At 55.1% G+C, this 69,706-nt stretch overlaps 2 protein-coding genes across 2 annotated transcripts; both read left to right on the forward strand.

Moving 5' to 3' along the window:
* The first annotated feature begins 20,385 nt into the window (after positions 1-20,385).
* Positions 20,386-38,870, forward strand: PVALB (parvalbumin). Its single transcript, XM_084255179.1, has 5 exons — positions 20,386-20,441; positions 24,868-24,935; positions 26,510-26,642; positions 27,807-27,916; positions 38,712-38,870. The coding sequence occupies exons 2-5, from the start codon at positions 24,875-24,877 to the stop codon at positions 38,738-38,740; spliced, it is 333 nt and encodes a 110-aa protein (XP_084111305.1). The 5' UTR covers positions 20,386-20,441; positions 24,868-24,874; the 3' UTR covers positions 38,741-38,870.
* Positions 38,871-48,671: 9,801 nt separating this feature from the next.
* Positions 48,672-60,026, forward strand: IFT27 (intraflagellar transport 27; the record flags this gene model as incomplete). The annotated part of the gene is made up of 7 exons (XM_084254638.1): positions 48,672-48,705; positions 53,651-53,730; positions 54,059-54,118; positions 54,984-55,043; positions 56,252-56,369; positions 57,179-57,288; positions 59,928-60,026. The coding sequence occupies 7 exons, from the start codon at positions 48,672-48,674 to the stop codon at positions 60,024-60,026; spliced, it is 561 nt and encodes a 186-aa protein (XP_084110764.1).
* Positions 60,027-69,706: the final 9,680 nt, after the last annotated feature.

Consider the following 69,706-nt stretch of genomic DNA (forward strand, 5'->3'; position numbering starts at 1 on the left):
CAACCATCGATCTGCTGTCTATCTATTTCTATTCCATTTTGCCCTTTTTGAAATGTCATACAGCTGGAATCACAGAGTGTGAGATCTTTTGTGCCTGACTTTTTCCCCAACATATAATGCTGCTGGAATTCATCCATGCTGGTGTATATATCAGCCACTTACTCTTTTTGTTGCCAAATGGTATTCTCTTATATGGTATGCCAATGTGTTATCTATTCACAAGTTGACAGACATTGGTGTTGTTTACAGTTTGGAGATTTTCAAACAAAGCTGCCACCAGCATTTAAGCATAAGAATTCCAGGGACATGTGTTTTCACTTCTGTCAGTCAAATAGAGAAGAATGATGGGTGGCTTGGTAGGTGCATATTTAACTTGATAAGAAAACTGGTTTCCCAAGTTTTTGGACCATTTTGCATTCCCACCAGGCACTGTATCAGGAATTGGATGTTCCAAGGTTCCGGGTCCACAGGGTCTCCAGATCCTGGAGGGGGTCTCAGCACAGTCCAAGCCTCAGGGCTGGTTAAACTATCTCTTCCCCACTCCAAAGCTACCCTTCTGTGCTCACCTTTGTTGGGAATCCAAACCAGCGGGGCTTTGCCAGTGGATGCCCATTCATTTCTTCCAACAGGGGCTGCTAGAAGAACCTGGAAGACTGGGCAAGAGGAAACCATCTCTCTACCCTTTATATTTGCTCCCTGTGCCCACAGTGTTGTCCTGGGAGCCTTAGTTGGCCCCAATACCATCAATTCTAATTTCTGTATTTTTTCCTCCCTTCCCAGCCTCACCCCAGCCCTTCCTCAGAGGGCTGAGGCGCCGCATCCCAGCTCCACAGAGCTCCTCTTCTGAGCTTCTAGATTATGATAACGCCCCTCTCTTCCTGTTGCTTCCCACAGAAGCAGTTACTATCTGGTTACCTCATGGTCCCCCTTTGCCTTTGCAGCCTGCCAAGCTCTGTCTAACCAATCCCCTATATTAAATTTTCGCTGTTAAAGTAACTTGAGTGCTTTCTGGTTTGCCATCACCCAACCAGCCTAGCAGGCCACAAGTCTAGGTCCCAATTAGCGTGAGTATCTCGAGGAACACAGGTTAAGGAAGGGGACACTTGAGCTGGAGCAGAAAACAGACCTTGAACAACTCACCCAACCACTCAAAACAGTTTCCTCATCTGTGGAAGGTCCCCCGCTAGAGCCTGATATAATTGAGGCCTCAATAAATATCTGGGGAATGAAGTGAGGAAGGAGACGGCTTTTACTAGTCACTGACACCCTCTCTGTTAGGAAATTTTACCTCTTAGGGTGTTATTCCAACACCCTGCAGGGAATGCAAATTCCTCTCCTTTTATCTGGCTGGACTAGCGACTGCTGGAACCCACCAGAATCCACGCTTCCTTTCTGCCCTGGGTGATTAAGTTCCTAAGTTGTAGCTGGACTCATGGCCACCCAGTTAAGGTACATCTCCCGACCTACATTGCAGCTACCAGTCCCGCCATGGGCCATGGAGGGACGGGGAAGGAAGGGCACAACTTCCTGGCTGTGCCTTCCAGGGGAGAAGGTATGTCCTCCATGCCCTTTCTCTCTGTCCTGCTGGTGCAGGGTCCAAGCTCAAAGGATGGTTGAGCAACAAAACCTGGCCCCTCCCCAGAAGGCTTACCGTTTACATGGATCAGGGAAAGAAAGAAATCTCTACTGTGTTCAAGCTGCTGATAATTTGACCTTGTTCCAGCAGCTGCCCTACTTAATATACTAGAAGCAGAGTTGGGAACCATTTTCTGTAAAGGCCCAGAGAGTGAACACTGTGCGTTCTGCAGGACATCGATCTCAGCCATGACTACTGGATTCCATGGTCATCGCCCAGAAGCAGCCATCAGCGATAGACAACTGAATGGGCGTGGCTGTCTTCCAATAAAGCTTGGCCTGTAATTTGCAGACTTCTGTGCCAAATTTAGAAGCAAGAGGTTCTCTGGCAACAATCCATAGAGATTCTAGGTAAGAGGAGCAGAGAAGAGTCCAGGAAGGTGAGTCCTGAAGGGAGGGGAGAGGAAGAGCCAGAGCAAGTCAATTCTGCCCCCCACCCAAGTGGCAGCTCCCAGAGGCCCACCTCTGTTTCTTGGTGCTACTCCAATGCCACCACCTCTGGGATCACAGTCCCTCTGCCCTGGGAAGGACAGTCCCTCTGACTGTAGTCTGCATGCCCAAACATATTGAAACTTGATGTTGTTAAAATGTCAATAATCAAAGTGGGGTGGCGTGGAGGTGGAGGTGGGGTTGGGAGTTAGGGGAGAATATAAGCAGCAGAAAAGTCATGGCTCCAGGCTGCAAAGCATCTCCAAGGGGCTCTATTCAAAATCAGTGGTGGCCCCAAATAGTAACTAGAAAGGAGCCCAGTCTTCCCTTCCATGAGCCCCTGTTCCACGTCTTCCTCTGGGGCCCCTGCTCACTTGCATCTCCAGCCCCAGCCCCCAGGAATCCTGCTCCCTCCTGTCCTTTCTCTAGCCTGTACATCAACTTGACCTAGTTCTTGATCCTGTAGAGCAAGTTGCCCTCTCTTGATGCATTCTCCCCGCTTCTCCCCACCTCCCTGGCTCCATGGCTTTTCTCCTTCTGATTCTCTGCAACGCCTAAGATTCAAAGCAGGTCAGAGACTCTCCTTGAAGGCTGGGGGAGCACCTCTTTGAGCTCTCAGGGGCTGGGAGTCTGCGTTAGAGTGTCTTGTAGACTCCACCCCAGCTAAGGATTCCTGCTAAGGATTATGTGCTGCGAACACGTTTGGCTCAAGGGCTGTGTTATCTTCATCTCTGAACTTGTCCAAAACAGGAGGAGAGACAGAGGGATGGAGGGAGGCTGTGAAGGAGGGGGCACAGCAGGGAGTGAGTTTCCAGCCCCAGGCACTCGCCTCTCCCTGATGCAGGTCAGGATGCTGTGACTGAGACCTTGCATTTCCTCCTCCTCATGGCTCTGTCCTCTTAAAGGAGGCGCCTCCTTCCCCATGCCCACAATGTGGCACTAACCATGCAGTTTCCCTTCGCTCTGGAATTGCACACCCAGGAAGCAGATTACTTTGCATCACGGGGCCCTAGAAATTTCCACTGCTGCCCTCCACCCCCTCACCCTTGCCAACACAAAAGCTAATCAAGGTGTTTTCCAGAATGAGGATTTCATCTTCCACCAACTCCTCCAGGGATGAAACATAACAGGTCTTTGATTATTATTTTCTAATTGGCACTGTGTTTTTTCCTTTTCTTCATATTACCCATCTCGTTTCCTTCAGCTTGGGGAAGAGAATGAATTGCCCACGGTCATAGAGCTGGGCTGGGACTGGAATTTCATTCTCATTTCACAGTGTTTGCTGCTTCCCCTCCACACATGGACTAGGTCCAGGGCACCAACTGATGGAGAACGTGGGCTGAGAATTTGCCAGGGGCCTTCCCTGTGCTCATGCAGCAGGGTGGGTAAGGGAGGGTAGTGGTTAAATTGCTCTGCGACTCAAGAGCATAAAAGAAAAAAAGAAAAAAAACTATCTTTCTCCTGGAGGCTGGTCCCCACAGACACAATTTACCTGCAGATGACCCAGCTTGAGCGAGCAGAAGTCACAAAGCTTGAGCTGAACCCTAAGGCCAGCTAAAGTCAGGAGGCTGCAAACATGGAGCGGAGGGGATGCTACTCAGAGGCTGGGACCCGCCAACAGAAATTCAAAACTCCAGTTACCTGAAGAAAAACCTCTTCATACTCCTTCAAGTATGAACTGCCCTGTAACTAGCCAATGAGCTTCAGCCAAGTCCACATTTCTTTGCCATCCCCCACTCCTTGACCTATAAAATTTAACTCTTCTTCTCCACTCTCGTTCCCAAAACCCTTTCTTAACTGGAGAAACAGATTTGTGTTCCCTCCTGCCTCCTTGCCAATCAATTTGCAATAAAGTGTCTGTCTTTTCCCAGACTCTGGAGTCACGGCATTGGCTTGTAAGCACTTTGGGGAGCAAGTCCAGGGCTTGATAGCACCAGGGGCCACAGCCCCTCTCACATACGCAAGGAAACCAGGAGCTGGAACTGCCAAACTGAGGTCCTGCAAGTCTTCATAGGGCAGTTCCCCTCCATGAGGCCAACATCAGTCACTTCCTGCTACTTCCCTTACATGCATTTCTGTCACACATCCGGAGATGCTTTCCCAGTGGACCCCATGGGCATCCGACAAGCTAACCCGTGCCGCAGTACACCAGCAGAACATGAGGCAAAGGACACACAGGAGAGGGGTTTCTCTCTGGGTACTGGTGCAAGGTGATCCTGCTCCCATCAGCGCAAGGCCTCTCAATGCTTTCTAGCTGACAAACAACACCCATTTGTTAAATGTGTTACTAAACTATTGTCACAAAGGCTAATCCAGTTTGCAAACCTATTAGATGAAAGTCTCAGGAGGAGAATCATTATTTTTCATCCTCTCCTGGCTGTTTGTTCAGTGTGTGGTGGGGAGAGCGCAGGAGGGCGGGGCACCCCATCCCCATCCTCAGTGTGTGCGTGTTTGAGTCTGGAGGGACCAGATGGGTGTGCACAGCACCATGCCGTGAGGAAGACTTTCCAAGCCCTGTGGGCAAATCCTTGGGGGAAAAAAAAAAACAGGTCCCTGAGTGCTTGTGCAGACTCCAGAATAAAAGCCTCCAAATTTGAGGGGCAATAGGGCCAGGCCTGGGGAAGCTGGGGGAGAGGGACCTGTGTCCAGGGTGGGAAGACGCTTTCTGGGGAAGCAGGCGCAGCTGTGTCATTTTTACAAGATTTAAATGCATCTGCTCCAGTCCGTTAGAGTGCTGTCCCGCCATGCCCGTGGCCAGCGCCCCTCCGCTCCTCTTCAGAACTTCCTCACAATCTGGAAACTAAAGGGCTATTGCCCGGCCCATCAGGAGGAACTCCAGCACACTGCTGCTGCACCAGACAATGACAGATCTTGAACATGACCTGGTAAAAAATAATGACATTAACTGGCCTAGATGCCACACTAGTTTTTAGCGCCTTCACCCTGTGCTATGACATGACCAAGGTCATGTCACCACCATTGCCGTCACCATCACCACCATCACCATCACTACCCACATCACCATCACCCCCATCACCATCACCATCACCATTACTATCACCACCATCACCACCATCACCATCACCCCCATCACCACCACCACCATCAGCACCACCATCACCATCATCCTCACCATTTATCAGTGTGAAATGCTTTACATTCCTTACTTATTCCTCACAACAACCCTATAAAGTGAATGATATTATTATCCATATTTGATGAAGAACTTGAGTCGCAAAGGAGTAAAATCACTTGCCCAGAGTCAGAATACAAAATAGGAATTATTATTCCCGTTTTCCACATAAATACGCTGCGGTCCAAAGAAATGAACTGACGCCCATCACCACACAACCTGGGAAAGCTGCGCTCAGGAGGCTGCACACCAGGGCTCAGCGCCGGCTTTCCACATTGTTTCACATTACATGAAACGGGGGACTCTAAGTCTGAAAATAAAAATGGGCTCATCACCCCATGTTCCAGGTAATCCCCATAAACATTTTTAATTAAAATAAATTATGTACCTGTTTTTTTTTAAAGTGTATCTCATCGTATGCCTCATCCATAAGTGTCTCCCCCTGATGAACATTTGAATTTGTGATTGCTTATTTTTACTATTATCAAAATCATTCGAAATAAATGTTCTTTTGGGAGAATATTCAGTCACCTTTGAGCACTCCCTGGTGGTAAAATTTCTGGGCCAGAGGACTTGTACTTTTAAAGTGGGTAGAAATCGCCAAATTCCCCTCCTCAAAGGGAAATCTGAGTTTCTCTTCCTCCCGGGGTATAGCCTTCCCCGGGGATGACCATACTTTAAAATGTTTGCCAATCCGAGAGCAACAGGCGTGCCCCTGGTGGCGGAGAGCCGCGCACACCTTATCCACCCATCAGTCCTTTGCTGTTTTCTCCTCCTGGACCCTTTCTTCTATTAACTGTTGTTTGTTTTCCCTTGATCTTGAGCAATTTGTGAATCAGCAACCTTTTCCTGCTGTCTGAAAGGGAATGTCTTCCCCCACTTTGTTGTAGCTATTGGCTTTGTGCAAGGCATCTTTTGTTTTTAGTCATTTATTAAGTTTCACATGGCCCCGTGATCGTCTTTGTCGATCTATTTATGTGTGGTTTCTGGGCAGCCTGGAGGCCGCAGCGTAAAGGGGTTGCTGCGGGTTGCCGATGACGGGGTGAATGGCCTCCTCCCTGAACTCTGCTCCAGCACCCCGGCGTGGAGATGCTGCCCCCTCAGAAGATTCAGCAAATGTGGCCCCTTGGCGGTGGCTGCCACCTCCCCTTTCACGGCCAACTTGAGGATGCACCCGGCCCGACAGCCAGCTCCTTTTAAGGAGCATCTTATACGTTCCTTAATCCTCCAACTAAATTTACCAGCTCTTGCTTGCAGCCAAGACGTCAGCTAAATTAAACTTTGGAGTCCCGGACAGTGTATCAGATGCACCCTGGTGAGGATGGTGGGAGCCGCCACGCCCCGTCTGTCCTGAGGGCTGGGGGTCACGTTGTCCTTGTCTGTCCCCGGCATCTTCCTTCACTCGCCAGCACCCCGACCCAGCCCCTGGCCCCCGTTTATGGTGAGCCGCTTCCACCATCTAAGGACTCACCTGTTCATTCCACAAGTACTTACTGAGAGCTCATTTTGCCAGGCACTGTCCTGCAGTGGGGGTACTTTTGAGGTTCTCTTTCTAGCGGGGGGAGACATACGATGGGGAAAAGAACGGGTCGCCCGGTCTGCAGCAGAGGAGCCGTGAAGAGACTAAAGTGGGGAGAGAGAAAGGGAAGTGGAGGGAGGAATTGGGCGCCACCGAAGGCCTGGTTGGGGGGACCCCTCTCCGTGAGACCACATTCCCACCCAGCTCGGGCGAGGCCCTGGAGGAGCCGGAGGAGCCGGGGCCAGGCTGTTTGGCCCAGGTCAGCTCCCGAAGGAGGGAGGAGCGAGGGGCAAAGCACGGCTGGGGGGCCCTGTCCTGGGTCCTGCTAGAGGAAGGCGGTGTGAGGTGAGCTGGAGGGGGTAGAGCCAGCGCCTGGTGGGTGTAGACTGTGGGAAGGCCTTGGGGTTTCCTCCCCCAGGTGGTGGGGAGTCCTTGGAGGGGTGGCCTTGGGAGTAAAGTCATCACATTTCACCATCAGTGCATTTGCTTCAGCCTGGCCCTCGCAAGGGGAACAGGGAAAGACCAGATCTGGACTCGCCAGAAGGGGGCCCTGACAGGCAGCTACTTTTGAGTCCTCCTGAGGGTGTGCAGACACCCAGCCTGACCGCTACCCCCAGGCCCTCCCCACTCCCACAGGGCTGCTCACAGCCAGGGCCACCTGGTTCACACCTGCTTCCCTCTCACCTTGAGGGAGGAAGCCCCATCATACCTGGAGGCTTGCCGGGCCTTGACGGCAGGCCCCGGCGCCAGGTCCCAGCGCTGCTCAGCCTGGCCTCTGAGTATGGGGTGGGAGTGACTAGGGTGACCGTCCTGTGCAGACAGCACAGATGGGGTCTGGCTTTCAGTGCTGAAGCCCCCAGTGTAGACCTGGCCTTGCACACTTAGGTGGAGCCAAACCTGCAGCCCATGCCAGCAAGTCTGGTTCCCTGGAGCAGCATTTACATGTGCCACCCGCACCTGGTGGACAGCAAGGGCTGGGTGACACCACTCCTCCAACTCCCTCTGCAATCACTAGGCAGGTGAGACAAGCAGACACCGGGGGTGGCAGAGACAAGAGTGTCAGGACCAGCCCAGGAGGAGGCCGGTCACAGCCTGCTAACCTGAAAACACACGTGTGCGCACACTCAGCCGGCCCACAGAAATAGGTCCCTTCGTCTATTCCTGCAGAGGGAGGTCTCCCAGGCCCAAGTCAACCCCACGAATACATTGTGAAGCCCCAGATTCCACCACCTACATTCCACCTGCACCACCGAATTCTACATGGACGTGACCTTGGCCAGGCCTCCCTCCCTTTCATTGACCATACAGCGCAATCTGTCACTAGCAGTGCCTCTTAGTCATTCACAGTTCTGGGAAACTGGAGGTAGAAATTTTATGCCAATCAGAAAAAAAAAAAATTCTCTTTGGAGGATAAATCATCCAAACCTTTGCTGTCTAGGTCCTACTGGCGGAGCATCTGCAAATGGATTTGTGCAAATGCAATGTGCTGGTGGAACATACGCACGGCCGCAGCTACTACATTCCGTCATCTTCCTGCATAAATCTTCCTCCAAGCCCACATTAGCTTTGCAGAGAGAAAAGAGCACCCACTGCCATTTCTGCTGCAAGTTCGTGCTTTTTTCAGTTACTGGGATGATGGCAAACACGAGAGAAAAATTCTTAGGCGCTGAAATGACTGGGGCCTTTTAAATATAATCAGAGGAAGAAACTGAAGTTAAAGCATCCCCCGACAGAGGAGCCTGTCATGTCAAGAAATACGCAGCAAGTCTGAGCAGATGAATTTCCTCCTGGCATAAAATATTCCTTCTGATTATAAGAAATCTTCTTGGAAGTAACTTCAGCCACCCCCAGAACTGTTACAAGACAAATGGCAACTTGGATGGTGACCAGAAAGAGAGAAAGTGAGCATCTCTGGATTCCTCTGTGCCCTTCCCTGCCATCCTTCCAGAGCTAAGTCCCCAAGCGCCCGCTCACCTCCGCCAGGGAACATTAAGTGTCTCACACGTTAGTATAAATTAGACTGTTTATGACCAGATGGGCAAGTAGTCAGGTCGTCTCAGGGAGGAACAAGGAGGGAAGGTCATGAAGACACACCCTGAGTCCAAGGCACCCTCTTTTGCTTCGGGTGACAGGAGTCCCCGTGTGTGTCACATAGAACATGATTTACATAAAATGCTCCGGCAGAAAGGGCTCCAGAATATTTTGGGGGAGGCACAGTATAGGCCTCTTTTGTTCCCAGGGAGAGAGGGTTGCAATTAAAGAACCTCATTTACCTTCTGCTTTTCCGTTGTGTATTTCTTAAGTTTATTTAGCCAGGGGCTATTCATCAAACACTGACATTGTCTGTCAAAATGCAAGCACTCCCATTTAATTTTGCGCTGAAGTTCCGAGACAAGAGATGTCAGCTATTCCCACATACCGAAGTAGGATTCTAGGTCGGCAGGTTTTTCTTAAAAAGACAGACAGCAGGCATGTTAGACTTCTGCGTGCAAGATCTGCAAGTCATTTTTTAAAATAAGTGCATGAAAAGATGGTTGGCTGGGTTCAGGGTAGAGATCGCCACCCACCCCCTCATTCTAGGCCCCCCCCCACCCTTGCAGAAAGGAGAGGGTCCAAACCCACTTTTGTGACTCTCTTCCACTGGAGCTAGAAGCCAGTTAAAGGCAAAAAAGTCGAAGGCTGCAGATTTTTCTCTAGTGGGGGTCGTTGGAGTGACCCAAGCCCCAGAGTGGCTGTCGGGGGTGTTTCAGTGATTGATTACTCTGGGGAAGACCATCTCAAAACTGAATCTGCAGTGACATGGGATTTCTGATGATTCTTTGCGTTGGGCAATTGGGTCCTTCTTTTGCACCATGTGGCATCATTTGATGTTGTTTACATGGTTGTGCTCAGCTGGGACTTAACTGTAACTGGAGTGTCAAGGTGGCCTTTGCCCTTGAGTTCGGCTCATCAGCTGGCATGTGCTGGAGGGGCCGAGGCTGCTGGGCCTCTGTCTCCAACAATCAGCAGTTTTGCTCAAGCTGCAGTACCTGGTGGCTGGATCCTAAGAAAGCAAAGGTGGAAACTGCAAGGCATCTTGAGACCTAAGCTCTGAAACTCACAAATCATACTGATAAGACAAGTTTCTGCCCTCCCCTCCTGCCTGTGCCCTCCCGCATACATGCCAGCCTCCATGGTGAGACGAGGACAGATAACCACAGTAGATACTCCTATTCAGAAAAGGGGGAAAAAGGAAGCTCATAGCAGTCACTGGGTCATAGAAAATCTGGAAGCTCAGCTAGGCACGTTTTACTACGACCCCTGCTCAAGGGTAGAAAATGCTACTTTACAGCCTCTATAAGAACTTTATCCTGAAACCATATTTTATTGGCAGCATCCCCTGGATTTTATCTTTGGCCTGAGACTAGTTCTTACTTTGAGAAGTCTTTGCTGATTGAAGAGACCATCTTGGGTTCTCTGTTTTCTCAGAATTCTACTTGAAAATAGAACAGTTCTTTTTTTATTGCTTTCTTGAAACATTTTATCACATATCATTAAAAGAAGCTAACTGCTGCTTCTCCAACATAAAGTGTTAGGAGATACACATAATCGTGAGGTACATTTTCTGTCATTTGTTTTATTAGAAGAAGCAATGTTGCTAAAAGATCTGCTACGCCATAAAAGTGCCCTCCTTTCTGCAAGTCTCTAGAAGCAGCATTCTCACAGCTCTTGCAGGCCCCACTAACAAGCTCTTTCCCACCCTTCTAGTTCCATCTACCACCAACCCCAAAGCCAATGCCATGTCTTTTAGATTTGCCCCAGCAGCACCACTTCTTGGTGCCAATTTCTATTTAAAATTTCAACTGTTGTGACTAGTGACTTAAAAGGCAATGGCTTGGGCCTCCCCGGTGGCGCAGCGGTTGAGCGCTGGGTTGCGAAGCTGCCCGCAGCCTCTGCAGCGCCGGTTCGATTCCCGGCTGCTCCCCGGCCACTGGAGGAGGGTCCCACAGGGCGCGCAGACCTCTCCTGCCGCCCGCTGCTCCCCTCAGCAGTGTCCTTCGGTCCTTCTGCCTGCTCTGCTCCCCGCTCTGGCTCTGGTGAATTCTCTCACCCTCCCGCGCTTCTGACTGTACCCAGTGCATGTATAAACGAAACAAACGAACAAACAAATAAATAAATAAATAAAACATGCCTCTATTAAAAAAAAAAAAGGCAATGGCTTACCTCTCAGGATTCTGTGGGCCAGTGGGGTTTAATTGGGCAGTTTTCCTGCTCCACACAATGTTGCTTACTAGCGCCTGGAATGGGGGTGGGCAGGCACTAGTGGTTTCTCATCACTTGCCAGTCTAGTCTGAGCTTCTGTATCCAAAACTGGTAGTGAAAATTAGCAGGATGTGCCAGGGCCTCACAAACGCCAGAGGCCTGGTTCATATGGTGACCTACATGCGACCTCTTCTGTTTTCTATTGAAAGACTCTATCCTGCTCCATCCCTGTAGACAAGATGCCAGAACATCCCAGTGACCCTATACTCATGAGGTGGCTCATTGCTTGGGATTTGGGGTCAGGAAAACCTAAGTTCGAATCCTAATGCTGCCACTTACCGTTTATTGGACCTAGAATAATTCACTCAATTTCTCTGTGCTTCAATTTTCTCACCCAAAAAAAGGGGCATGATGCCCCCCTCACAAGATAGTTAAGAGGAGGTGATGCTTGATCTGGGCCCTTTGGGGGCAGCACTCTAAGGAATGAGCATGTCAAAAGTGCCTAGAGAATTTACAAGATTTGGGGGGGCGGTGATTTCCAGGTTGAGGGCCCAGGATCTCTGGCCCCAAGGGTTTATCACAAGAAGTCTGAGGATTTATCTCTTAAACTGAATTTATCTCTGGTTTATAAACTGAAGGATTAATGTACCACATAGTACAATTTATCGAATATATTTAAAGGTATTGCTGAGTTCATGGTAACTTTTTTTGGCAGATGTGTTCTCCATCATTAGATACTGAAAGAACAATCACCATGCTCAGTTCGGGAATTGTTCCAATATTATGAAGGAGGCTATATACTAAAAAGGACTGAGACATTGATCTCAGTGGCATATTGCTATAGGGACATTTCTGAAAAATGAGGCAGCTCCTGCCCAAAAGATTTCCCTGCATCCCAAAATCAACCAGAGGCTTCCTGGAAGGTTTTAAGCAGAGGAATGATTGATTCTGACTGTGGAGGGGGGTGGGGGAGCTCATTCTGCAGGCAGAGGTGCAAACCACAGACTGCTGCTGCCAGCTAAGGGTCAGGAGAGTCTAGAATAAAGAGCACAGGCTCTGGAGCCAGACTGCCTGGGTTCAAATCCCAGCTCTGCCTCTTACCTGCTGTGTGACTTTGGGTGAGATGCATAGCCTCTCTGATAACTCTGTTCTCTCATCTGTAGAATGGGGAGTTGATTGCCTTAGAGGATGAAGACTTGAAACATGCTAAGTGGTTGGATTTACATGCAGGTTCAGCCCCGCGTAAGAACATCATCACCTCCTCTGGGTGTGCATGTCTGTGTGGAGATTTACTATTATGGTCCAAGAAACGCATGACAGTGGCCTGGACTAGGGCCCAGGGACTGGTGAAGAATTTCTTAGCGTAATCATAGCTACTGACGTCTATAAAGCGACATGGCTCCACATCTATCTCGAATACCCAACACAACATCTTGACAATTCCTACCTAGTCTGTCTGCTCCCGGAGGCAGAACATTCTCCTGGGAGTTTTGCTGAGTGATGACCTGCTGGAGACGCTGGCTGACTTCCCATCGTCGTGAGGACGGCTCTGGGTTGGGTCTGTCTCGTCCAGTGTGGTGAACTTGGGCCAGAAGAAGGAACAAGACTCCTTTCTGAGGCTGGGAGGAGAGTTCAGCCAGGAGCCTCACGGGAGACAGGTGAGCCCCCCCCTGGGGACTCCTGTTCCCTCAGAGCTGAGAGCCTAGGAGAAGGAGTTGCAGACCAGGGAAGAGCACAGGTGGGAGGGAGGAGAGGGGGCGGTGACAGTGCTCCCCAAGGGCAGGCCCCTGGGACCTCCCGTTCCCTCACCCCCACTCCATTAGCATTTGGAAGGCTCAGGGGCCGGAGTGCAGCCACTGCTTTCGCAGCTCACAGTGGGCCCTCCTCAGCCGGAAGGGAGGCCGGCAGGCCTCCCCCACTTTGCAGACAAGGAAACAGAGGTCTGGAGAGGTAAGGTGGCCCAGGTAGGAGAACGAGGTCGGGGAAGCAGCACTGACTGAGCATGCGTGTGCTGGGCCTGCACTGGGGCCTGAACTCGGCCACACAGATGGGAAGCTGCTGACGTCAGCGGGTGGCGCACATGTGATGGTGGAGAAAATGAGCGCCAGAGGCCCAGAGAGCCCCTCCCGAGGAGCCTGGCGTGCGTACCCTGCCAGGTAGGTTGCACTGCCTCCTGCCCCTCCAACATAAGGAGAAGGTGGGTGGGGGGTGCTGAGACGGGAGTTCAGGGACCAGGCCGGGTCTGGGCTATTCTTGCTGACGCTTCTGTGTGGCTGGGGAATCTCAGGCTCTCATTTCACTCCCGCCCAGGAATTTGTGTCTCCGGGTGCTGCTTGCTCTGACCAGCCTGGAGCTGGTCCCCACCCTGACCCGCTTGCTCCACAGTTACGCAGCGGTGGGACTTGACCTTCCTCGGCCGAGGTGAGGCTCACTCTCTCCCCTCCCTCCCAGTCTCTACAGTGGAGGGGTTTGGGCCCACCCCTGGGGTCTGACGAAATTCAAGCGGGGGGGGGGGGGGGGGGGCTCACTTCCTGCCTCTGGCCTCCCCGTGCTTACCTCCCCCCTGCCTCCAATCTGCCAGACCAAGCCCCAGCACAAGCATGTCAACAGCAATGGAACTTTCTCCCTCGCTTGCTGCAAATCATGTTCAGACTCTGGAGTCCTCAAAAGTTCACTTACTGAAGAGTCTGTGCAGAATCCAGCAGAGAGGAGCACGTTTCTCTTCCTGCTGTTTGGCACTGCTCTCCGGGGCTGCGGTCTGTTGTCCCGCGTTCAGCCGCAGTGACCGCTGCTGCCCACACTCCTCTCCACAGTGTCATCCTGTCAGTGAGCAGGGTCCCCCTCCCAGCCCTCGAGGGGAGCACCTGCAGCAGTCTGAGGTGGGAGGGAGGCTCCGAGAGGGAGTGTCTCTGGCCTCGTCTGGCCCGAGCTGCTCGACTCAAATATTCTTTCCGGGGATGGCGGGTTGGGGGGCACCACTGCCCCCAACTCCCACCCCGGTGCTCACCCTCTAATTGCCTCAGCTCCCCAACCCACGCCCCCTACACCACTACCTCCCTGACTTGTAAACACGGGCTGCCCTGTAGCTAAGACCCTTTGCCCTTTTGGCTGCCCATGTGCGAGAGTTTGAAGATATTCAAAATGTACTGAAACTGGGAAAATCAAACCCAATATGGTGATGAGGAGGAGCAAGAGGGAGAGGAAGTCAAACACCTCACAAGAAATGAGGGAATGGGGCCTCCCCAGTGGTGCAGTGGTTGAGCGTTGGATTGTGAAGCTGCCCGCAGCCTCTGCAGCGCTGGTTCGATCCCCGACCGCCGGGCAAGGGTCCCACATGGTGCGCAGGCCTCTCCGGCCGCCCGCTGCTCCCCTCAGCAGTGTACTTGGTCAGTCTGCCTGCTCTGCTCTTCCCTCTGGCTCTGGTGAATTCTCTCACCCTCCCGCACTTCTGACTGTACCCAGTGCTTGTATAAATAAATAAATAAATAAAATCTTAAAAAAAAAAAGAAAAAAGAAAAAGAAATGAGAGAATGTTACTTAGAGCCCTTGGCACAGCCCCTTGGAGGAAAATATTGTCTTCCTTCTCCTGACAGGAAGCCGATGTCCCCTAGGGCTGGGCAGTCCATCCTGAGCTGACGCCACTGCACAGCTGGCTGAGATGGGACCCAGGGCAGTTTGCTATGGGATCCAGTCTGTGTGGTTTCCTTTGTGCTCTGCCTCTCACAGGCTCCTGGGCTTGGGGGGCTCACAGGCAGGCCGGGAAGCAGACAAGTCAGTGGGACTCAGTCCACAGCAATGGCAGGGGGACCAGGACAGCGGCCCGGGGATGAATCAAGGAGGACTTCTGGGAAGAGGTGACGCCTGAGCTCAGTCAAGTGGGATGAGTGGCAGGTGTCGGGGAGCACACACTATCCCTTCTAGCCATACGAGGGCCTGTCACCCTTCAAAGCAACTGAGGATGATGTCTCCTGTGAGTGCCCCAGATGTCACTACAGGGTGACATTATAGGGCATGATATGTGGCTCCGCATCATACACCAGTTTTACAGCAGTAAAAACAACCATCATTTGCTATTTTATCATCTACAAGGCGCACTAAGAATCAGCTAGAAAAAAAATGTGTTTCACCGAGGGGAGATTCACATCATAGGAAATTCATCGTTTTCAAGCGACCCGCTCTGGGGCGGTAAATGCCTGCACGGTGTTGTCCAACCAGCACTTCTATCTAGTTCCAAAATATTTTTAGCACCCATAATAAATCTTTCACCTATTAGCCAGTTACTCCCTGTTCCTGGCTCGCCCCAGCCCCTGGCAGCCGCTGACCTGCTTTCTGTCTCTGCGGGCTCGCCGGGCTGGACTCGTGATGGAATCCAGCAACGCGTGACCTTGTGGGCCCGGCGTCTTCGCAGCTCGGGCATCTTCAAGGTTTCGCTTATTTCTTCCAACCTCTTCTGGAGAGAGGACGGAGCTCGGACCACAATCTAAATATGACAACCCCCCATCCTACTCCTACCTGGGCTCGCTCCCTCCAGCCCTGCTCCCCCCTCAGGCTCCTACGGGGACCCAGAAGGCGGCCCAGAGGCCGGCCGTGTCCTGGCTCTGCCAATCCCTCCACCAGGAGCCTCAGGCTTTGCCTCTGGATCCTGACGCCCGACACACGATGTGAACACCCTCGGGTGGTCATATGGGAGGTTCTGACTTTTTAATCACAATTTTTTTTTTAATTTTGCCTAGAAAATAAGATAATCAATTAACTTATCCCAATCCTGTGGGAGCAAGGACTGGTAATTGAGAGTGGGGCAGAGACAGAGCCAAGGAAGGGAGCACCTCAGAGAGAGAGGAGAGGGTGAGAAGGGGAGGAGGGAGAGGGATGGGACAGTAAGAAAGAGGGAGGAGGGACAGGAGGAGAGGAAGAAAGAGGGGTGGGGGGAAGATGAGAGGGAGGAGGAGTAAGAGGAGAGGGGGCCAGAGGGGAGAGGTGGGAGGGGGGCTGTGCAGCCTCTCCCTTCCCTGCTCCCCTGGCCCCTGTTTCTTCCTGCCCCTATCACCATCCTTCATTCTTCACACCCCAGTCCCGCTCTCCAGCACGACCTGCGGGTCTATCTACTGGGGCAAGACGGAACCGTGGGCTTTTCAGTGGGTTCAGCCTCTGTGGTTTAAAAGCTTTTCAGTAGCGGGCCTCCCTGGTGGCGCAACCTATGGGGCTGTCCACAGCCTCTGCAGCATAAATTCAATCCCCGGGCAGGGGGCTACCCACATGGCGCAGCAGACCTCTCCTGTCTCCCCGCTGCTCCCCTCAGCAGTGTGTTTCAGTCAGTCTGCCTGTTCTGCTCCCCACTCTGTCTCTAGTGAATCCTCTCACCCCCTCACCTCTGGCCTGTACCCCAGCTCTTGTATGCATGGATAGATAAATCTTTTTAAAAAATAAATAAATGAAACTTTTCAGTCGAGTCAACTAGCATCAGGATGAAGCGATGGCATCTGGCAAGAAAGAACAGTGGTTCACCTGCCCTTACAGCCCAAGGCTGTCTGGTTAGGTGCCAACCTCAAGCCTCCCCTGGTTGAGGGGACGCTGGAGCAGAGGGACCCCGCACCCCAGATCTGCTCAGCCTGGTCCCAGGTTCCCAGCCCCACTCCCCAGCGCACACTCTGTCAGGAAGTGAGAACCCTGCGGACGTGAGCCTTGATCTTCCACAGTCGCTGATATGATTCCACCCAGGCTGCCCCTAAACTCGAGGGGAATAAATGGATGTGGCAATTCAGGAATGTTTAGAGAACCATCACTGTCTTCACAGCTGAAAATAAAAGCATCCGTTTGATTTCTTCTCCTTAGAGGCCCTCGGGGGGAGAAGCTGGTCTCCTGGGTTAGGGCCTCAAATCCCAGCTGAAAAGGCAGCTGGAGGGATGAGAGAACAAGCAGAAAAGGAAGTGTTACTGAGGCAGTGATCAGGTGAATGCAGGTGTTAGGAGGGGTGTGGGGGAGGGGAAGGGAAGGCACCAAGGAGGGCTTCCTGTAAGTGGTGGCCCCCGGCTGGGTCATGGAGGGTGAAGGGCCAGCAGATGGCCAGCAGGGTAAGAGGAGAAACCAGCATGAAAGCACATGGTACCAGGAGTGGCAAAGGGTTCTTGATGACTCCCCTCCCCCTTTAGTTCCTCCCTTTTCTTGTTTCTCTGAAAAGCATTTGTCACTTTTCTAATACAATTTGTCCAAAGAAAGGTGGCGGCTCGTTCACATGAGAATAGGCGCAGCATCTGTGTGGGATCCTGATCTCTGCGCGTCCAGCAGCCTCCCCCTGCCACTGGCGTTGCTTTGCTGGGGTTCCCAGAGCAGGGGCCACGGGTGGGGAGGGCGCTCAGAACTGTGTCTCCTCCCAGTTCTGGGGGCTCCCGCGGGCCTGTGCATGGCCGTCTCCCCCATGTCTCCAATGGTCCTTCTCTGCATGTCTGCGCCCTGCTTTCTGCTTGCGAGGACACCTGTCGTGCTGGCTTCCGGCCCAGCCCTAGTGACCTCATGTCCACTTAATCCCTCTGTACAGGCTCTCCAAATACAGTCGGATTCTGAGGGCCTGGATGTCAGGGCTTCAAAGTTGCATCTGGGGGGAGACACTCAGCCTGTACACTGGGGACAGACAAATGTGCATTTGTCTCCCCACTTCCCTAGGGGGAGTTGAGGGCATTAGTCCTCAACCTGATTTTGATGGTGATTCTGGACACTCGAGAGGACAGGTATTTGGCTAGAGGTCCTCAGCACCCCCACCCCGCCCCAGCCAAGCCAGTGCCTGCCAGACACCAGACACCCCCAGAGCCAGCTAAGAGCTCTCTGGGTGGGAGTCCCGTGAAAATACCTGGAAACTTATCAGCACCCCTGCACCCACACATGGGCACACTCACACACACACGCTCCATTACACAATAGACACACACACACACACACACACACCCCTTCCAGTGCTCCAACTTTGTTAAAGGATGTGGCTGTCACTGCTGGGAGCGGGGAAGGGCTGGGTGGACGTGGAGAGAGGAATGGATGACAATGTGAGAAGCTGTTGCTTTATCATCTCGAACAGCCTTATCGATCCCAGCCGGCTCTGGACGGGCCGTCCCTCCTTGATGTCAGCAGCAGGCGTCTGGGCGCCAGGGATCTTAAAGATGCCGCGTCCAGTCTCTCCGCTTCTCCGCGCTCATGACCCTGCGCAGCCGGAGAAGGGACAGCCCCAGAGATGCGCGTCACCCCATTCTTCCCGGTCTTCCCATTTCCACAGCCATGAGCTTGGGTGGCCCTGTCCCCCTGTATAACTCTGAAGGGACCAAAGCCCCCCGGTGTCCTCTGAACACACTGAGACGGGGCGGACTTTCAAGGCAGGAATGTAAACTGAAGCAGCCAAGAACACAATCTCCTCAGCGACACAGCCCCACCCCACCCACTGTCCACCTAGCCCCCCACTCTCAGTGCCCCTACATTTCACACTCTGCAGGCTCCCCGTGTCCCTGTCACCTGTCACTCCTGACTTTCCCTGCAAGAACACTGAGTCCTGGTGGCAGAAACCTTTCCAGGAAGCCAGAGGTGGGCAGGGCCAGGCGCCTGTTACCACGTTTCTGTCCAGAAGGCCTGTCCAGGCCTCCCTCATTCAGGGCAGGGCAGGGTCAAGGGTAAGCTCCTCAAATGAAAAACACCCTGATCACCCCTTGTTAGGTGTTTGTACCCTGCAAACCCCTCACTCAGACGAGACCTCACATACTATTCACCAGGGCTTCCGCTGACTCCATTTTACAGATGAAGAAACTAAGGAGGGAGGCCAGGCCACTGGCGCAGGTCACAGGGTGGGCAGGGTCAGAGCCAGCCAGGGACCGGAGCTGTCGGCCAGCTGACCTTGCCACCCCAGACGCGTGCACCCTGGACCTCTCGCTCGGTGACAAGGTTGCCCTTAAACCCAGGGGAGGGGCAGAGGGGAACCGAGGCCACAGGCTCCAGCTTGGGCTCTCAGCAATGGGCCGAATTAAGACACATCACTCCCAGGGCTGACCTCATAAATATCATTAGCTCCTGCAGCGTCCACGCAGCCGCCAGGGCCCTGGGCTGGGGAACTCTATCCTGTCCCCGGCCGCAGCAGGTGGAAATAGTGTGAACTAATGAAATAGCACCAGCGAAGCTAACAGCTGAGGGCTGTCTGCTGGCAGATGGCAGCCGGAGGCTGCTGACCGCACACCGGCTCCTCCCCTCCAGCAGCTGGGAGGCCAGCGGGGCTGAAGGCTGGAGGCTCTCGTCTGGGCTTGCTGTGTGACCCTGGGTGAGTACTTGACTTCTCTGAGCCTCAGTTTTTGTATCTGTAAAAAGGATAATTTGGATCCACTGGAGTTACGGTCATGTGGAATAGCTGGGCTGAAGGCCAGGCAGAGCAGTTAGACCCAGGGGCCAGAAGGGGGAGATCAGCATGGGGGTGTGGCATCCATCCATTATTCAGAGGAAGAAACCCTGAAGTTAGGGGAAAGTCCTTGGGCATTTCTACCACTAAGCAGAGGTCCAGAGACCTTAAGAGGGACCGCCTGGGGGTCGTACATCACAAATCCAGGAAGGTCACTCTAGAGGGAATCATTCTCGAAAAATTTGCCCCATGCCACCACCACACTCGGTCAGAACTTAGGACACATGCCTCCCTAGTGTCCGGTGCACTTGGGCACCCCACAAAATTCCCCTCAGTGAAGAGGTCATGGGCTTTGACCATCAAGCGACCCTCACCTCTCCATCCGGGAACAGTCTTGCTCCCCTGCTCTTCTGACGATTAACATTCCATATCCCCAAAGCTTGAAAGTACCTTGTGACCAAGCCAGACCTGTGCTCCCTTCGCAGGGACAGTGACTGTTTCAGGGATGGTGTGTGACCAAATTGAGCTCATCAGAGTCCATGAAATTCAGCTTGGAGACTCTTGATTAAGTTTCTGGCAATTCCCTTTCCCCATGAGCCTGGGACCTGAAATTTGACAGCACTGCAGGGAACACCTCTTGTAACCCTCAGGGGTGGTCAGTCTGAGAAGGTGACCAATGCAGCTCAAGGTGTGGCTGAGAAATAAGGAGGCTCGTTCAGTGTTTGAGGGCTCGATCAAGCCATACCTACCTGAACTCTCATTGACCTTTTAGTTGCATGAGTCAATAAATATCCCTCTTGTCTTCATCTGATCTGAGTCAGGCTTTCTGTCACTTACCATCAAAAAAAGGCCTGGCTAATAAACTCATTTTCTGGCATTGAGGTCTTTGTAAAAACCAAATAAATAGAGTAATGATTGTTTGAATTAGCATAGATTCAGAGCAAAAGAATTAGGTAATGTTTCAGGATTGCCCTCTGTCCTACTCCACTACATGGTGGGTAGTGGGGGTACTTCAGAAGAGGAAAGACTTGAGTTTAAATCTCTGCTCTCTCATTTCCAGCTGTGTGGCCTGGGACAAGTCACCAAACATCTCCGGGACTTTCTTCAAACCTACAAAGAAGGTAAAATGGAATAAAGAGCATATAAAGTGCACACCCCTGATATGGTTCAACCCACCTAGATCTGCTTAGTTACAGGCACAAAAGATAATAGAGGGGGACAGAGAGGAAGTCCCTCCTGGTTCCCAATAAATCACTAGAAGTGGGCACTGCTCCCCAGCATGTCTTGTCAAGAAGCAGAGTACAGTAGAAAGGAGTCAGCACTTTAGAGTCAGGGAGGCCTGCGCTGTGACCTTAGGCAAGTCACGCAACCTCTCTGAATTTTGTTCTCTCTTTAGTAATGTGGGGAAGGCAATGCCTACCCACCAGGGGGTTTGAGGATGAAGGCATGATGCAGTGCACACTTCAGTGTTCAACACACAAGTGATTATTTGCCCAGGCATCTCCTTCAAGGCTGATCTTCAAGAGACCTCCCTGAGTTTGGTCACGCCCATGACATCAAGTCCTTGACCTCCCTGCTGGCTGCCGGAGCTCTGTGTCCTACCTGGAGACCTCTCTAGCCCAGTGATTCTCTATGTGATGTGGCCTTCACCATCTATAACACACATGAGCAGGTTGCAGTCAGCCACTGCAGATACCTTCCAGTCTCACACCCCACACCTGACACCTTCAACAATGGCGCCAGCGTTCTTCAACGAAATGACTTGGAAACTTAGAGTCAACCTGGTCTTCTCTACCTTGTTTATCTGTAGCCCCCAACACTGAGAATGTCTCCCCGCAAGATGCCACCCTTCCTCTACATGTCTCCCTGTTGCCACCACCACATCCTAGTCCAGGCCCCTACACTACACATTCAGGCTCTGCCCTGCTGTCTCCATCCCGTGCACCGCCCCACTTTCCACCTTCAGAGCCCACGGCCAATGAGAGACAGTGCAGCTTCCTTCCCAGCAGCCTCTGCATGGAGGCTGGACCTCCCATGGTGTAAGACCTGGGCCCCCCTGGTGCCCTGGAGACTCTCCTTAATGTTGGGGATGAGGAGAGGAAGCTTACATGTTCATAGCAGAAACTCAATAAGTATTTTTGTTATTTTTTTTAAGATTTATTTATTTATTTATACAAGCACTGGGCACAGTCAGAAGCGCAGGAGGGTGAGAGAATTCACCAGAGTCAGAGGGGAGAGCAGAGCAGGCAGACTGACGAAGTACACCGCTGAGGGGAGCAGCGGGCGGCAGGAGAGGTCTGTGCACCATGTGGGACCCTCACCCAGTGGTCGGGGATTGAACCAGTGCTGCAGAGGCTGCGGGCAGCTTCACAACCCAGTGCTCAACCGCTGTGCCACTAGGAGTCCCTCAATAAGTATTTTTGAATTCAATAATTCACCCATTCATTCATGCATGCATGCCTTCCCAAACACACCCCTTGCATGGTCATCTCCAGTCCAAGACAGATGGCAACAGTAATCCCTTTGTGAAGATCATGGAAATTAGGGGCTTTTACTTCACAAAAGCTCACCTGCACGTAACATTTTGCATATAATTTCAGGGACTTTATAGTCCCCCACAAAACCCATGGAGAGAGCAAAGTTTGCCCCATTTACAGGTGGAGACACTGAGGTACAAAACAGAAAGGGGCTTGTGAGGGGACAAGCAACGCATGTCTTCCTGCCAGGTCCTAGATCATTTTATGAAAGTTCTGGATTAGCCCCAGGGTCATGGCTTCAAGTAGGAAGTGACATAACATCTAACATCTCTGCGCTGTCTTCTCATCTGTGCTGGCTGGCTCTGCCCCTCTGTGGTGAGAAGATGATGAGGGCCTAAGACCCTAGCTCACCCACGCCTGAAGACAGTTCTGGTTCCTGCCCTTGGCTTGCCTTTTCTTGCAGGATTCTGTAAGATGGAAATGTTCCTGCCATTCAAAGTGGTCATGGAAGTCTTCCTGGAAGAGGAGAGACTGCCTGAGCTTGAATTTTGGGTGCTAGAGGAAGGCAGGGGCCAAGGGTTATTAATAGGCCTGGCTGATGGCCCTCAGGAGGTGAATGTGATACAGACACCCAGCACCACAGTTGGGGAGTATCTGACACCAGAGGGGGGGCCGGGGGCTGGAGGGAGCACCACCTCCCAAAATAGCCAGAGCAGCAGCCTATATAGGTGGCGATCCCACCAGCAGGCTCACTTCCCAACAGCACCTCCCACCAGCCCAGCCTCTCGGTGAAGGCTCCAGAGCTCTACCCCAAGCCAAGGTGAGGAGCAGCTACTGAAGCTGCAGAAGGATGCAGGGATGCCGTGGGGAGGAGGCCAGCTGAGAGGGCCAGCCCCTTCTCCCCTTCTCCCAGCAATACAAGGGCTGGGGTGGAGGAGTGCTGAAAGGTGGGGACCCCAGGGCAGAGAACACAAACTCCTGGGTTCTCCATCCTGACTCCCGGTGGGGCCTAGGGCTGGGTCTTGGGTCCCCGCACCTGCAGACGGAGGGGGCGGAGCCAGACATCTGTGAATGGTGATGTCATCAGGGGCCCCAGGAAGCAGAAGAGGGGCGTGGTGGGCTAAGCTGAAACTCTGGTGGATGGACTCAGCCCCCAGAGCGTGTTAAATTGACAGGCGGCATCTGCAGCAGGAGAGATCGAGGATGGAGGGCAAAGGACAGGCCTCTGTGGAGGCTCCAGTCTTTGCAAGGGGTCAGAGTTTGTGGCTTTCCAGGAGCTAGCGTGTGGCTGAAAAGTGTGGGACTTGATAAAGCCGGGTCCATTCGGGAAGTGGGGGGGTTCCTGAACTCCAAGTTCTCTGCCACCGTCTCTCTGTGTATCCTTAGTCCATTTGCTGACTCCCTGGCCTCAGTTTCCCCACTGGTATAGCATATGGATTCTTCAGCTGGGAAAACAAACCAGGGCCTGGAGAGGACCCTGAAATAAGAGGCTGAAATAAGAGCATAGAAGGCCTGCACATCTGCATTAGCAGCTGGGTGGGGCAGGGCAGCAGAGGCAGCAAAGGGACCTGGGGAAGGTCTCCCGCCCAGAAGGATCAGCCCAGGAGCTGCAGCCTCCTCCGGTGCCTGGGAACCCAACTGGCGGGCTATGGCGCGAAGGCGCTGACTCACACAAAAGGGGGGCAGCCAGAGCCAGTGGTGTCCTAAGGTTTCCAGGAAGGGTAGCTGTCCAGGCCAAGCGAGGGAGACAGAGCTGACAGCCAGCACAGGAGAACTGCCGTCCCCAGCCCTCCCCTCACCAGGGCCGCCAGTCTCAGCCTCGGCCCACCTGCCTGCTCCTTGTGTTGGGGTCTCAAGATCCTACCATATGGGGGGACCACTAACACCATCAACACAGGGGAGGGGGACAGAGGGCCAAGGATGGGGCAGACCACAGACCAAGGTCACACAGGGGCTCATGCAGCCCAGGCCCTAGAACCCAGGCCTCCTGACTCCCTGTCCAGAAGTCTGCACCTGCAGCTGGTGGCAGCTGACCCCGGGAGACGGTGAGAAAGAATGCACTGGGGTCTAGCTGCAGAAGGGTCCAGAAGTGTGACATTCTCCAGAGGGGACGTCCAGCCAGACCCATCTAGGTTGCTTGGAAAGTGTGGTCTTGAAGGCGCCACCCTCCTCCTAACATACATTCAGCCTTGTCACCAAGTTGGGGTGGTGGGGGTGCCTAGAGAGTCCAAGCAGCCTCTCCCACCAGACCAGTCCCTGAAAGTTTGTGGGCACTGAAGGTGTGACCCCAGCACTGTTCTGTGGCCCAGAAGAACGGGGAGTTAGTCATCAGTGGGTATCTGACAAGGGTTCTTTGAAAGTCAGACTAGCAAAAAAAAAAAAAAAAAAAAAAAAGGGAAGCAGAAGAAGAAAGAAACGCTCAGATTTCAGAATGAGCATCCCTGGCCAGAGGCAGGATGGGATCCACAGAGGGTGAGCGGCACCGGCAGTCAGAGCTTCCGGTGGGTCAGGTTTCCAGGCCTCAGCGCGCAGATTTCGCAGCATGAATTTGCATCCAGGACAGACTAGAGTCGAGGCTGAGGTAGGAGCAGCAGAGGGAGTGGGAGCGGGCCCGAGGGACTCCTGAGGGTGTGGGCCTGGCCCCAGAGTCCAGGACCTCCCTGCCCACCGCGGCAGGACATCCTTGGCGATGCCCGGGCCGAGACTGGGGCCGGCGCGGGCAGTGCGCCCTTGGTGGCAGGTGAAGCCTCCAGACCCTGCCGAGGACGCGGACGCCCCCTACATTCCAGGGGCCGTCCCTTCCCCCGCGCCCTGGCCGCAGCACTCCGGCGGGGACAGTGCGGAGCGGCAGCCCTCGGAGCCCGGAGCCCGCGCGCCCGGCCCGCGCAGCTCGGCGGCGCGGCTGGACTGAGCTGCTCTGGCTGCGCGCCCAGCCCCGCGCCCCCTGGCTCGGCGCCAGGTGGGGCGGGCGTGCGCCGGGCGCGCAGCACTGCAGCGCTGGTCATATGAGCAGAAATGATGAGAAAAGCACTTTTTAATCTTTTCGCACTTGCTCTGCCCGCTCAAACAGTTGCAGGATGTCGATGACAGACTTGCTCAGCGCTGAGGACATCAAGAAGGCTTTGGGGGCCTTTGCCGGTGAGCACCTCGCTCCCCTCCTCATCCCTCTCCCCTCATCCACTCCCCTGGCCCCTGCATCCCTCAGGACCCAGCGACTGGAGGCGACTGGAGGTCTCTAGCTCTCTGCACCGGGTGCCGGTGGAGTTGGGTTGGGGGGGGGGGGTCCTCAGTATTTCCCAAACTCCATCCAGGCGGGACTTGGCGCAGGGAGCCCGGGCAGGCGGCGGGGGAGGCTGGGCACCCTGCCCGAGCAAACAAAACTTGCTGGTGCCAAAGGCCAGGTAGCCCGCAGCATGAACTAGGGTCCCACCAACTGTGAGGACCCGGGTTGAAGGGGGGTGCTGGGAACTTCCCCTTTAAGGGGCAAGGAAGGGGCTGCAGGTGTGCACCTTGCCTTGTTTCAAGGGATCCCTTTCTTTGACCCCTGTTCTAGAGAGGACCCCCCCCACCTGCCGTGGTGACTGGGGCTGGCCCTCCCACAGTCCAAGCCCCTTTCTGGGCCCCCCTCCTCAGCAAACCATGAGGGGGGTGACCTTCCCCCAGCTGGCATTCTGTTCTCCCCAGCCCTGAGCCATCGTCCTCCTGCTTGCAACTTCCAGCCCCCTCGGGCAACGGCCTGGCCTCTCCTAGCTGCCCTGGACGTGGGCACTTAACTGCCTATCTTCCTCCTCCCTCACATCGCCCAGATGGGGGAACTCAGGCTGGGAGAGAGCCAGAAACTTGCCCAAGGTCACGTAGGGTGGCAGAAGGGGGATGAGAACTGGGGTGGCCTTCGGGTCTTGGCCCCCATGCTAGTGTCAGAGGTGGACTAAAACTCCTTTTTCCCTAGCCCAGGAGTGGGGTTTGGGGAGAGCATGACTCTCGACAGGATCCCCACACAAGTTCCGGGGTCTAACATTGTCCTCTTTCCCAGGTGTTCTTCAGAAAGGCCTCAGGACAAAATTGGGGGCTCCCATGTCCTTTTGGTCTGGCATCCACTCCCCCTGGGTGTGAAGATGTTCCGTGAACACCCCCCCCCGCCCCCGCCCCGGCTTCTGTGACATCCCCTCGCCCACTTCTCCTTGAGTCACCTTCTCCCTTGGAGAAGAAACTTCACTGGGAAATCCTGGGGAGCTTTCCAAAGGCTCCCCTCTCTCACTGGAACAGATTTCTACAACAAAGCCAAACTTTCTGGGGTCTCCCCTCTCCTCGCACACTGTGACCTTGAGAGAAACTTGTCCTCTGTGTCAAGATCAACCCTCCCCCCAACACACACACACCATGTTCACACCACCCCCAAGCCCGGCCCGCTCTCAAGGGGCCTCGTCCCAGAAGCTTCAAGCAAACCAGAAAGTCACCCCCTCCACGGGGGGATGGGGGGCCATGGAGGAGGGGCAAGCTTGGGAGGCAGAGAGGTTTGGGTGCGGGTTGACCCCTCCTCCAGCTGGGTGACCTTGGGCAGAGCCTCCTCTCCTACCCTGGACTCCCTCAGTCCTCCCAGGGAGGTGCAACCCCTAGTCCCCCCAGGACCACTCAGGAGTCCATCAGCCATGATGTCCCCTCCCCTCTTCCCCGCTGTTTTGTCCTCATGTTAACCTGCCCCTCCCCCACAGCTGTCGACTCCTTCGACCACAAAAAGTTCTTCCAAATGGTGGGCCTGAAGAAAAAGAGTGCGGACGACGTGAAGAAGGTGTTCCACATCCTGGATAAAGACAAGAGCGGCTTCATCGAGGAGGATGAGCTGGGGTAAACTGAGGCCCCGCCTGCTGGCCCTGCCTCATGCTTGGGAGAGGGAGCGGGGCTGGGACTCCTGCCTCCCCAGTTGCCGGCAGCTCTGCCCTCTCGGCACCCTTCAAGAAAATACCCTGGCCTGGCCGCCCTTGCTTCCGGAAGAATAAAATCCGTGCAACTAACTAGGTTAAATTATAGCCACTTAATATTGCTAATGGAATGATGCTACTTAATAATTTAATACACATAAAGAGGCTGTTTTTCTCGCAGCCCCACACCACAGGCACGACAGAAAGAGCTCACTGGAGTATTTCATTGATTTTCAATTGTCTAGAAAGCACCTCCCACCTCCTGCGGACCCCCACCCTCCTGGGCTTCTGCAGCTAAAGTGGTTTCTGGAGGAGGCAGAGAGGCAGAGACAGCGGGAGCAGGAGTGGGGAGGAGTGTTCAGGAGTCCTGGGAATCAAGAGGAGGGGGCCCAGGATAGGACTAGAAAAATGCAAACCTGCATCAGCAAAAGGAACCTCTCTCCACACTCTCTGGGCCACCCCAGGGGTGCCTTGTGTCACTGGCTTAGAAGTTGGGACTTCCCCATCCCCCAGATCGCCCCCAAAACCACTACAGGGTGCCCTTTGTCTGGAACCTTCTCCTTCTACCCACACATGCACATCCCCCTAACACACACACAGGCTGGCTTCTACCTGTCCTCCAGGCTTCATCTTCTCTGGGAAGCCTCCCCTGCCTCTGCCCCTCACCCCTGGAGAGAGGGATGCAGTCCCGCACACACCCTTCCCTGCCCCTCCTCCATGGCCGCTGTCACACTTGGTGGTCTCTCTTGACCTCCTCATTTTTCCTGTGGGCTTCCTAAGACCATCTCTGTGCTCCCAGTTTCCTGCATGACCCAGAGAGACACTGTTGTGTTGTGTCGGCTGAATGAATAAGTACAAGCAGGTGCTTTGCCTGGAGCGAGCTGGCCGTCCGCTGAGGACAGCCTGTCCGCCCTGGACACGCACCCACCCGGCACAGCGGCGCCAGGGGCTACCTGGCGGCCCCAGGGCAGGCACCTGCCGCCTGTCCCAGCTGCGCTTCCCGGCCCAGATGCCAGCCCACCTGCAGACAGTGGCCCTGCAAGGTGACCTTGGGCTGACACCCTCCCTGGCTTTCTCCATCCTCCCACAGCTCCATCCTGAAGGGTTTCTCCGCGGACGCCAGAGACCTGTCTGCTAGAGAAACCAAGGCGCTGCTGGCCGCTGGAGACAAGGATGGGGACGGCAAGATTGGGGTCGAAGGTGAGCGGCTGGGGTGGCTCTCGGGGTATTCGTCTGCTCAAGGTCCGGAGCCATGTCTGTGGCCTGAAGGGGAGAACAAACGAGCCCTGTGCCCCCAGATCAGGAAAAGGTGGAGGATTAGTGAGGTGGCTGTGCAAGCCCACTGTCTGGCTGTTTGATGTGAAGGTTAGTTAAATCTAACTTTTTCAGTGTGTTTGATTGGTAAGACTAACTGGAGAAGATATTCAGGGGCCCATCGCCCCACACCCTTTGAGAGCAACTGCAGAAGGGAGGGAGAAAAGGGCACAGTGTGAGCAGCACAAGGGAATGCTTGCTTTTCCTCCAAATCTCCCTTCTCTGCTCCCACGCTCCCTCTGCTTCTTGGTCCACTGAAAACTTACACCTCTTTTCTCACTGCTGTGACCTTCAGTTTTATGTCTGGGCCAACCTTTCTAGGCTTTGTTCTACTTTGCTTGGGAGGAGATTATACCTGGGAGAGGAGCAATGCCTTGTCCTAAAAGCAGAATCCCAACGTCTTCCCTGGGGGAGTGCTCCCACTAGAAAATTTAGAATCCCAACTATTTGGGTCCCTCTCAGTTAATAACCAAATATTTTGGCTCAGACTAAGTCCAGATTTTCCCTGTCCCCAAGTGATGCCCCAAATACCTGCTTTGCCTTCATTAAATATAAGTCTAGTTATTTATATCACCTGCTTACTACCCATAGGTCTAAATTACTAGGTAGCATGATTATATATATTATTAAATATGTATAAGATGGGGAAAAAAGGAAGGAAAAGTCAATCCTTGAGGTCTGAAAGCTTTATCGTATAAGCACCAGGCAAAGAGAAGCTCATCGATTTTTTTATTATAAGTTTGAACACCCCAAATGGAGCAGGCCTCGCCCACCCCTCACTGTGTAGTGAAATAAGGAGAATCAGGGATTTTCCCTGAACTTTGCCTGCACGTTTGCCTGGGTTCTCGTCCCTGCTCTGCCCTGACTAGCTGCATGACCTTGAGTGGTCACGCTCCTTCTCTGGGCCTCCTTCTCTGTAACCCAAGGAGATGAGGCTAGCGGATCCCCAAGGATCTGCTGGCTCTGACAGCTCAGATTCCAGGAATGGAAATTCCTTATCTCCCTCCTATCTCCTCGGCCTCTTATCTAGGTGTCCTGTAACTTTAAGTCTCAAAGCCTGCTTGGCTTCACCCAAGTAGACCTCGCTGTAGGGCAGCCAGAAAAAAACAGCCAGCCAGGAACCAGCTGGGAATTAGGAACAGGAGTACCTGGCCTGGCTTTGCTTCTCCATCTCTGCTTTCAGGCCAGGGCCAGGGCTGGTGCTCCCCCTTCTCCTTGCTCCCCCATTTGGATCGCACTAGCATTCCTGAGGCACATCCTAGCATTGTTACTTTTCTTAGCATCCTTGGGAATTGTCTCCATTTTGCAGATGGGCAAACTGAGATTGAGCCTATTCAGAGAGCTGGGGCATAGGCGGTGGCGCAGGGAGTGAGAACCAGGTCTGAGGACGTCTTTCCCCCGTGCTCTGCCTTCACCCCCCAGATGGCCCTCTCTGGCTGTCTGCCGGAAACCAGTATGTTCACGTGCTCTGCATCCAGATGGTCTGGTTTCAAGTCCTGGCCATGCTCTGCCACTTTCTAGCTATGTGACTTTGCACAACTCAAGGAACTACTCTGGGCCTCAGATTTTTCATCCCTGAACTGAGGATAACGATAATTCTGACCGGCTGATGTGAAGAGTGGCTGCATTGATGTTTAGGTGGTTAGAATGGTGCTTGGCACGGAACAGGAGCTGACGGCGTTGGTTAACTAAAGTGAGACAAGTTAGGGATAGGGGAGTCTCCTTCCTTGTATCCCCAGCCTCTAGCCCATGCCCCACCCAAAGCAGTCACTTCATGAACATCTACTGCTGAGTGCCCCCATACCCTACTTCCTCTCTGTCCTTCGCCAGCTGTGACCTTGACCACCTCCCCTCTCCACACCTAGGTTCCCGTGCCTGGCACTAGGATGCCCAGCTCTGTCCTAACACTTCCTTGGACTCGTGAAAATTAAGTGACTTTCCACACAAAATTGCCTTGGGAAAGGATTCTGAACATGGGTGCAGTTTATTAAAGTTTTATGCCAGAAACAACAGAGACGCTAGCAAGGGCAGGTGCAGCCAGTCTCCTGGCCTCCGATGCCATCTGCCCTTCTTGGAGCTGGAAGGGGGGAGCTGGTTTAAAGGAGCCAGCGTGGAGGGTGCTGGAGAGAAACTCGTGGTTGGTCTTGGTGACTCCACTGAGTGGCACATCTCTCCTGGCCCCCCCAACCCGGGCTGCTTATCAGCTAGTTTCACCCTGGGCCCCTCTTCCCGTGACCCCAATCCTGCCTCCCCTTTTTCTTTGCAGCCAATATGCCACAGCTCAGAAGTCCTAGGCAGGGTCTTCACGGCTGGCTGCTCACGAGCAACCTAAATGATGAAGGAAACCAGGCCAGCTGCCGGCCTCGGCCTCGCTCCTGCCCGCCCCCTCCAGCCCTGGCTCTGGACTCAGCCTTGAAAGCGCTAACTCAACTCTCCCAGCAGACCCAACAGCTGCTGGCTGAGTAGCAACCTGTGCCGGGCAGCGGAGGAAATAATGATGAATTAGGAGCGACTCCTAGAGCCACCAGGTCCCGGCGGGGCGCCTCTGAACCCCAGTGTCCTCATCTGTGAACTGGCACAGTGACAGGCACCTCGCAGGGACTGTGATGCACGGGGGCATCTCGGGTGGTGCCCAGCACATAGTCGGTGCTCAGCAATGGAGGCAGCCAGCCTAGTTCTCTTCTGTGCCACGTTGCTTAGGCCCTGCGTCTGTCTATGCCCACGGGCGGTAGTGCCAGGTGGAGGTCAAGAGGAGAAGAAGAGCTCAGCAGAGGCGAGAGGTGGCAGACTCCCAGGGGGGTGGGGAGCACAGCAGGCCTGGAGGCCCGGAGGGAGGGTTTGGGAGGCAGGGGCAGCAGCAAGGGCAGCAGGCTGGGAAATTTAGGGCCTGTTTAGGAAAGAAGCAAGGAGACACTTTGCTGGGGTCAGAGGGGAGAGAGAATGGCCACCAGGGTGTGCCTGTGTGCCCAGCCCAGGGCGGGGCCTGCACCAGTGTCCCCTCGTTTGACCTCAGTGACGGAGGACGCAGGTGTGGATGCAGGAAGCACCCAGGGAGCCCGCGGGACTCTGGTGTGGACCCACCTGTCTGACAGCACAGGGCAGGCTCCGGCTGACCTGGTAAAAGTCTGGAGGTCAGGGGACAGGGCAAGCCATGGAACGAGCAGTGAGAACAGAGAGCCCTGAGATGGGCACTTGATACCCTTGAGGTGGGAGGGTGCCGCTACCTCCCCTCCCTCCCATCCGCACAGTCCTTCTCATGGAAAGCGATGGAAGAAGGCGGGGTGATGAGATGGGAGGCAGATCCCCCCGGGTGGCTCTATTTCAGGAGCTCACTTTGCTGCCTGCCCCTCTCAAGGCCAAAGGGCCAGAGCCCCACCCGTGAGCTGGGGGTTTCTCAGGGCGAGTCACAGAACTCCCTGAACTTCAGGTGCCTGCTCTGTAAAATCAGGGGGCCGATCTGGGACTCCACGGTGCCAGGTGAATAAAGCCGCAGGCGGGACCAGCTGCACTGGGCTCAGTGCAGCCCTTGCGGGTGAGGATGGCAGTGGCGTCTTCGAGCTCTGGCTCGTGCTCAGTTCACCTTCCAGTTGCCTGGAAGATGGATCCTGCGACGACCCCATTTTATAGATGAGGACACTGAGCCTCAGAGAGGCTGAGTTTGCTTGTGCGTGCCTGGGAAGAGGCTGAGTTCAGGTGTCTGGGGATCTCCACGCTGCCCACTTCCTTCACTCAGTTTCGTGAGCGGCTCCACAAGGTGACTTTGCTTTCTGGCGTATAGTTTGCTTCTGTTCCCCACTCTGGATCTCAGCCCCAGGAAACAGGAACTTTGTTTTGTTCAGTTGTGAGCCCAGTATCTTGAACAGGGCCTGGCACGTAGCAGAGGCACAAGAAGCGTTTACTGAGTGAGTGGCCGAGTGAGTGAATGTGTCCAGCTCTGGGCTCTCAGCATCAGGGAGCACGGCATGTGGGCAGGTGTGAGGACGACGGCTGGAGACCCCTGGGGCTGGGCACTCACCTGCAGCAGGTGCCAGGGGGTCTAGAGCCAGAACCACCTCCCTCTCCAGCTGTTGGCCCTTCTGAGGGCGCATGATGCCACCAGGCGCTTGAGGACCCCAGGCTGAAGGGAGAGCGAAAGACAGCTTGACAGTAACCCTTTGCATTCCGGTCTCTGGGGCAACTTCTTCCAGGAAGCCCAGAGACTTTTATAGAGGCGGTTGATTGATTCCTGAAAGCTGCCCGGGAAAGGCCTGGGCAGAGCTGGTGAAGGGGTTTAAGGCCGGAAAGGAAAGCGACACTGGGCAGAGAGGGCTGGTACCCGGAAGGCTTCTCACAACACAGCTGGCTGTGCCTCAGCCCCAGTGCCGATGCCTTAGTCTGCGGTGGGGCCCAAGTGTCTGCATCCTAACAGTTCCCAGGAGTGCGGGGGGCCAGGGACCACACTTTGAGAGCCACTCACTGCCTTCTGGTAATCCTAAAGAGTAGGGGCCATGATGTTCCCCATTTTACTGAGAAGGAAGCTGAGGTACTGAGAGGTACCTCAGTTGTAAACCCAGCACTGCTCAGGAGTAGGGACGCCAGGACTAGGTGTCGCAGTCCAGCCGGGATCCCTCCCAACCCCCAGTCCCTGGGCTGCCCACACCGATGAGCCCGCGGGCACAGACGGCAGCAGGGAACAGTGTCCCCACCCTGCAGCCCTTCCTGCGTGCTGGGCACCGCCTGCAGACCTCACCTCTTTTATTTCATTCAGTCCTCATAACATTGATCCTGCCTGGACGGGCAGGGAAACTGAGGCCCAGGCAAGTGGGGTGGCTGGGTGCAGAGCTCAGCAGACCTTGACACTGACTCCATCACACCGGAGGAAGATGGGCCTGCCCCGTGCCCGCGAGTGCCCGCGAGTGCCTGCCTGTGCATGCCTGTGCCTACCTGTGCACGCAGGCTCGCCCCCACACATGCCCCAGCGGTGGTTTCCCTGAAACCCAACCCAGGTGGCGGGTCCAGTTTCTGATGCTTCAGACCTGGTCCAACTCCGGAGCCTGTGGTTTGCTTTTTGCGTCTGTGGCTGGAAAATTAAGTCACAATTATTACCAAGACTCCTTTGGTCTCCTCCACTCCAAATCCACTCCAAATCCGCATGTCTGAAGGATTTGCCTTTTTTGCTTCCCTCTGGCAAAATCAGTTCACTTTTATCCCTCAGTAGCCCGTTTACCACGGAGGCAGCGGGGGCAGCCCAGGGCTGAGGCAGGCAGGAGGCAGTCAGGCGGGGACCGGACATGCTGTGTGTGTGGGCACCAGCCTGAGACTGGCCGAGCCCTGTCCCGTGTCGGGCACCACTTCCTCGTACCTAAGAGGAGTAAAAGCACCCGCCTCCCAGGACAGTGGCTGGCATGTAGCGAGTGTTCTGGAAAGATTCCTTTCTTCTTTATTTCACGTGTAAGCTTTCTCTTGTGCACTGCCTCAAGCCTTTGGAGGTTGGGAAACACCAGTCCTCAAGAAACAAAACTGGTTCTAAATGGGGGGATGGCACGGGGGGGGGGGGCTGGAAGGGGCATCTCGCCTGTGTCCCCAGGATTCCAGCCCCGGTGGGGGTTGATTTCCAGCCAGGGGGACGTGCACGCTGGGGCCAGCCCCAGTCCCCGCGGCGGGTCACAGCCTGTGTCCGTTCTCGCCATGTCCTCACACCCACCCCATAACATCTGGGGTGCAGAGTCTGTACCCCCCTCGCCCCCCACTGAGCCACATGGAGACTCAGAACAGGTCGACACTAGTGTTCAAGACACAACACAAACCCTTGGCTGCTCTGGTCTCCTGGCCGCTCCCTCCGAGCGCGCTGAGATGCCGGAGTTATAAATGCCTCTGCGCTTCGCAGGGTGCTCGTTTCCATTCCCGAGTGGATGTGCCCCGACTCCAGCCTTATGCTGCGCGAGTGAAGATTTAGCCGGGGAAGGAGGCCGCTCTCTTATGTAACTGCCCTCCTGGGAAGAGCAGTAGTTAGGACAGAGAGGAGACATTCCTTCTCCCTGTCTCCCTCCCGCTGCTGGGGTCACAGCTGAGTCAGCCCCAGGCGCTTCCCCTCCAGCCTCTGAGAAAGAGACCCCCTGGCGGGAGTCCCGCCTGAGCCAGGACCTCCCTGGCCGCGTGACCCTCAGCCTCAGTTTCCCTGTAGGTACAATGGGACGAGAGGGTCCGCCAGGATGAAGTAGGATAATGCCAGGGCAGTGCCTGGCACCCAGGGAGCCCCCAGAACTTCCAGCCTTCCAGCCCCCAGCCTTCCAGCCATCTGGCCTGACCCCGGATGACCCTGCCTCCCGTTCTGTTCTCCGGGCTGGGAAAGTGATCCCTGTTTGCAATACCAATTTATAAGAACCCGAGCCCGGGAGCTATTTAGAGGCAAGGCGATAAACCAGGAGGCCGGTGCCTTCATCCTGGTCAGCACAGCAGCGGGGAGGGACGCGCCTTCGAGGCGCTGACTCAGTGTCCGGCTCAGTTTCACTTCAGGCGATCAGCAGGTGCTGGTTCACCTGTCAATAGCTTCTAAATTTGTCCAATCCCCAAGGCCTGGGGACCGGGACAGACCTAATTAGGCTAATTTCAGTTTCCTGAGGGAAGGCCTGAGCCTCCCATCCTGTGACCCTCCATCTGCTGCTCCTCCCAGCCCCCAGCCCTCCTTCCTGCCTCTCTCCCATTGGCCTGCGATAGACCAGGGAGCTGCCCCGGGTCTGCTGCCCGCACAGACTCCCAGGAGGGCCACGCGCCTTCCGTAGGAGAAGGACCCCCACTTCCCTCCAAAGGGACACTGTCCCTCCTGCCGGGGCAACAAGAATGGACACACCTCTGTACCAGGCACCATCGTCCGGGCACTCCTCGTCCGTGATCCCATAAGGCCCTGACCTCGACCCATCTCACAGATTCCGATGCTGAGAGCCGCACCAGCTCAGATGGGAGTGCTGAGGAGGGTCCTAACTCAGATGGGATAGGCCCTGCCCAACCCTGGGTCAGGCCAGCTGCTTGATATTTAGGCTTCTGTGTCCACCTCGGGATTTCTCTAGTCATTGTTGTTATTTCCAAGCACCAGAGGACATCCAAGAGGGGTGGAACTAACATTTGCAGGCCACCTCCCGGGTGTCAGGCACCTTTAGTACTTGCTCATCTGGCTTCCCAACACCTTGCAAGGAAGCATCATCCGAAGCCACTTTACAAACAGGAAAACTGAGGCTCAGAGAGATCGTGACCTAAGGTCCCCCAGCCAGGAAGTGATGTAATAATATCTAGATTTGGCTGGAAGGTTGAAGAAGGTACAGGACAGAGACAGGAAATGGTGTGGGGTAACAACAGGAAGTGGTGGGGTAGTGACAGGAAGTGGTGAGGAATAGTAACGGAAGTGATGGGAATAATAATAGGAAGTGGTGGGGGATCCAAAGGAAGTGGTGTGGGAATAACAATGCCAAGAAATAAATGAGCTGGTGCCTTTTTCAGAGTCCTTGCTCGCTAGGGAGCGGCCAGGTGTTTCACAGGCTTGCTTTTAAAGTGGCTGCGGAAGCATCTTGCTATCAACAGCTACCAAATACTGAGGACTATGTATCAGGCTGTGGCCAAGAGTTCAGTTCCTCTGAACAACCCAAGGACATTGGCACTATCATGAGTTCCACTGTCCAGGGAAGGAAACTGAGGTACAGTGAGGTGAAGTATGCAGCCCAAGGTCACAGAAGCAAGAAATGAGGGTTGGGAATTGACACCAGCCCTCTTGCTGGTGGGAGAGCTGGAGAAGCATCTTCCAGATCCGACACTGCACAGAGAACCAGGACCTGGCAGGGTGTGGTGCCTTGTGCGGGGCATGAGTGGATGGCAGGACAAGGCTGGAAGCCCAGCCTCCGAGGCCCCCTTTCTTGCCAGCATCCTATGCCAAATCAGTTGGCCTAGACTCCACAGGGTCTTTGTGTATTTGCATGTTTGTTTTTCTTTGTGGAGAAACCTGGGTATTTTAGACGAGACACTTTTTGGGTACAAGGGCTGTGGGTTCATTGGTTCCTAAGAACTCTGACCTGAGGGAAATACAAAAAGCACAAAGAGGTGACCCCTGACCCCATTTGTCTACTGAGTGGCCTGCTTAAGGTCCTGGAAGGATAAAATTAGAGTCTTGTGTTCTCTGCAGAAGCCAGGGCCTTCAGCTGCTGTGACTTCCTGCCTGCTTCCCAGGGGTGCCTGGAGGGAGGGCGGGGCCTGCTTTAAAAGGCTTTTGCAAACCCTGGCAACCCAAATACCTCCCACAGGCAGGCTCCAGAGTGCCTGACTCTCCATGGATGGGGTCCCTTGGCCAATGTTCCTTGGTCCCCAAATGCAGTCTAGTAAAAAGGTGCTACATGGGCTTCTTGGGGTGAGCAGCCGAAGAGCCCCTCATGTCTAGAGTGAGGGCTTGGGAGGTCGATGCAAGTTAGGAAACAGCAAGGACCAACAATTTCTCCATGAGCTCAGGTTGCCAGGTAGACGCGTGTCTCCTTTATCCCGGAGAGAGTAGCTCAGTGCCCAGTGACAGGGATGCTGTCTCCGGCCAGTTTTCCACATTTAGTGGCAGGTTAAAGCTGGAGAGAGCTCATGTTTCCTGCCAGGACAGCCTCTCCACATGCATGAGGGGTGTTCCTGAGACCACAGCCAAGTGCTGCCCCTCCTCTGATTTTCCTCATGACCCTGACACTGTAACCCTCCGAGCCTCATTTCCCCATCTGTAAAATGGGGATCATCCTACTTTCCTCCAGGGCTGTCATAAGCTGGTATTTGCTGACCCCTAGGGAGGACTCATGAGCCATCCCAACCATCCATCCGTCCGTCATCAGCCTCTCCATCCATCCATCCACCTGGCATTCTTTTATCACAGCTGCTTGTGTCCAGTCTGCTAGAAGGGTGATGAGCAAGACAGCCTCCCTGCCCTCCTGGAGTTTACATTCTAGCAGCGGGAGACTGACAAAAATAAGAACACAAATAAGATCAGAGCAGAGAGTGCTAAGGACCACGAAGTAAATAAAAAGGGCTAGTGTGACAGAGTTGCGGGGGTGGCGACATTTGAGCCGGGATGTGTCACTCTAGACCTAGGTCAAAGCAGGTCAGGAGCCTCGGGGGTGAAAAAGGAAGAACATGAATCGTGTCTGTGTGACCTTGGCCAAGCTTCCTGATTCTCGGGTCTCACTTTCCCCACCTGAAACATGCGGCGCAGGTGTCCCTCCAGGAGAGGTGTGAGAACTGAATGAGCTAATACGGGCAAAGAAAGAAAAACCAACCAAGCCAATGCGAGGGATTGTGGGGGACACAACCTGTGGGCAGTCGCCAATGCCAATCACAAACTATGAAACTGGATATTATTAATCAAAGTATTGACCATGAAAAAACACCTCAAAAGAACCACCTGCCCCAGTGGGGTGCTGGAGCATCTCAGGGGTTCGCAGCTGGGGACCCAGATGCCTGGACGCCGGCCCATGGGAGGAATTTTTTTGTTTGGTGTTGGGGCACCGTCTCTGCCCCTCACTGTTATTGCTTGGGGGACCCTCCTCTGACTACATGGAGTCAACACCCGGGTCCCCACATCCCTGTCGCTTGCCCTTCCAGTCTCGGGCCAGCCTGTCATCGGTGGTGTGTTTCCCAGGTCACGCCCCGGAAAGGTGAGGGGCCCTGCCCGCGCGGCTCCCCTGGTGGGGTCAGTGCCAGGGTGCTTCCCCCATGACCCCTCGCATTGGCTTGGTTGGTTTTCCTTTCTTTCCTTTTGTATTTTGAGGGTGTGAGCTTGCTGCAGAATGTGCTGCACCCGGCCACCGGAGCAACGTGCACATGACAGCGCAAGATGAAACAGAGACCTGACAGCAAGCTGGCGGGGAGGGGCCCGGACCCCAGCGCTTGAATTTGGGCTCAGCCTAGAGGCTCTGAACCTCAGTTTTCCCTTCTGTGAAACAAGGAGAATTAAGTCCCAGTTTCCTGGGCAGATTAAATGAGCCGGAGCTCTGCTCATCATGAGCCCTGTGCACAGCCGCCCCTCTGAGCTGCACAGAGACAGCCACTCAGGGCTCCAGGATCCTGCTCGGCCCCCCTGAGGAGGGAGAGCTCAGCACTTCCGGAAACCGACTACTCGCCAGAACCACCCTTAACAAGCCCCCCCAGACCTCCTAAGTGAGGAACAGGGCCTGGAAACCCATGTCCTTTCCACCCCACTAGGAAGCCTGATGGGCAGTCTGGACATGTGGCCAAAACAGAGCTCAGGGGCCAGAGTCAGGCAGACCGGGCCCCGCATCCAGGCTCTTCCTCTCTTTTACTATCCATGTGACCTTGTCAAAACTGCTGGATGGGAAGCCTCAGTTTCCCCACATGTAGAACGGGAATAATGATACCATGCGGATCGTCATCAGGGGCAAATACTGTGCTTGGAAGGGTGACTGGCATCTGATAAACATTCAGAAGGTTGTTGCTATTAATGTTGCTATTACTGCAGCTAGATTCATAATCATCAGTGAGCGGCATGGCTCACCACTTCCCATCATGCATTCATTCAGTCCTGCACTCACTCATTCCATCACTCTAGGCCTTCTGCACAGATGTGAGAGCCGAGAGACAGCATCGCACAAAGGGCTAGTGGTCCAGCGATGGCCAGTCCCTCCGACACGCTCCCCCTCCGACTCAGCTCTTGTGTCGTTTTCTCTTGCAGAATTCTCCGCTCTGGTGGCTGAAAGCTAAGGGCTCTGCTGCCCCGGACTTCCACCTCTCTCCCCAGACACCGATCTCAGCCCCTCCTGCCACCCTCCTGAGTTTCTGTTCAGTTTATTTATGTTATTTTTTACTCCTCCCATCCCCTGCGGCCCTTGAATGACACCTTTCTTCTGGAAAATGCTGGAGAAACAATAAAGGCTGTACCAACCAGATTCTGCCGCCCAGGAGGTCCCAGGCCTGGTAGGGTGGGGAGCCTGGCATGGCCTGCGTGACACCTGCACAGGTGGCAGGATTTAGACAGAAAAGATGGGTTGGAAGGGACATTTGCTGAGCTCCCCCTCTGCATTTGGTACTGAGTATGGTGCCTACCCGGGCCACCCATTCATCCTGGACACACGCCCACAGGTAGGTGATGAAACTCCCATTCTACAGATGTAGAAACTAAGTCTTGGACAGGGAAGTGACGTGGCTAAGCCGCAAGAGCTAGGACTTGTGGGTGGGAGGGCGGGTGGATGATTGGATGGGTGGGGGGGTGGGTGGATGGACAGATGCACGAACAAATGGATAGGTAGATGGACACCCATGAAACTCTTTTTGCTACAAATCACAGAAAGCCAATTCAAAGTAACCTAAGACCAAAAAAAGGAAGAAGAAGAAGAAGAAGAAGAAGAAGAAGAAGAAGAAGAAGAAGAAGAAACAGACTTGTTCGGGCAGCAGCCAGGGGGCAGGTCTTCAGGAGCCCCTGGGGCAGGGGCTGAGTGGCCACCAGGACTAGGACTGCTTCTCTCTGCAGGACGGGGTGTCTCACAGCCTCACCCTGCGGTGGTAAGATTCCCCCCAGAGCTCCAGGATGCAGTCCTCAATACCAGTTAAAAAAACACCCTTTTCTTTCCCAGCCACTCCATCACAAGGCCCCAAGTTCAGGCCCTTAGTACCCGTGGCTAACGTTTGTAGAGAACTCCCGTGCTGGCCTCTATACGAGTCCGCCTGCACACATACCGGTGCCGCAGGCGCAGTGACCAGGCGCGCACAGACCGTGGCACAGACAAGGGGCAGCACGGAGGCATTGCGTGTGGGCCCCAGAAGAGTAAGTGGTGGGGCCAGGACCCCAGCCTCTTCCAGACCCCACGTCCCTCCCACAACCGGTCACAGTGGCCAGAAGTTGGGGCCCTGATGAGCCCCCTCCATGGGGCCCGTCTGTGGGGACACGTGGTGAGTCGCACAGAAAGCTCTTGGTCTGAGAGCGGGGAGAGGTGCCCCAGGGAAATCACAAGTAGGGACGAAAGCTGGGGGTGCGCAGGGCAGCAGCCCTACAGAGAGTGTCTGCTCTTTCCCAGGAGAGCCTGGGGTGGGGTGTCCTCCACAGGGGGGTGCTAGAGGGTCTCTTTACATGTTGGGGTTTCATGTCCAGCAGTTCCACCTGACACTTCCCTGGGTCCTGAGCTGCCCCTGGGGCAGGGCTGTCGGGGGGGCTCCAGCGAGGTCGGGCCGGGACCAGCACCCCCGTCAGGATGCAGGCTGCGAGGCAGGGTGGAGAAGCCATGTCCAGATGGGAGCCTGACAGAGTGAGCAGGACCAGGCCTGGGAGGGGCCTCAGGGGGTCAAAGCAGCAGCTTGTCCTGCAGGCCCCCTGCAGTGGGCTCAGCCAGGGCCTGGAACTTGAGGGTGGGGGGCCCGGCTGTGGACTGGGCAGCAGGTGGGCCAGAGATGGTGCAGGAGGAAGGGGACTGGGTGAAGGGGTGAGCCTGGGCAGGCAGGCAGGCAGGGGTGCAGGCACACACGTGCCACTGGCAGCAGTGAGGACCAGGGCAGACCCAGGGGGTCCAAGGAGCCCAGCCTTGAACATGGAGGGCCGGGGGTGCTAGGAAGAAGGCGGGGTCCCCTGTGGAAAGCAGGGGGAAGGGCCGGGACTGGGGAGCCCAGCATCTTCCTGAAACCAACTCAGGGCCCTGTGAGGAAGACAGGCAGGTCAGGGCAACAGTGACAGCTGCCACTGCCTGCCGCCCAGGGCGGCCTTCAGCATCTCCTGCCCACCCCCAGTGACAGCCCTCACGTGGCAGTTCAGACTCGGGGCGGGCAGCACGTGGCTGTTCGACCTCAGAAGGGACACAGGACATTGGCTCCAGGGCCCTGTCACAGAAGGACCTGCCTGGAGCCCGGTGAGGACAAGGTCAGGACAAGGTGGGGGCCATGGGGGGAGGCGTGATGACAAGGACAGGAGATGGACTGTCACTTGCCGAGCACCCCGCCTCTTGCCTTTACGTCGCTCTCCATCAGGCCCCGCCACCCTATCGTCACCCCATCACCCACTGGGGAATCCAGGCCTGAGCCCGGGCCAGGGGAGGGGCGACTCTCCTGGGACTTTGGGCCTCAACTGGGACTTTGGGCCTCTTTGCCCATGAGGCCACCCCTCAGCCCCCATTTGTAGCTCAGATGTGGCATGTTATACACTGACTGTAGCGCCAGCAAGGCACAGAGCGGGACCTCTATGATCCTGGAGCCCTAGGAGGCTTTTCAGGCTTTTATTGAGCGTGTTACATGACATGTAGTGCGGCAGCCAGGTGCACGGCAGGCAGGGAACCCGGGGGGCCAGGAGGCTGGTGGGTCTCCCAGTCCCCGGCGAATCTTCACTCTTCCTGGGCTCTCCGGCGTTCTCTCGGGGTCTCTGCTGCTCTGCTTCTCCTTTGCTGCTCTGCTGGTTCTGCTCTCGGTCTGTTGCTGTTTTCTCCTGGCGTCCCCATGACACTGCCCTTGTAGGCCCAGTCTCTCAGCCCAGGGGTGCCCACCTGTGCACGCCCACGCCCTACTCCAGGTGTCCGCCATCAAGCACACGCATAGGACCGCAGGGGCCTGTCATTAATGCTAATGGCCGGAGGGCGGAAAATCCTGATAATTCTCATTCACCCTACACTGACCTTTTGGGAGGAACCTGGATTCAACCAGGCTCTGAGATGCTGGTAGGAGCTGCCCCAACCAGTGGCCCAGCTACTGGTCTCTCTTTCCACCCCCAGAGCTCTTTCCAAAACAGATCAGACCCCCTTGTTCTGCCTAAAGCTGCTCATGACCGTCCCATGCAGAGTGAACCCCAGGCCCAATGCAGCCTACTTTGCCCAGCGGGAAGGCCTCATCGCCCCTCACCCTCCTCCACTCTGCCCTGCTCCCTCCCTCATCTCTCCTTCCAGTTTCCTCAGCTGCACCACCCTGCCCTGCCCACCCCTGGTTCAGTCCTGTTAGCCTCAGGAAAACCGCCTGGATGGACACCCCCACCTGGATCCCCTCTGCAAGTGCTTAATCACAAGTGAAATGGAGAACAAGTTGTTGGCCTAATTCAAAACCCTGTTGCCCAGAGACCCTGAGGTGCCTGAGGGCACTTCTGTGAGGCCCCTGCTGGATCCCAGGCCTGGCATACCGAAAGGTTTCATGATGGAGAGGTGGCTGGGGACCCAAGTGGCCAGTGAGTCACTCAAGGCTATGCATGGGGATGCACTATCCAGGATGTAAACTAGGGTGGAGTGACCAGGAGCTATTTCCTGGGGGGCTCCATTGTTCCCAGTGGTCAAAGCACATAATCTCTATTCTATAGTCTGCCTGCTCTTTTCAGTATGTTCCTCATACTAGGACTTTTACCCTTGGTGAGAGGCCCCCTGCATGACCCTACACCTGTTACAGGACCAGCAGAGGGGCACCCCCAGAACCCCCAAACCTGCCCACTCTAAATAGGCCGTCCGCCACATCATTATACTCTATGTGTAAGACCTTTAATGGAAAGGAACTTTAATACAATTAGTGTGCAACAAAGAATATAGGTTCCAAATCAAGCACCCCAAGTTACCCATCCCCTTGTGAGTAAATGTCCAGCCAAATAGTGTTGGCCCAAAGCAGGGCCACTGAGGCCCGAAAGCTTGCCACAAGTCTAAAGCACCTTCCATGGAGACCCATAGAAAAGGGCCCAGAAATAGCCAGACAAGTCTGGAAGGGAAAGAGCAAAATCAAAATTGAGATAAAAGCTGCCATCGTTGACCTCCCCACGTCCGTTCCAACTAGTCCAAAGCCAAGAAGCAAGTGCAGCTTCTCCACATCTCCCTCTGCTCCGTCCCTCCTCCAGTCTCCTGGCCCCCCTCTCCCTCCCTCCTTCTCCACTCTCCTCTCCAGAGTCTCCTCCTCCCTGCTCAGCCCTACCTTTCCTTGGGTGGGGCAGAGAACCAGGAACCTCCCCTTTTCCTGGGGACCACCTTGTGACAATGCCAGCACTGGGATTTGAACCACAGGGGTCTGGCCTCAGAGCTGGCCTTCCCCACAGCGCTGCACTGCCAGTCACTGCCGACATGGGTCACTGCTGTGTGGCGTGGACAGGACAATGGAGCAGGCGACATGTGAGCTGAGAAAAGCATGATAGCAGTGAACGAGGTGCCGGGTAATGAAACAGTCCGGCTCTCACGCCATTGGCCTCTGTGACCATCATCTGAGGCCCTGAAGGCGCTTGGGAGTGTGGGCTCGGGGCACGCGGGCCCAATGGCGGACTCCTGGGGCATGGTGTGGGCATGAGTAAGTGTGCACACCTGCGCCTAGAAGAGGAGGCTACAAGGGGCGGCCTCACTCAGAGGCAGACACTGCTACAGCGGGAAGGCTGCGAGAGGGCGAGGGACGGCTGTGAGAGGAAGAGAGTGTTAAGATTTGCCAGGGACTGGGAGGCCTGCCAGCCTCCTGGCCCCCTGGCCTCCTTGCCTTGCCAGCCTGCAGGCTTGCCCCACAACAACCGGCATAGAAAGAGCATTAAAACCTGAAAAAGCCACTGAGAGCTCAGGACTCTCCTTCAGCTGCCTGACTCGATAGAGAAAGTGCCCTGCGCTTTGCTTGGGCTACACTAGGCTAGGAGGGGACCGCAGAGGCAAAGGCCCTGAGGCAGGCAAGGCTGGTCAAACCTGCGCATGGAGACAGCTCTCCACCCTGGGCACAGGAAGTGAGAAGCTAGAGAGAGGCTGTGGCAGCATGGAAGGTGGACTTGGTGATAATTAAAAAAAAATAATGGAGTTCTGGCACTCTGGGTGCCGATGTAGAACCTCTCCCAAGTATACTGCTAGATGGAAAAAGCAAAGCCCAGAACAGTACGCGAGATGGTGTCTGGAGGGAGGGAATGCGCATCTGCTGGGACGTGTGTGGAGCATGTCCGAAGGTTGTCAGGAAACTAGAGCTCCGGGGATGAGAGTTGCAGGCCTGTGGTCCAGGGGGAAGGGCGTCTGCATAGTCTTCTCTGGCATCTAAATTTTAAACCTAGGGAAGAGATTGTCCAGGATTTTAAAGATGACCCTGGTTGTTGGGTGGAAAGTACATGGGGGGTGGGGAGCGGGGCCAGTGTCCAGAATAAATTCAGGGAAATTATGAGAGAATGATGCTACGTTTGTTTCAGGAGGACAAGTTAAAATAGGAAAGTTCTGGCTGGGAAGGGTGCTGTGTCACTCGACAAGGGGCAGGAGGGTGTGATGAGTGGAAGGGGGTAAGGAACTCAGAACAATGGCGTTGAGCTTAATTTTGCCCACAGCAGAATTTGTCCTGCGTTCAGACTGGCCAGACATGGCCAGAAATGCTAGGGGGAATGTTCTAGAAAAGCAAAGCCTGGCTCTTGCAGATGAACTAGCACTCAGGTAGCTGCAGCCTTAGGTAGCTCTGGGAGAATGATTTGCTCAACTTGAAATACACGCAGCAGCTAAGTAAATCAAAACGCCGCCAGCTCTGGGCACTTGCCTGCAGCAGGCATTTTCCAGCTGCTGCTGCCCTCTGCTGACGGAATTGGAGCATCTCAGCCTCCATGCTGTTGCGAGGCTTGGCCTCCCGGCTCCACTTTGCATTCCGGGCGCGCAGAAGGTGAGTCAGTCACATTTCCCCTGCCCTTTATGGAGATGGCCACCGCCAAGCACTGCATCAGTGGAGGCATAAACAACCAGACCCACATGAACAGTAGAAAACCGAACAGCAAAGGTCATTACTCTGCGAAGGCAGTGTACAGCGGGCAGATGGACACAGTGCATTAGAGGAAAGTGTAAAACAGCTCTCACTGCAGCATTATAGATCACCCTCGGGGACCCATCAGCATCCCAATGGCTGTTAATAAGAGCTGGTGTTGACTGAGTCTCACTGCCCCTCAGGCGCTTGTTCTAGACCCTTTACATGAGTTAATTCATCTGATCCTCCTATACCCACGGGAGCAGGGATGAGGAAACAGGCACAAGGAGCTTATGAGGCAAAGCAGGATTCAAATCCATATAGTCTAAGTCCCAGTCCTTGGCATTCTCAATTTTAAAATCAATCTTCTCTAATCATTGAGTTCACACATCTTTGGTCTTCATCCCAGTACAGTTCTGTGCTCTTCCCAGCCCTGGGACCTTTGGTAATACTGCAGGTTGTCACTAGGGTCAAGATTCTGACATCTAGTAGGTAGAGACCAGGGATCCTGCCAATTATCCTATAATGCACAGAACTGTCCGTTCCCTCCCCCAACAGAGAATCATACAGCTCAAAATGTGAATAGAGCCGAGGTGAGAAGCCCTGATCCACGGACATGAAATCTCTTAAATTCACTGGCCCTCTTTTGCTTTGCCCTTTAACATGAGGGCCTACTTACATATGAAACATATTCTTGAAAATTCATACCAAGTAATTCTCAAGAGGCTTCCCCCTGAATCCCCCTTAATGCCTCTTATTGATCCAAGGGGTAAATAAGTTTGTCTTCCAGTGGAAGGGCAGATAGTATCAAATAACTATGAAGTATCATACCTGGTAGTGATGAGTGCTATGAAGAAACTAAAGCCAAGCAAGGAGATTGAGGCTGACAGATTGGGGGAGATTCTTTAAATCGGGTGCTTGGGAGGGTCTCTCCCAGGAGATGACATTTGAACAGAGATCTGTGGGGCATGAAGGAAAGAGTCCTCTGCACAGCTGTGCAGCAAACAGTTAAGGGCACAGGTCCTGAGTAGGAATGGTCTTGGGGAGTTTGAGAAACAGCGAAATGACCAGAGAAAGTGAATAAAGGTGGGTCCTGGTCTTACCAACGAGCAGTGCTGCTCAAATGTGGGCTGACCCTGAATCACCAAAAAGTATTCGGAAAAAATAAGAGCGTGGTCCCACCCTCCAGTGTTCAGCTGTTCTGAAGTGGGGCCTGGGAATCTACATTTCTAACAAGTGTGTGTGGTGCCGAAGCTGCTGTCGAGGGGCCACAGTGCAAGGTCTTTCTTCCTTGAGGCAACAAGTCTTTTCCTATTCCACACCGCCCACAAGCATAGAGAACCATGACTTCATCACCTGCCTCTTTTTTTTCATAGTATTTTTTTGGATTATTTTATTTTATATTTTGCAATTTTTTTTCCATAGTACTTTTTTGGGGGGGATTTTTTATTGCAAAATATAAAATCAAAAATCAAAAAAAATACTATGGAAAAAAATTACAAAATGTAAAATTTTTAAAAATCCAAAAAAATGCTATAAAAATTGCAAAATATAAAATAAACAAATCACCTGCCTCTTTACAGGCTGTTCCCTGAGAATGGGGTGACAGTGGTTCTGTCCATGGTGCTGAGAAAGCACTCAAAAAAAATTTGTTGAATGAATTCCTCAAAGGTGGCCTCCTTTTCTTTTGCCATTCTGCTGTAACGCTGGCTCCAAGCAAATGCTTAGGTCAGGGCTACCTTGGCCAGACTTATCTGTGATGAGACCCCCCACTCCAGAGATTCCCCCATACCAGATGCTGGATCCTCTCCACATCTCCATGTTTACCCGTGATGTCCTTTCTCCCGTGTCCACCTTGTAAATTCCTACCCATTCTTCGAGGCTCTCCTTCCAGAATATTCTTCCAAATGCCGCTCCAGCTATCCAGAGTTAGGGGTGTTCCTCGGGTCCTGCATCCACAAGTACAAGGATTTGTCCACACATTTGTCTTCCTTCCTCCACTGGAGTCACAAGCAGGCAGCTCCCAGATTGAACCAGTCAACAGAGAGGTGTTCTACTGCGGTTGTCATGACCTAAAATTTAAGTTCATTGCCAAAATTTGAGCATCCGATGATTTCACACAAAAATCCCAATTCCAGACTCCTCTGGAAAAGTCAGGCCCAGGCACAGCCGTGAGCTGCCAGAGCTGCCTGGGAGTCTGGCACGTCCACCTTGTGGTCCCAGCATCCGGCAGCACCAACCTGGCCCAGGGTGGACACTCAAGAAAAATTCATGAATGAAACCAGAAAGACTACACCGGGTAATGGGGGGGGGACCACACTCTCCCAAGAACAGAAGACCTGAGGGGGTTCCGATTCTAGCTGACTTGTCGTCCAACCTTGGGCTCTCTTTGGACCTCAGTTTCCTTGCCTGTTAAACTGAAGTAGTGATAATTTCCACTTCCCGGCGGGAAGTGCTGCCTGGCATACAACGCTCACCTGGCGTGAGGAACCCTGGAAATACTCGCTCTCTGGGCGACGACGCACGAGAGGGATTGGTGGCCCTGTGGGGCCAGTGGGTGGACACAGCCCCGCGTCCAATCCCCGTCCTGCCGGGCACTAACTCCGTGGCCTTGGGCATCCACCTGACTCCACCTCCCCTGGGAAGATGTCGGGTTGGGAGGTGCGGTGTGGACCCCAGGGCGAGAGGGGCCTCGCAGAGAAGCCAGCACTGCGGGGGACTCGGTTTCGTCCACACGAGCGTGTGACACACTCTCCACCGCACGGGAGGCAAGAACTCCAACTCCTCAACCCACCGCTCATCCTCCAAGTTTAATCCCCTTTTTTCACGGACATCACTTTTTTTTTAAGGTTTATTTATTTATGCATACAAGAACTGGGGTACAGGCCAGAGATGGGGGGGGTGAGAGAATTCAACAGAGACAGAGTGGGGAGCAGAACAGATGGACTGAAATACACTGCTGAGAGGAGCAGCGGGCGAGACAGGCGAGGTCTGCCGCGCCATGTGGGTAGCTCCCTGGCCGGCCGGGGATCGAACCCGCGCTGCAGAGGCTGCGGATTGCTTCATTGTGCAGTGCTCAACCCCTTGCGCCACCAGGGAGGCCCCACAGACATCACTTTAAACACACATATTTTATATTTTAAAGCGCATAACCTCTCTGGTCTTTAAAAATGAGGTTTCCCTGCGGGACTTGGCGCAAGGACCGAACTCGGGGTCCGGGCGGACGCTCCACTCCCGCGGCTGCGGCCTCGTCGACTGCGCAGGCGCAGCCCCAGATTCCCGCGGGCCCGAGCGGCCCCCTCGTGGACGAGCCCATTTCCTGAAGGAGCGGGGGGTGCGGCGAATCCCCATTTCTCGCAAGATGGTCCAAGCCAGCCTCTAGCCAATCAGAAGGAGTCTTTTATCGCCGCTTCTCGCTACAAGGGATGGGCGCTCCTTGTCTTTGGTGCTGTGATTGGCATTTTGTGCAGCCGTTCGCCAAGCGGAAAAGCTTGAAGAGCAAATGTCACTGCGAATAGTCTCCCAAGAAAGAGGCATTAGCCACGCCCCCTCCTGCCACTGGTCCCGGCAGCCTTCGGGGCGGGAGCTGGTGCTGGCAACCAATCGCGGACCAGCGAGGGCCGGGGGCGGGGCCAACAGGGGCGGGGCTGGGGGCGCTGGTTGCCTTGCGCACGCGTCTGGCTCGGTGCTCGGGCCGGGGCGCTGCTGATCGCTCTTCCGGGTCCCCGCGACCGGGGGGCTGCACGGAGAGGCTGGACGGGGGGCGGGAGTCACGTTGTCCCCCGAGTGCCCTTCCAGGCTGCCTTCTGGGCCTTGAGCCGGGCCCCATCAGGGGTTGCCCTGCGCCCCCGCCCCAGCCCTAGCGCGCACCGTCCGCCCCCAGCGCACCCCCGAGGGTCCCCACCGCGGCCGAGGCCCCTGGGGTGTCAGGCCCCCCCCACCCCCCGGCCCCAGCAGGCCACGCACGACTCGGGCCGCGGCGCTTCCCCTCTCTGGGCCGTGGAAGTGGTTGGTTACCATGGTGAAGCTGGCAGCCAAATGCATCCTGGCAGGTGAGTCTGAGCACTGGACACCGGCTTCCAGGCCCAGAGGCCTCGTTGTTCACGGAAACTGTCCGCCCGCCTTCCCCTTCTCGCTCCCCAAGGCGAGTTCATGTAACTGCTGATGGAGTAAATTCCATTAGGCATGGAAGAATTAGCTTCCAGAGCACATTTGTAGCTTCAGCCGATTCCCCCCTCTTGCCGTGCTCAGAGGCCCCTGCACAGGGCAGCCTGCTCGGGGGTCCACGCCTGCAAAAGCCAGGCTCGCACACCAGGCGTGCTCCAGGTCAGCCCTGTGTGGAGCCCAGAGTTAGGCATCAGTGACTGGTAGTGTTTATTTAAGGGATTTCCCCCCCTGAAAACAGGAATAGGAGGTCGTAATGTCCAGTTGGCCAGCGTTCGCAGGCGGCCGGGGTGGCTGTCTTTACACAGACCCAGAGTTACAGTGCTCAGGAGGAGGGAGCATGAGACCCCCCAAGGCAGGAATCTTTGATACATGAGAACTTCGTGGGTGCTCAATAAATATTTGCTGAGTGAATGAATGTGTGACCTTTACATTTGCGGGGCCTCTTTCTATCAGTTTGTACATTTAAAATGACTTTTGCCTGGATTGTAGACCTGGGGCCACAGAAGACGTGCATATTGAGTACACTGAGCCCTCCCTGCGTGCCAGGCACATGTATGTCATTGAATCAGGTCACGGAGCACACTGGGGGAGGTGCTGTATGCTCTGATCGCCCAGAAGCACTGCGAGGTGAAGTCCATCCGCGTAGGAAGGTCACCAACAGGAATTTAACCCCCGGGTCTGTCCATCTCTAGAGCCACTTGTGTTACTGTTGAAACCTGTGACCTGCCCAGGGTTCCCTAACCAGCTCAGAGGAGAAGCAGTAAGAGATTACATAAAGGGAAAAGATATTTTTTTTCTTTTTTTTTTTTTTGATTCCTCTCTTCCAGACTGAAAATAGATATTTTTTTAATGACTTTTTTTAATTTGGAAATAAAAGGGTCACAGAGAAAGGAGACTGGGATAAGACTATCAAATCCTACTGGAGCAAAAGAAATTAGTGGTTCTCAGGAGAGGTCTGCAGTTCCCAGAATGCCAGGGGAGGCAGCATTGTGTAAGGGAAGTGATTCTGGCAGGTCTCAGTGACTGTCACCTTGGGTCGTCTGAGCCTCAGTTTCCTCGGATGGGGGGGGGTACAAATTTTATTTTCTGAAATTGGAATTTTTTATTGTTAACCAGCTTCTCTCTCTGACTGTTCTTTCTCTTGTTTTTTAATTTAACTTCCATCGTGGAAAAGGTGTGTTACACCCCCAGCACAGCTCTCGCTGAATTCTCACAGCAGCCCTGTGGGGGTGGGGGTGGTATTACTGTCATCGTCTACAGCCAGGGCAGCCGAGGCCCAGAGAGGTTGGGACCGTGCCCTCACCACAACGTGAAGGAATGTGGCGGGGCTGAGACCCAGGCCCAGGAGATCTGATTTCTAGAGCTTTGTTGCTGGACCCACGCTGGACTCCAAATCTTTGCCTTTCTTTCCACCCATCCCATCAGGTACTTGTTCTACCTGATTTCAGCCGCTGTCTGGGGAAGTGATTCCTGAAGTACAGCAGAGCTCTCAGCCCGTACCCCCTTTAGGCCTCAAGTGTATCTCCTCCTCTTAGAGTTTCCAGGGACCCAGAGACCTCAGCCCAGTGAATCAAGCTCCCGGCTACCACCCAGTAGCACATTCTCGTCCTCCCACCCCTCACCTTTCTCCTCACAGGCCTACTGTTGACAGCAAATTAATCTTTTTTTTTTTTTTCTATACACATCACTGGTCATTGAGGTCATTCTATACACATAACTGGTCATAACTGGTCATTAGCCCAAGTGTTTATTCACTAAGTGGATGTTTGTTGGGCACCAGGCAGGTGCTCAGAGGTGAATTGGGCAGGCCCTCCACCCAGGGAAGTGCTACCATGCATATCGCAGCCATCAGGCTGCAGCTGCAAATTAAACGCCCTTCATGCACCAAACACCAGAGCAGTTCCTCCAAGCTCAGCTGCCAGTCCTGGCCAAGATGAAGCGAGGAAATAGTGCTGGACATGCATCTCCATTTTATTTACTTAAATATTACTTTACACATGCCAGGCACTGTATGTGTTAATGCCTTAAATCCTCTTAGCTCTTAGCGGTGGCTGCTGTTTTTGTGCCCATTTTGCAGATGTGGCAGCTGAGACCTGAGACATGAACTGACCTTTAGTCACGCAGCTAGTTAGAATGAGGTGTCCCTCAGGAACCCTGACACACTGCCTCCTGGAGGGTTGCTCTGACATCTAGTCTTGTCCCACCAGCCAAGGGCCATGCTGGCCACACAGGTAGACAAAGGAGGGAGAGGCAACCTTCAGAGGCCACTGAGCTTTGCCCTTTAGGGAACAGGCAGATTTGCATTGGGAAAACCCAACAGAAGGTTATCTTCGAGGAATTTGAGGGGATCACAATAATAGGAGCCCCGATTTTTGCGCACGGGGTAGTAGAGTCGGGAGGTGAGTTGGGGCTGACTGCGGAGGCTAAGACAGTGGGGGGAGTCCTTGGGAAGGGTTTTCAATCAAGAAAACAAAAAACTAGGCATTTCAACTTAGAAATGTTAATCTACAGAATTGGTTGGTCTCTTCCCGTGGATGGAGAACCCACAAAGCAAGAAAACACAGAGGTGACAGACATGCAGAGAGTCAGGGTTGTCGGGAAGCTTGAAGAACCCCACGGAGCTGGGACCCAGGCTCTGAGCAGACAAACCGAGATTGGGTGGCGGCCCTTGGTCCAGTGCTGGGTTGTTGGAAATGCACATGGAGCTCAGGCAAGCGACCCTGGCGTGAGAAATGGCAGCCAAGGCGATGAGAGTACATTTTCGAGGACAGGCCCACAGGGGTGCCCACGTGGGAGGCAGAGCAGGCGGGGGGCTCAGGAAGGAGGGGCTGCTACCGGCCTGCTCACCTTGTGCCCAGACCTGAGCAGGGACCCATGGACTTCGCACTGGGAGGCCGTGGGTGACCTTGCATGGGCCTCTGCAGACGTCACCCTCTGTCAAGCAGTGCCCCTCCCATCGTCTCTCCCAGGTCAGCCTCGCCTCTAGGGAAGTCAGCCCACGGGTAAAGCTGCTGGCTCCTTCTTCCCTCCACGCGCCCTTCCTCCATGCTTCCGTTCTCAGTTTGCACTATTTGAACTTGCACTTGGCATCTTGCTGCTCTGCTAATGTGTTTATCAGCTATTTCCCTCCCCGTGCTCAGATCTCTCCACAGCCAACACAGGAGGCTTTCCGTAAGTGTGGGTGCCTCTGACTGACATTAGGAGCAAAGATTTATGAAATTAACCAGAACAAATCTGTGGGGAATTTCGCAAGCGGGAGAGCCAATTTCCAACTGGATTCAGAAGCAAAATTGGAGTCGGGAGGGCGGATCGGTCACAGCACAGGAGGGGCCGTGCAGTGGCCTGTTTGTTCCCAGCCGGGTGGGTCCCCAGAGACCGTCCACCCGTGGCTGCCCCCGAGGTCACAGAGCCCGCAGGAACAGTGCTGGAAGTGGGTCAGGAACAGTCCCAAGCTCGGGGAGCGCAGCGGGTCCGGTGGAGCACGGGCGGTGTTGGCATCCCAGCCAGGTGACCCAGCTTCTCAGCCTCCGTCTCTGCTGTCACATGAGGTTAATGGTGGTCGTGGGGATTGGGAGGGAGGGAGGGCGAGTGGATGAATGGGCCCTCTGGGGAACACATTGGCTCCCTTCTGAGAAGTGGTGGCAAATAAAGAGCCAGACCTGAATAGCTCACTCAAACCTGGAGGAGTTAACGTGAAATTAAATGCCACAAGTAGTCAAATAATTGTCTCACAAGAGAAAATAATAGGTAGGAAAAGTCAAAACTAAAAAACGAACAGAGCAGCAGGCAATCAAAAGTCAAGGCAAGAGAAGCACCGAAACTGACGGTAGAATAGGTGGCAAAGGCAGAGATTGTAGTAAAGGCAGCGCGTTGGAAGGAGGCGAGTTGGGTGGTGGTGGCTAAGGATGCAGAGGGCAGAGAAGCAGAAAGCAGAAAGCAGGCTCTTCTGGGGGCACAGGGCCACTGGCAAGAGGGGAGGGCTCAGGGGGGTTAAGGATGGGCACCCAGCACCTCCAGCACCCTCTGGGGCACAGGAGGAACCCCAAATTAAATTGCTCCCAACTATCTGGTGAACGTTGCACATCTCAGATCAAAACTGACATAAACCTTTAGTTTCCAGGGACCCACGTCGTGGGCTGTCACTAACAAAAAGCAAAGCCCTGCTGGGTAATCCAGTTGGTACGAGCTGAGCTTGGACAGCACAACTGCTACTGCAGATAGAATTGGGAAGGATGCAGTGGTCTCCCATGGGCACCCCAAGGTGAAGGTGGAATAGATCACTTGGGAATGGATTTCAGGATGGCGAGTGTAGCAATGGACTTCTTGTTCCCCATACATGCAGAACCTTCCCCCCATCCCTCAGTACCCCCCTAAAAAACATGCTGGGTCCTCAGTGGAAGTGCTGTACTCAGAATGGCTTGGTTAAATGAGTCACAAGTCTGCCTGGCCTGACCTGACCTTCCAGACATCAGAGTAAGTTCCAGTATGAAAGTGACGGTTTTCCCATCGGCGTTTCATTGCGGGAGTGTCAGTCCTATTTCCAGGGCTCTAACCCCCCCTTAAGCTCTGTTACCTTCGGGGTCAATTCTTTTGGATGGAAAGATTAGCCCTGCAGATATGGGGCTCTGGCCCTGATGGGGATTGGAGATTGGGCTCCTCAACCCATCGCCCTGCCTGCGACCTCAGAGCATGTGCCCGGGGAAGTCCAGTTTCTCTGAAAACATTGAGGTGTTCGCTTTCCTAGACTGGTGTCCCAGAGAGGGGAGCATCAGGCTGGATCAGGGTGGAGGTGGTGTTTGTCCTGATGTTTGTCCTGCTCTGGCCCCGCAGGCGACCCCGCTGTGGGCAAGACCGCCCTTGCGCAGAGCTTCCGCACCGACGGAGCCCACTTCCAGAAGAACTACACCCTGGTGAGATGGGTTAGATAACCCCAGGGGAGTGGCTCTCCAGAAGGGGCTGCTGGAATGGGCAGCGGGTGATGTTTTCCCCACAAGCACAGGGCCTGGGGGCCCGTGGAGCAGACTGGCCAGTAGGCAACTTGGTCACCACACACAGTGTCCACATGGGTGGGGGGCGGACGGGCCAAGTGGTCCCCTTTGGCTTTGCACGACAGTGAGTCCAGAATCCAGACACTTAGGCTGGAGGCGCTCAGGTGCCTCCTGGACACCCGGGCTCATCTCGTCCCACGTAATGCACCCTGGGGCCCCTGACACGACCATTCTTGGTTTTTCTCAACAGACAACAGGCGTGGATTTGGTGGTAAAGACAGTTCCAGTCCCTGACACGGGGGACAGTGTGGTAAGTGGGGCCCTTGACTCGAGGGCAAGCGTGTCTGGTCCCCATGAGAGACGCAGTGGCAGAGCTTCCCCTCGATTTGGTCGTGGACCGTCCCGGGGAGGGGCTGAGGAAGGAGGCCTGGGATATGGCCCCTGTCCTCCCAGAACTTACCTAATCCCCAGGGTCTTAACCTGGTCCCTCTGGAGATCCATGACTCTGGATATTGAATTATAAGATACTGTATTTTTTTTTTTTTTTGTACTTCCCCAGAAAAATGGTTAAAGAATCACCAGATTCTGAAAAAGAGTTCCCTGGGCCGAAAACAACTTAAAGTGCCCCCAGTGTGGTGAGCAGGAAGGCGGCTCGTGTGCAGACTCCCCCACGCAGACCAGACTGTGGTGCCGCCGCAGGCCCAGCCAGCACCTAGCGAGGGGGCAGGGCGGTGGCTCCTGTGGGCTGGCCGGGGCTGGCCAGGGCCCGAAAGGGTCGGAGTCACACCTTAGCGGTGGCAAAGCCATCCCTGACTGGCCTACTTTAACGCCTTCCCTGGGCCTGCTCCGTGACCTCCTTTAAAAAGAATTGTTTTAAGATTTGAAAATCAATTTGGTTAACAAAGTGCAGAATGACCTTTCAGAAACCCGAGTGTGCTTGTCAGCCTGTTTAGCATTCTGTTCTGCCAGGTGGGAAGGCGGCCTGTTCCTGGTAGTCCTGCTCCGGGGCTCAGGAAGGGGAGGCCTGCTGCCGTCCCCGTGCCATGGGGCAGACAGCGTGTGCGTGAACGCGCGTGTGGGCCCACCTCAGCACCGGGCGGTCTGCAGTGAGGACTGGCGGAGCGGCCCTGGCCTCCCCCCACGCCGATTCTTGGGACTTGCCTCTCTGATTCTAGGAGCTCTTCATTTTCGACTCTGCTGGCAAGGAGCTGTTTTCTGAAATGCTGGATAAACTGGCAAGTAGCGTGGGATCTTATCCTAACCACCAGCCCTCGCCGCCCTCCTCCTGCCAAAACGTTTGCCCCCTTGCAGTGTTCTCACAGAAATTTCACTGCAGTCTGGCCACCAAGAGAAACCCCGTCAGCCAGGGGTCTCTGAGGGGCGTTGCTCCCAGCTGTGGGCCTCGTGGCCTCTGTGGGCAGGCAGGGGTGGCGCCTCTAGATGGGCCAGGGTCCAGATGTGCCAGAGCTGTGGGCCTCTGTCCCTGCAGCCCCCCCCCCCACTCTCGGTGCCCCTTCTTTGGAGCCACTCCCTCCTGATGGTGGTCTTTCAGCAGCGCTCCTCAACCTCTGGGACAGGAGCAAGCATTTCCCTCTCTAGAGAGAGCCCAGAGGCCCCGTAGTAAGACTCCCCTTCCCAGCCCCCTGGTCCCACCAAGGTTTGCTTGGATCCTGCTGCTGCCCAGAATCCAGTTTGCTGTCCCTTCCAGGGTAGCAGCTCCGCTAATCGGGGCCAGTGAGCTAATTAGAAGGCTGGAGCTCTCCAGAGCCTTCCCTGCGCTTCCAAGATCAGCCACGTGTAATAGAAGCGGTTTGCTGCCCCTTCTTCGTTGTCTAAGAGAAATAGATCCAGTGGCGGTCATTTCACACAGGGTTGGCTCCCGCGCGGCCTCTTGGTGTTTGCCAGGTGCCTACTGTGCGCACAGCCTGCCCCGCAGAAGGGGACGCGTGTTTGGGCCACGTGGTAGCTGGTCGCACCATCCCCCCAGCCAGCCCTGACTCTGTGCCCTCGCTGCGGAGCCCAGCTCCTGGCCGGGTCTGCCTGAGGCCTGGAGCAAGGCGGCGTCTCCCGCAGGCACAGAGGGGGTGGTGTGGTTCCGGAGTTCTAAGTCTGCGGGGTCCACAGTTCAGCTCAGCTCTCTGCACTCAATTTCTTCACTGATACCTAAGGATATTCAGACCAGCCCCAAAAGTTGGGCGGTTTCCTGGTGATGCATAGAGCGCATGCAGGAGCCCAGCGCAGGTGTGAGCCTGCCCCCCACCTCGCCCTGCCCACCCCTGAGTCCAGTCGCCCATTCCTTTGGGGGAGCTGTTTGCCTCTGTGGGTGCAGCTCAGCTCTCTGACTCGCGTCCCCTGTGGAGTGTTCCCTTCCCCTGGCTCGACCCTTCCCGGGAGGCCCGGTCTTTCACACCTGTGGGCGGCACTCACTGGCCCTCTTGCGCAGTGGGAGAGCCCGGATGTCTTGTGCCTCGTCTACGACGTGACCAGCGAGCAGTCCTTCCACAGTTGCAGCAAGTGGCTGCAGAAGGCTCAGTCCCAGGCCCCTGGCACCGCCCTCCCAGGTAGGCGCGGCAGGCATTCCAGGTTCCTGATCACACCTCCGAGGTCAGGAGTGCAAGGCCACCGCAGGGTGGCTGCCGGCGCCAAGTGGGGGTGCCCTGGGCTTCCAAGGTGACCCTGGCTGGTAGCCGCCATGGGCGCCTCTGTGAGTGGGTGAAATGGGCACGAGGACACCCTCCTGCAGGGCTGTGGGGAGGCTCCAGACAAAGGGGGGAGGTGCTGTCACGTGACTGTGAGCTATTCTTTCCAGAAAGCCGACCCCAGGGAAGAGTTCCTCATTTTCTCCCGTATGCAGGGCACAAGTAAACATTCGGGTCCTGTTGTCACTTCTGAATGCTTTAAATCAGTTTATTTTTCATCCCTATGTGAGATCGACAAATTCTCCTCATTATGGACCAGGGAAAGCGATCTCCAGAGACAGGCTCAGAAATTAGCTGCAGCTGATGCAGCTGGGAACCGAACTAAATTACCTCTGAATCCCTGACTCTGAGCCCAGTCCTTAGATTAGTATTAATGACCATTTTTAAAGTTTGCTCCATGTGCTAGGAATTAGCGCAAATGCCCTCGCCTTCACGGCTCCAGGAGCCCAGGCAGGCAGACAGATAAGCCGAGCGTGGAAAGCAAGGCCTCCCGCTCTGCTGTGAGCCTCAGGGGCACCCTGGAGCCCCGCACCCCAGCCAAACTCACCGCCTGGAACCAGCAGCCTCATGTAGCACGTCTTACACCCCTCGAAACTCATGGGCTTGCTCTTTTGTCTCCCCAGCTGTCCTCCCAGCCTGCCACAGTTAATGCGATGCTTTCTTTTGAGTAGGTGTGTTAGTGGGAAATAAGACAGACCTGGTTGGCAGACGTGCGGTGGAGTCAACACAGGCCCGGGAGTGGGCCCTGGGCCAAGGCCTGGAATGTTTCGAAACATCCGTGGTAAGTGCGCAGCGGGCCCGTGCCGCAGCGTCCTCTCCCATGACCTCGCGCACCGAGTGGTTAGTCCACCATATGCAACGTCTAATTTGGAACTGATGTTTACATTCTTAGCCCAAGAGCTGTTCTCAGCATAGCAAGAGTCACTCGGGCATTACAATAAAGCCGATCAGCCAGCCCGCCCTGGGAAAAGTTGTATCTGCACCAGTGAGGAATACGAGTGTGTTGTGTGATTACAGGGACCCCATGGGTGACGGTGTCAGGGCGTTCTTTCTGAGACCCATGCCATCTGTCCTGGGCCCGCCTCCATGTTGAGCTGGTGAAGGACTTGCCCAGGGTCACATGGCAAGTAAAGGGTGGAGCCAGGACCAGCATTGGGGTTCGAGGTCCCTCCAGTGCTCCTATCCTTATCTCCGCTGCCCCCGGGGCTTCCAGGCCCCAGAGCGCCCTCCAGTCAAGTCAGGACCCTTGTCCATAGGGACCAAGAGTGACTTGTTGCCAGCACTTAAGTGCACTAGATCCTAATTTGGGGCATCCAGCGCTGGTAAATCCCCTTCCTAGTGGGGAGTTGTGAGGTCCCACCTTCCCAGCCGCCAGGGCGCAAGCAGGGTGTGAGCCAGGCTGCACAATCTCTGCTTGAACTTCGAGACGGAGGTCAAGTCTCTGTCAGGAGGCCCAGACTCATTTCAGAGCTCACAGGACCATCGCCCTGGCTGCGGCACATCTCTCCACGGTTGTGGGGAGACATGCCAGGCCCACGAGTCCTGAGGCACCTGTGGTCATACTTGGGCCTCACTGTGGGGCTTGTTGTCTCTGGACCTGATGCTTCGGCCTCCAGAAGAGTCACAGGGCTAGTGAATAAATAATAAACTCAGACTCCACTTAAGCTTCAGGCACGTCTGTTGTTGCCCATCCAAAATCTGACAAAGACTGCTGTTCAGGCTCCCCCCAAAACATACACACAATGCAGGGTGCTTTAGGAAGATGTAGGGAGTGAAGACAGCAGGTGTTAGGACCTCTCCGTGCGTATTCCCCCACGGAATCTTGTTTGTACTGTCATCACTTAATTCTCATATTCCGAGACCATACAAAGATAAATGTCACTCCTGCCTCTGGCCCAATTATCACCAATGCTAAATTAATGAAGACCAAATTAATGAGTTTTTGCTGGGTAAAGGCTTTCGTCTTCAAGGCAGCGTGCCTTTGAGCAGTCAGCCATGGCCCACGGGAGAAGGTCTCCCACGCCCCCTCGGCCCCCCTCATGTTGAGAAAGTGCCTCCTCACCCCAGCACCCCATAGTCCCCAGAATTAACACCCTCCCCAACGTGTCAGTCTCCGCAGGCCGCTGGCCGCCTGTCCCTGCTCCGCTCAGGTGTCTGTCGCTGCACTTCCCAAACGGGTGGGTATAAATCATGCTTGAGGAGGCTGCGCTTAAGCACTTGGTATTAACTGTGCAAGTTAACTAGTCCCCCCTGAGTTGATGCAACAGAAGCACCACTGGCAGCCCAGTTAAGAAAGCTGTTAATTAAAAAGGAAATATAACCAAATGCTGTTTGAGACGCCGCCAAGGCTTGATACCAAACCCATCCCTTCCTCCTCCTGACGGCAGCAGCGGTCACTCTGCAGACCGGAAGGAGGGCCCGACTGGTCGCTTGGCTTTCCTTTGATCAGCTTGGATTCTGTCCCCAGAACTCATTCATCCTAAAACAGCAAATTTGGACCCCTTGACGGCCTCCTCCTACTCCCCTACCCACCTCCCCAGCGACCACCAATCTGATCTCGTTCTGCATCCAGCCCAGGTCCTGCATGTAGGGCAGTGGCGCAGCAATTGCCTGCCTTCCTTGGCCTCGTCACTGGGCACAATGCCCTCATTTTCTTCGTGGCTGGGGGAGGGCCCAGGGCTCATGTCGTCATGTGCCCCTTGACATCTCCCCCACCCAGGGTGGGCTGCAGCGGCCCCCAGAAGCTCTGCCATGTGGCCCGGGTGCTGCCCCCCCCATCGCAGCCACAGGGTCCGCACAGCAGTGAGCCCCCTAACCTCAGGCCTCGTCTCCATCCTTAAGTGGCCGTCGTTGCACGTCTCAGCCACCGATGCTGCCGGGAACTTGAAGGTGCAGGTGTCTCCTCAAGATAGCGGGTTCATTTCCTTGGCTCTGTCCCCAGAGGCAGGGAGACGGGGCCACGTGGCAGTTCCGTTTTCAGTTTTTTTGAGGAGCCGCCATGCCGTTCTCCACAGTGGCTGCTCCTGGTGACGTGCCCGCCGGCCCGGGTCCCTCCCGCCACACCCTCGCCAGCGCTGTTCTCACTGCTCTTTTGAACCCTAACCATCCTCGTAGGCGCGAGGTGGTCATTCCCAGGGTGATCAGTGATGTCGAGCGCCCCCCCACCCTGGGCCTGCTGGCCACTTGACCGCCCGATTGGCCCATCGAGGCGCACGCAGGTCAGACCCAGGCCCAATGCCAGCGAGTTAGGCTCTCAGCGAGCCACCGTTCGCTCCGAGTCCCCGGCTCCTCCGGGCCCAGCGAGGGTTGCTGTGGCACGGGGCAAAGTGTGTGCCCACGTGAGGTCAGCGCTGAGCGGGTGCTGCTCTCAGCTGATGAGTATAAAAATGTTGAACCGGTTCTGTGAACTTGCCTCTGCAGAAGGAGATGGAAAACTATGAAGCCCCCTTCCACTGCCTGGCCAAGCAGTTCCACCACCTGTACCGGGAGAAGGTGGAGACCTTCCAGGCGCTGGTGTGAGGGCGGGCGGCCTGCTGGCGGCAGCCAGGCGGAGCTGCAGGAAGCTGCAGTGCCTCTGTCTCCCCGGAAGGCGAGAGAAGATGAAAGTGCCTTGGGGCCTCCGGTGTATCCTGACAGCTTTAAATAAAATAGGAGACAATGCAGAAGCAACAGCCCCTTCATTCCTGGCCAGAGTAGGCCCTGGATCAGCCACCCGGGGAGCGCCGTGTGTTGGGCCCTGTTGGTGTACAGCCTGGCTGGGCAGCATGGGTGGTCCTGCCCTCCGGAGGGCCTTCCACAGAGAGCAGACCCCGCTGTGGTACCTGAATTTGTTCACACCTGGCTACAGCCGGATGCCCAGCTGGCAGCATAGCACTGGCTGAGGGGGCCGACTGCCGCCCCTCCTGACAGGCTGGGCTCCAGGGGCCCCTTGAGGTGCCCACTGTCACCGGCAACATAGTGCCCTCTGCCGGCCGCCCGCCGGAGCTGCCTCAGGCAGGCCCAGCCCCTCCCGCTGCCGGGAACCCTGCTGCCAGGGAGCCAAGAACCAGGCCACTGGGCTTCGGTGACCCGCCTTTCCGTGAGCGGGCGGCCGGCACCATTCCTCGCACTGAGCTTGACTGTTTTCCATCCTGTCTCTGCTGCCAGATTAATCTTCCTAAAACACCACTTCCATCCTTCACTCCCCTGATTAAAGACCCACAGAGCTTCCTCTTTGCATTCCTCTTCAGGGCAGCGTGCCAGCTCTGGCCGCCCTCTGACTGTCCCCCGAGCCCGGAGGGTCTCGTCTTCTTCCCAGCCCAGCACCTCAGGGGCGCCATCAGCCGCCCTCGGGCCCGCACCTGCTGGGCGGCAGTGGGGGGCATGGTGCAGAGAGCCCTTGGGGCAGATGGGTGATGGCAGACCGGTGGTGACGGTCATGGCCCTTGCTCTGGTCGCTGCTGACCGTCTGCCATGTCCCCCTACCAGCTGAGCAGTCACATACACTGGCTCTTTCACTCTCGCCGCCGCCTCACCACCCCACTTTTACAGGTGAGCAGCTAGAGTCAGAAGTCACTTGGCCAAGGGGTGCCAAGGCAGGACCACGGCGCGGCGCCCGGCTCCGGCTCCGGTGCTGCCTCTCCTGCGCCCTCCCCGAGGCGGTGGGGGTGTCTGCCCCTGGAGAGGGTGGGCTGCCCCGAGGGCAATGTGAGAAGGGAAACCTCCCATCCCCTTGCTCTTCAGGCACTCAGCCTGAGGCCGCAAGGCCGTGAGGCCATCCTGAGTCATCCTTGCAGAAGACCGGGGCCTGGACCTGCGTGGTGCCGGGCGCATTTCCCGCTCCCCACTCGCAGGTCATGCGTGCCGGGGGGAAGGCCAGAGCAGCCGGGGACACGCAGAGGAGACGCTTGCAGTCAGCCTGGAATTACTGGAAGCTGCAGGTGGGGACAGTGCTCAGGAGCCCGCTTCCTGAAGAGATCGCAAGAGGCCGGGCCAGACACCGTCCCCCGGCCTGACAGGAGAAGGCCCGGCGGGAGCCGCCCTCGTCCTCAGCTCCCGGCTCCTCCCCATTGAGATGAGAGGAGGGGTGTGGTAGGTAGGTCGGGTGTTGGCCAGTGTGGCCACCCTCCCTGTCCTGCTTCACCCCCGGAGCAGCCAAAGGGACCCCACAGGAATCCTGAGACTGAGGATGCGGGCCGAGAGGAAGTGGGCCCCGCCCTCCCCAGCTGGATGCTGGCGGAGCTGTGCCAGGGCAGGGTGCCAGGGCATACTCGGGGCGCTTGACCAGTGTCCCCCGACGGTACCTGCCGAGAAGAGAACTACCACCGGCAGAGAGAGTAGTCGTCCCCCTCCGTCCCGCGTGAGCCTCAGGCGTCTGATGTCAGGGTCCACAAAAGGAGGTGATTGGCTCCCCGGACAGGTGCTGGGCAAAGGAAGCTGCTGCCTCCCACCTGGAAAAGTGGGGGCCTGTCCTGCTGGTAGGGCTAAAGGGGGATATGACTACCCCTGCAGAGGTGACACCAGGGTCAGAGAAGACAGCCCCCCCCCCAATCGCCAGGCAACCCTTCTCCACAGGGATGGAGCAGGTGGACACAAACCACGAGCAGGCCTACCAGGGGGACAGAAGAAGTGCACCCCACGCTCCTCCCTCTGCTCCAGGGCTCTCCAGAGGGAGGAAGAGCGAGAGCTCTTGCTCCCTGCCTCCCACCCCTTCGGGAGAGGCTCTCCGAACCAAGGTTTGGAGTCTTGCACAGGCCTGGCCTGAGGTCCGGTAACTAATAGTGTCTGGAATGTGTCAGGATCTGCTTCCCACAGGTCTGGCAGGATGGGATGAAGTGATGAGGGAGAGCTGATGGTTTAGGTTCAGAGCCCACTGAGTGGAGACTCCCCATTGAACTGGTCCAAGTAAGTGAATGATTGCAGTAACTCCAATGCCAAATGCGGTGTAGACAATAAAATGGAGTTGTGACAGGTGGTGGTTTGTGGTATAACCGGGTAGGATTGGCAGAACTTTCTCGGAGGAGAAGCAACGTTTGAGCTGAGGTCTGACAGCCATGTGACCAGCGGGGGCGAGAGCCAGCCGGACAGCAAGGAAAGCAGGTGCAAAGGCCCTGGGACAGGAAGCCTGGAGCATCAAGGAACTCAAGGCAGTGACGGGCATGGTCTGGGATGTGCCAGGAAAGCAGATGGAGGTGAGGCAGGCAGGGACCTGGCTGGGAGGAACTTGGGTTTTATTGCAACAGCACCAGAAGCCAGTGGAGGACACACATCAAGCTTTTATACCGTGTAGCGTGCAGCACTGTTTTGGGGACCTAGCAAGTGGCTGTGAGGTACTTAACTTCCCTGAGGACCCCCTTCTCAATGAGCAAGCATTCACACGCAGTCTGCTCTGCAGATTTATTCGTTCACCATCTGCTGAGCACTCGTGAACTGTCCCCGCTCTCAGAGCTGGAGACTCGTGGGTAAAACAGAAGTGCCTGCCCTCAGGGAGCTTACATTCTAGTGGGGTCAGGAGCTAACCAGGGATACTACACAGCCTGACAGCTGGCAGCAGAGCGGGGAGCACCGAGGGTGTGCAGGGAGGGGGTGGCAATATGAAGAAGGGAGTTCTGGAAGCCTCCCTGAGAGGCTGACAGGCAAGGTTTGCAGGGGGCAGAGCGATCCCTGGGCATGGTTGGCTCGTTGGCTGCCAGAGGTGGAGACAGCCATGGCCCAGCTCCCGTTGTCTCCCCCCAGTGCCCACATGGGCACTTGATGAGCACGTGGGAGGGCGAGCTGACGGGGAGCCCAGTCCTGCCCTGGGAGTATCTGCAGGCCGCAGAGGAGAGAGAAGAGCCAACGCCTGCCTTCTAAACCTGGGGTCCCAGCTGCGCGGAGGGCATAGGAGCCGCCATTTCTCCCCTGCCTCCTTGGGGGCTGCAAAGGGGGGGTCTGCCCATACCCTCCAGTTTCTGTCCTGCGAGGATATTGCGGGCGGGCCTGGCCTCCTGAGTTCTCGCCCTGGCTTGGTGACGCATCTGCCTTCACTTTTGCTGGCCCCTGGCAGAGCTTGGGTTCACCCACCAAGGGGGCCAGGAAGCCCAGGCGAGCAGGAGGGTGGGAGGCCCAACCGGTTCCCCACTTCACACACGAGGCCTCCCTGACACGGGCACTTTCCTTGCCAAGTTCCTTGCCGGCAGCTCTCCGCGGAAGGGTTCCCTGTTCAGAGGCGCCATCCCTGGACCAAAGGGTTCACCCTGACACTGCTCCCCCACAAGAGCTGGCCCTGGGGTGGCTGGGGAGGCGTGTTGATGAGATGACCTCCAGGGGGGAGACAGGCAGGTGGTCTACATAAAACCCATCCACTGTGGAGCAAAAATTTCTTTTTAAAAATGGAATAGTGGGGCCTCCCCGGTGGCGCAGCGGTTGAGCGCTGGGTTGCGAAACTGCGCGCGGCCTCTGCGGCGCCGGTTCGATCCCCGGCTGCTCCCCGGCCACCAGAGGAGGGTCCCACATGGCGTGCAGACCTCTCCTGCCGCCCGCTGCTCCCCTCAGCAGTGTACTTCGGTCCTTCTGCCTGCTCTGCTCCCCGCTCTGGCTCTGGTGAATTCTCTCACCCTCCAGCACTTCTGACTGTACCCAGTGCATGTATAAACAAAACAAGCAAACAAATAAATAAAGCATCCCTCTATTAAAAAAAAAAAAATGGAATAGTGAACACTAAGCATTTCCGAACCCAAACTGGGATGGCACAAAGCAAAATTCAGCGGCACCCAGAATGGCAACTGAGAACTGCAGTAGCCCAAGGCTCTGGGAGGAAGGGAGAGCCCATCCTGGAGAGAGAAGCCGTTGCCCACACACCCTGTTCCTGAGTCCGTCTCCATGCAGGGGTCCCTGCTGCAGTTGGGGATGACCATGGCGATGGCCTGAAGGGACTCCAGCCTGACAGGCAGGGAGGGTTTCCAGGGACCTGATGCTAGACAGGGAAGGGTGTTCCAGACAAGGGAACTGCACGTGCAAAGGCCCTGAGGCATGAAACTGGAAGCCCTCTTGGGGAGTCGTGTCTACAGTGTAGAATGAGGAGGGGGGTGGTTCATGGGCCCTTCAGAGGTGAAGACAGCTCCCACTTTCCTCCCCCAGCAGGGTGCAGAGGCAAGAGGCTGGAGAGAAGGGCAAAGCCAGAGTGTGGAGCTTTTTGTACACAGAGCAGAGGAGCTGGATTTCTTCCAGGAGGCGTGGGAAGCAAGGAAAAGGTTTTAGCAGAAGTGAGTCACCTGGATTCCTGCCTTAGCAGCGCCTCGGAGGGTGCAGTGAGAGCGGAAGGTGAGCAGACCCGGTAAGCCATGTCACGCTGATGGGAGATGGGTGAATCCTGTGGCGGGGCGGTGGGGGTGGGGTGTGTTTGAGGGGGAGGCTGTACCTGCCCAGCACTAGCAAAACCTGGAGAATGTTTCCAGCCCAACTTCAAGTTGTCTGCTCTCCCTCCCCACCGAGAACACCAGCCGCCGTGTTTTAATGTGTTTTCCTTTATTTACTTAAGACAGAGACCACAGCGCGAGGGGGGACTTGTGGTGCTTGCAAGTTGTTAGTGGCGGGGGCCGGGCTGAGCACTGTGGGGTTTATATCCACGGACACCGCGCGCTTCCTGCTGCGGGACAGAGCTGATAAGTGTGCAGAGGGCGGCAGCGGGCGCTTGTTTCCTTCCCGGAGAGGCGAGGAGACTGGGAAAGCTCATTAGGAGAAAATATCGACCAGTTTCACCTGTGACATGAGAGGAACGTGCATTTTTCTCAGTCATTGCATACTGGGTCCTGGGCAGAAGGGGGTGACTCCAGAGTGGAGCCTGGCGGTGGGCACAAGACCAGGGAGGGGCCAGAGACGGTGTCGGCTCCTCGGGGAGAGGGACCCCATCTGAGCCTCTCGAAGCAGCCGAAGCAGCCGAGGTTTAGTGGGGACAGCACTGGCTTCCCAGTGAAGGAGTGGCATGGAGTAGCTGCTGTGTGCCCATCGGCAAGTCACACAACCTCTCTGGTCGCCAGCACCCCCATTTACCACTGTGCTCGCCCACCCCATTCTTGTGTGTGGAGGGTGACACGGAAACGCCTGTACTGGGCGTGGTCTGCAGTCAGGGCTCAGTGCTTGGGAGGAGCTTTCCAAATGTTCTCTAGGAACGCTGCCTTTTTTATGAGCATAAAAATAATGTATGCTCAGCGCAAGAAAAGAAAGTCAGAAACTACTGAAAAGTACAAGAAAGAAGGTGGAAATTATTCAAATCCTACCTCCCAGAAATAGCCTCCACTGACATCCCCGTGTGAGTAACTCCACCCTCTTCTGCATATAAAAATACGCGCCTGTCTTTTATTTTTTTAATATTTCATGCCTGTCTTTTAAATCAAAACTGTGATAATGCCATAGGAACACTGTGGAATTTTTCTCTTTTCACTTAGCAATGTCTTATGGACAAAAATTTCAGGTTGAGAAATATAGTTTGCCAGCCATTTTCTTTTTTTTTTTAAGTTTTATTTATGCATACAACAACTGGGGTACAGGCCAGAAGTGCGGGGGATGGGAGGACTCACCAGAGACAGTGGGGAGCAGAACAGGCAGATTGAGCCATGTGGGTAGCTTCCTGGCCGGGGATAGAACTCGTGCTGCAGAGGCTGTGTATTGCTTCAGAGGTTGCATCTTAACCCCTTGCACCACCAGGGAGGCCCCACTTTCTTTTTACATCATGAAAATCTTAAAATCTACACAAAAATAGAACAGCACTGTGGACCCTCATTTACCCATCAACCAGTTTCAGAACTTTCAAGAACTGGCCAACCCGGCTTCAACCTATTCCCCCTTCCTTTATTGTTTCTCTTACAATCATCTAAGCCAAATACCAGCCCTCCTGGCAGGTACCTCTCAACCAATCGCCAGGCTGTTATCACACCTGATAAAATTAACAGTAATTCCTTAGGAGCATCTAATCCCAGTCAAGATTCAAGTTTCCCCAGTTAGCTCCAAAGAGCCCTTTTCCGGTTGGTCGGTCATGTGATCATTTCTCCTGCCCCCGCCCCCCCAGCAGATGGCTCCAGGTTTCCACGTGGCCACTTGTGGAAAGCAGGAAGGCAGCGTCCTTTTGCATGGACCTGTGGACCCCTGTCCAATTATTTCCACGGGATGAATTCCTAGAAGGGGACTTTCCAGGTCAAAGCCTATGCACTTTTTTGAGGCTTTTAATAGCATTTGACAAATTGCCCTCCAGAGAGATTGTACCAATTTACACTCCCACCAGCAGGTACTGGCACCCTGGATAGCCTTGGGTTGTTAATGAAAGGAAATCAAAGGGAGGAAAAAGCAGCTGGGGAGAAAAAGGAAGAGAGGCCTGGGGTGGGAGTAGAAGCAAAGCAGAAGCAGAGGGGCCCCCGCTAAGCTCTGGGTGTCCCCCAGGAGCCAGAGACACCCCAAGAGTCCCGGGGCCCAGCCCACCAGCGACTGCACCAGATTAAATCCTAAAGCAACGATTCAGTCGAGACTGAGAACAAAGCGGGAGCAAAGACTCTTCGATCCATCCTAATTAGGAGCTGCCTTTCCAGAGAAATCAGGAGCAGACTGCCACGGCTGGAGGCAAAAAAAAAGAAGGGGAAAAAAACCTCCACAGCCCAGCTGTGCTGGAAGTGTATCTGTTTTCCTAAAATCTCAAGAAAGAGCTCCAGCCTCTGTGCTCACACTCCAAGAGGCCCTGTTCTGAAGGGTCCAGAATCAGACTTGGGGCCCAGGGCTCCACCCCAAAGCCATTTGTTCTGCGCCTGGGCTTGTTCAGCGCAGGGAGGAGGCCCAGAGCAGCCCATGGGAAGTGTGGGAGGCACAGACCTGGCGGGAGGGGCGTGGGTTTTGCTATAAGCTTTAAAACTAAGATTTATTTCAGGCTTGAGAAAAGTCAATAAAATGAAGACCCACTTGGGGCCTGGCTTTGTAGACTAACATGAAGAACAGCCTGGCTGTGGCTCCGACCCCGCCGCCTGGGTGGGAGGGGTCGCGGGGTTCACGGCACTTGACCCCCACCTGCCAGTTCGCACCGTGATATTTGATGTTGGACACGAGTAGCCGAATAACCCGTCCGAGGATCAAAGGCACCTGCTCCCCGTGGACAGCCGCCCTCCCGTAAGCACCGGCTCCGGCCCCTGAGGACCCGGGAGTCCGCAAGCAGAGCGCAGGACTTGCCCGCACCGGGGCTGGGGCGAGGTGGTGTTGACACCGAGAGCCTGCAGGCCCGGGTGGTGATGGACGACAGGAAGTTTTTCAGCGAAGCTCACCCAGTCTCACCCTATTAGTAAAACTGTATCAGCAATCCACACATCTCGTCTCCCTTTTGTTTTATGTGGCAGCTCTTGAAAGTGGGTGGTTTGCACCCAACTTCACAAAAGAGGCAAACTGACCCCTAGAAGGTCCTGACTTGCCTGGTCAGGAGCAGTCAGACTTGAACCTGGTTCCTTCCCACCCAGGTCTCCTCCCCTGACCTCAGAAGCCCTCTCGGCACCTGTGAGTGTGTCCCCCTCCCTTTGCCTCACTGAGATTCCAGCAGAGGGTCCCTTTCTCAGGGGTGCTGGGGCTCAGGAGCTGAGTGGAGGGCTCAGCAGGGAGACTTGGCCCCTGCAAGCTCCCCTGGGGGCCAAGATCTCCCCTGGGGGGCAGGGGAGGGGCGGGTTTTCAGCCCAGGAAATTTCCTCCATAGGAGCCAGCTTCTGCAGGCTGGACACACCTGCATCGGGGGCAGGAACCCCATCCCGCTTTCAGAGGCTTGTCCGGTAGCTGCCGCAGGTCCCGAGCTACCCTGAGATCTGCCTAAAACTGCTTTCTGTCTTGCCAATCAGTGCTTCCTTCCTGACTCTCCAGCCTGTAGTGTTTCTATGCTCGGGCACTATTCCGGTTGCTGTGTCCATCTCAGCAGCCCACTCCTGTTTTCCACGTGGTCTGTTCCCCGTGCTGTTTCCTCCCAGTCGCCCCCTTTCACTGACTCTCTTGCAGGACTTTCTTCGCATCCACTTAGAGTGATCCTAAGTCTTCCCTTTGTTCTTTTCAAAACTGTGGTTCCACTAACCCCATTACCGCCCCTGGGTCTTTTGCTATATATATATTTTATCTCCTTTTCCTTGCCTCTTTCTCCCTCACTTTTCCCGTCTCTTTCCCTGTGCCCCCCTTCAAATTCTTAAGCCTCACTCTCTTCCCCGCTCAACCCCTCCCTGCATTCTCTCTTCCTCCTCAAATTGGGCTGTGAATCCTGCCTCAGAGCAGGGCATACTGTAAAACCGAGGTCCCGGAGGCCCGGGTTATGATCATTTTATTTTTACAACGTCCTTGGATGGCGAGAGGTGTTTGTGCGGGGTGGGGTGGCGTGCTGGGTGGGAGGGACCAAGACGACGAATAGCACTTGCGGTTAATATAGGTCAGTTGCCGAGCAGCGTCCCAGTGGTCCTGGTGAGAGAAGAACCTTGTCATCTGGGCCTGGCTCTGCAGAGGTGCCATCTTCATGGAGCTCAGAAGGGGACAGGCATCAAAACAAAACCACACACACAAGTAAATGTGCAGAGAAAAGCTACTTTAGATAGAGGAGACAGAAAAGAATATCCTTGACAAAGTAAAGCTTCAGTTGCCATCTGGAGGAGGAGCAGGTGTCTCCCTGGTGGGGAGCAGGGGAAAAGCATGATTCAGGTAGAGGGTTGAGCATGTGCAAAGGCCCCGGGGCAGGAAAGAGCACAGTGTGCTAAAGGAATTGAAATGTGGCCGGGGTTCTAGAAAGAGCTAGGGGCGGGGCAGGAACAAGAGGTGACCCCTGTTCAGGCAGGCAGAGCCAGGTCACTCAGGGGACACGTGAGGCATGTGGAGCCATTTAAAGGTTTTAAGCAAGGAAGTGCCATGAACTGATTTCAGCTTTCAAAAATCCCTCTGGCTGTTGTGCAGAAAAAAATAGGTTGCAGAGGAAGGAGCAAAAGTAAACAGACGACCCCTAGGAAGCCTCTGAAATCAAGAAGCTGAAATCAAGGAGGCTCAGGTCTTTACCGGCTGCAACGGTCTCTCTCTGAGCCAGAGAGATCAGCATGATTGTGCCCGCTTGACAGATGAGAGGTAAAGGGTTTACACTGGATTGATCGACACAACACGTCTAGTAAGGGCTGGGCGCTGCCTCTCAAGCCCAGGTGCTCCTGCTTCCCATCTCTGCCTCTTTACTTTCTATCTTACGGCTCTATTGGAGTTAC

The sequence above is a fragment of the Talpa europaea genome (genome assembly GCF_964194135.1).
Source record: "Talpa europaea genome assembly, chromosome: 15".
Lineage (NCBI taxonomy): Eukaryota > Metazoa > Chordata > Mammalia > Eulipotyphla > Talpidae > Talpa > Talpa europaea.

What these genes read in the sequence shown, in the direction of transcription:
- PVALB (XM_084255179.1), top strand. Translation starts at nt 24,875, where the DNA reads ATGTCGATGACAGACTTGCTCAGCGCTGAGGACATCAAGAAGGCTTTG. An exon ending in GGCTTTGGGGGCCTTTGCCG is followed by an intron (nt 24,936 to 26,509) that starts GTGAGCACCTCG and finishes CCTCCCCCACAG; the next exon opens with CTGTCGACTCCTTCGACCAC. An exon ending in ATCGAGGAGGATGAGCTGGG is followed by an intron (nt 26,643 to 27,806) that starts GTAAACTGAGGC and finishes ATCCTCCCACAG; the next exon opens with CTCCATCCTGAAGGGTTTCT.